Source organism: Saccopteryx leptura, chromosome 2 (assembly GCF_036850995.1).
Source record: "Saccopteryx leptura isolate mSacLep1 chromosome 2, mSacLep1_pri_phased_curated, whole genome shotgun sequence".
Lineage (NCBI taxonomy): Eukaryota > Metazoa > Chordata > Mammalia > Chiroptera > Emballonuridae > Saccopteryx > Saccopteryx leptura.
This window is the reverse complement of record NC_089504.1, coordinates 222,744,089-222,816,177: the sequence shown is the minus strand read 5'-3', so window position 1 is coordinate 222,816,177 and position 72,089 is coordinate 222,744,089. Positions and strand designations below refer to the sequence as shown.

Below are 72,089 nucleotides of genomic sequence, written 5' to 3'. Positions count from 1 at the left end.
AACAGCGAGGTGAAAGGGCATGCAATATTTATTATAACAATTACAAAATATGTAGAATGCCAGAGTCAGCAGGATTGTAGAAATCTTTTAGCTCGGCCTCTTCCTTTTATAAGTTGGGAAACAGAAGACCATAGTCTCATAGGGCTGTAGAGGTCAGATCTATAGTTCTGACTCCTAAACCAGCCTAATTCCCATCATGACAAGTCACCCATGTCATACCATGTTTTCCACAATATGACTTGGGAAGAAAACTGAAACTATTCAGTCTGATTCATCCTAGGCACATCATTTCATCTTTGTCATTGTGTGCTTTGTAGCCTTTATAGATGTTTTTTTTGTTTTTTTGTTTTTTAATTTTTTTTAAATTTTATTTATTCATTTTAGAGAGGAGAGAGAGAGGGCAAGCCCAGGGTTTCGAACCGGCGACCTCAGCATTTCCAGGTCGATGCTTTATCCACTGTGCCACCACAGGTCAGGCTTTATAGATGTTTTAAAGAGAATTGTGACTAATTGGGATCCATTACCAAAGAAACAATGGCTAGAGGGGGGAAATCCACATTGAAATAAAAGTTCCACGGATATTAGCCTCTGATTTAAAAAGCATCCTCTTCCTAGGTTCTATGAGCGAAAAAAGAGATAGAAGGCAACAGGAACCCCCACAAGGAGAGTGAAACTATGATTGGCAGGTAACTATAGAACACAGACGGGATGCCACCAACTATAAAATTAAAGCCAACAGCTGCCCCTCTGGAGCTCAGACTCTCATTCTGCCTCCATGTTCAGAAACTGAGGTCAGTATGCTAAAGAAAACCACTCAGCCATCTCCACGTTGTGTGGGCACAGGTATTTGATACTTGTAATCCCTTTGGAGCCTTACTTTATACACTTACATGAAGAAGGAAACTAAGTAAATGCTTTGACCAAGGGAGAAAGAGAGTTAACAAAGAGGGTACATGCCCCTACACTCCGAAACATTTACAATAGCCAAGCTATGGAAGCAGCCCAAGTACTCATCAATAGATGAGTGGATTAAAAAAAAACCTGGTATACATCTAGACCATTACTTGGCCATAAAAAACTGAACTCTTACCATTTACAACAGCATGTTAGAGAAAGGCAAATATGATTTCTTATATGTGGAATCTGAAATTCACCATGTTGCAACCTAAATGGATGAGAGAGTCCATCAAGATGTTCTTACAATTCTTAAATCATACAAATGGAGAAAAGGGCATATAAGTATTTAGGCAGAGGGAGAAAAGCAAAAGAAATAGTAACCTAAAATAGAACAAAAATTAAAGCAACTTCTGATGTCCCTTTTGTAATACTGAAAACAAAACAAAAAAAAAAAAGAGGGAGACATATACCAAATGATCAAGGGATGATGCAAAAAAATAAGACTTTGTGGTCTAAAAAGTCTGATGGTGAACACTGAAATTCATTAAAGATGTTCTAAGCAAGGATGACAAAAATGCTGGCCAAACTAAATATAAACACAAACTACCCCTTAAAAATACAGAACAATAAAAGCAATTATCACTTAATATAGAAATCTAATAACACAAGTTATTTTTTTTAATCTCACAAATAGGAAAGGGAAATAAAAATGTGTTTCTTACTGGCTATAAAAAGCTTTTTAAAAAAAATGATCTCGCCTGACCTGTGGTGGCACAGTGGATAAAGCGTCGACCTGGAAATGCTGAGGTCGCCGGTTCGAAACCCTGGGCTTGCCTGGTCAAGGCACATATGGGAGTTGATGCTTCCAGCTCCTCCCCCCTTCTCTCTCTCTCTGTCTCTCACTCCTCTCTCTCCCTCTCTGTCTCTCTCCTCTCTAAAAATTAATAAATAAAAAAATAAATTAAAAAAATTAAAAAAAAATGATCTCATTCTTAATTTTGATTATTACAAAATGCACACTTCAAAGTTCTTTTTTTAAGTCACTAGTAAAATTAAAACTAGAGTACATTGGGCACTGGCCAGTTGGCTCAGTGGTAGAGTGTAGACCCAGCGTGTGAAAGTCCTGGGTTCCATTCCCAGTTAGGGCACACAGGAGAAGCACCAATCTGCTCCCCACCCCTCCCCCTCCTCTTCCTTCTCTCTCTCCCTCTCTTTCTCTCTCTCTCCCTCTCTCTCTCTCCCTTTCTCTCTCTTCTTCTCACTCTCCTCCCACAGTGATGGCTCAATTTGTTCAAGAGAGTTGGCCTTGGGCACTGAGGATGGCTCTGTGGCCTCTGCTTCAGGTGCTAAAAATGGCTCCATTGTAGAGCAATGGAGCAATGGCCCCAGATGGGCAGAGCATTGCCTCCTAATGGGCTTGCCTGGTGGATCAAGATGATAAGGGAACACGCAGGAGTCTGTCTCTGCCTCCCCTACTCTCACTAAAAAAAAAAAAAAAACTAGAGTACGACTCAGTTTTTATTACACAAATTTTAAAAGTAAATTAAAAAATAGGAAATTGTGATTTATTTTTTGACAAAGATGAATTTCAGGTAGACTATTAAATAGGACAAAGACTGGAAATTTTTACCAATAATGGTAGAATCCAAAATAAATACAGAAATATAATAAATATTTGCTTGATATCATAGCATCAAATATATGAAGCAATATTAGAAATAAGTAATATTTAAACAAAAGAAGAATCCACTGCATAAAAATTAATAAGCAGTCTCTTAAATAACCTTTAAATAAAAAATTATACCAACAAGTAGATAATTTTTTGGACTTTTTAAAAAAATGAGCAATATTTTTTTTAATAATTTTATTTTTTTAATGGGGCAACATCAATAAATCAGGATACATATATTCAAAGATCAACAAGTCCAGGTTATCTTGTCTTTCAATTATGTTGCATACCCATCACCCAAAGTCAGATTGTCCTCTGTCACCTTCTATCTAGTTTTCTTTGTGCCCCTCCCCCTCCCCCTTTCCCTCTCCCTTTCCCCCCTCCCCCCGTAACCACCACACTCTTATCAATGTCCCTTAGTTTCACTTTTATGTCCCACCTACGTATGGAATAATGTAGTTCCTGGTTTTTTCTGATTTACTTATTTCATTTCGTATAATGTTATCAAGATCCCACCATTTTGCTGTAAATGATCCGATGTCATCATTTCTTATGGCTGAGTAGTATTCCATAGTGTATATGTGCCACATCTTCTTTATCCAGTCATCTATTGACGGGCTTTTTGGTTGTTTCCATGTCCTGGCCACTGTGAACAATGCTGCAATAAACATGGGGCTGCATGTGTCTTTACGTATCAATGTTTCTGAGTTTTGGGGGTATATACCCAGTAGAGGGATTGCTGGGTCATAAGGTAGTTCTATTTTCAGTTTTTTGAGGAACCACCATACTTTCTTCCATAATGGTTGTACTACTTTACATTCCCACCAACAGTGTATGAGGGTTCCTTTTTCTCTACAGCCTCTCCAACATTTGCTATTACCTGTCTTGTTAATAATAGCTAATCTAACAGGTGTGAGGTGGTATCTCATTGCAGTTTTGATTTGCATTTCTCTAATAACTAACGAAGATGAGCATCTTTTCATATATCTGTTGGCCATTTGTATTTCTTCCTGGGAGAAGTGTCTGTTCATGTCCTCTTCCAATTTTTTTATTGGATTGTTTGATTGTTTGTTGTTAAGTTTTATGAGTTCTTTGTATATTTTGGATATTAGGCCCTTATTTGAGCTGTTGTTTGAAAATATCATTTCCCATTTAGTTGGCTGTCTGTTTATTTTGTTATCAGTTTCTCTTGCTGAGAAAAACTTCTTAGTCTGATGTAGTCCCATTCATTAATTTTTGCCTTCACTTCTCTTGCCATTGGAGTCAAATTCATAAAATGCTCTTTAAAACCCAGGTCCATGAGTTGAGTACCTATGTCTTCTTCTATGTACTTTATTGTTTCAGGTCTTATGTTTAGATCTTTGATCCATTTTGAGTTAATTTTCATACAAGGGGACAAACTGTAGTCCAGTTTCATTCTTCTGCATGTGGCTTTCCAGTTTTCCCAGCACCATTTATTGAAGAGGCTTTCTTTTCTCCACTGTGTGTTCTTGGCCCCTTTATCAAAAATTATTTGACTATATATATGTGGTTTTATTTCTGGACTTTCTATTCTGTTCCATTGATCTGAGTGTCTACTTTTCTGCCAATACCATGCTGTTTTTTTGTTTGTTTGTTTGTTTGTTTGTTTTGTTTGTACTTTTCTGAAGCTGGAAACGGGGAGAGACAGTCAGACAGACTCCCACATGCGCCCGACCAGGATTCACCCGGCATGCCCACCAGAGGCGACGCTCTGCCCACCAGGGGGCGATGCTCTGCCCCTCCGGGGCATCGCTCTGCCGCGACCAGAGCCACTCTAGCACCTAGGGCAGAGGCCAAGGGGCCATCCCCAGCGCCCGGGCCATCTTTGCTCCAATGGAGCCTTGGCTGCGGGAAAGGAAGAGAGAGACAGAGAGGAAGGAGGGGTTGGGGCTGGAGAAGCAAATGGGCACTTCTCCTATGTGCCCTGGTCGGGAATCGAACCCGGGTCCCGCGCATGCCAGGCCGACGCTCTACTGCTGAGCCAACTGGCCAGGGCTACCATGCTGTTTTGATTGTTGTGGCCTTATAATATAGTTTGAAGTCAGGTATTGTAATGCCCCCAGCTTCATTCTTTTTCTTTAGGATTGCTTTGGCTATTCGGGGTTTTTTATAGTTCCATATAAATCTGATGATTTTTTTCTCTATTTCTTTAAAAAATGTCATTAGAATTTTGATGGGAATTGCATTAAATTTGTATATTGCTTTGGGTAATATGGCCATCTTGATTATATTTATTCTTCCTAACCAAGAACAAGGAATATTCTTCCATCTCATTATATCTTTTTCGATTTCCCTTAACAATGGTTTATAGTTTTCATTATATAAGTCCTTTACATTCTTTGTTATGTTTATTCCTAAGTATTTTATTTTTTTTGTTGCAATCGTGAAGGGGATTATTCTTTTGAGTTCCTTCTCAGTTGTTTCATTGTTGGCATATAGAAAGGCTATTGACTTCTGTATGTTAATTTTGTATCCTGCGACCTTACTGTATTGGCTTATTGTTTCTAGTAGTCTTTTTGTGGATTCTTTGGGGTTTTCGATGTATAGGATCATATCATCTGCAAAAAGTGATACCTTTACTTCTTCTTTTCCGATATGGATGCCTTTTATTTCTTTGTCTTGTCTGATTGCTCTGGCTAGAATCTCTAGTACCACATTAAATAAGAGTGGAGAGAGTGGACAACCCTGTCTTGTTTTTGATTTAAGGGGGAAAGCCTTCAGTTTACTGCCATTTAATATGATGTTAGCAGATGGTTTATCATATATGGCCTTTATCATGTTGAGATATTTTCCTCCTATACCCATTTTGTTGAGAGTCTTAAACATAAAATTGTGTTGTATTTTATCAAAAGCCTTTTCTGCGTCTATTGATAAGATCATGTGATTTTTGTTCTTTGTTTTGTTGATATGGTGTATTATGTTAACCGTTTTATGTATGTTGAACCATCCTTGAGATTCTGGGATGAATCCCACTTGATCATGATGTATTATTTTTTTAATATGTTGTTGTATTCGATTTGCTAGTATTTTGTTTAGTATTTTAGCATCTGTATTCATTAGAGATATTGGTCTGTAGTTTTCTTTTTTTGTGCCATCCTTGCCTGGTTTTGGTATGAGGGTTATGTTGGCCTCATAAAATGTGTTTGGAAGTATTGCTTCTTCTTCAATTTTTTGGAAGACTTTGAGTAGAATAGGAACCAAGTCTTCTTTGAATGTTTGATAAAATTCGCTGGTATAGCCGTCAGGGCCTGGACTTTTATTTTTGGGGAGGTTTTTAATGGTTTTTTCTATTTCTTCTCTACTGATAGGTCTGTTTAGGCTTTCTGGTTCTTCTTGACTCAGTCTAGGAAGGTTGTATTGTTCTAGGAATTTATCCATTTCTTCTAGATTGTTGAATTTAGTGGCATAAAGTCTTTCATAGTATTCTACAATAATTCTTTGTATATCTACGGTGTCCGTGGTGATTTCTCCTCTTTCATTTTGGATTTTGTTTATATGAGTTCTTTCTCTTTTTTCCTTGGTAAGTCTTCCCAAGGGTTTGTCAATTTTGTTGATCTTTTCAAAGAACCAGCTCCTTGTTCTATTAATTTTTTCTATAGTTTTACTGTTCTCTATTTCATTTATTTCTGCTCTGATTTTTATTATCTCCTTTCTTCGGCTGGTTTTGGGTTGTCTTTGTTCTTCTTTTTCTAGTTCCTTAAGGTGTGAAGTTAAGTGGTTCACTTGGGCTCTCTCTTGTTTGTTCATATATGCCTGAAGTGTTATGAACTTCCCTCTTATCACTGCTTTTGCTGCATCCCATAGATTCTGATATGTTGTATTGTCATTTTCATTAGTCTGTATATATCTTTTGATCTCTGCACTTATTTTTTTCTTTGACCCATTCATTTTTTAAAAGTATGCTGTTTAGTTTCCACCGTTTTGTGGATTTTTTTTCCTCTTTTTTTGTAGTTGAACTCTAGTTTCAAGGCTTTATGATCAGAAAATGTGCTTGGTACAACTTCGATTTTTCTGAATTTGCTGATGTTGTTTTGTGGCCCAACATATGGTCAATTCTTGAGAATGATTCATGTACACTGGAGAAAAATGTATACTCAGTCACTTTGGGATGAAATGTCCTGTACATGTCTATCATATCCAGGTGCTCTAGTGTTTTGTTTAAGGCCACTATATCTTTGTTGATTCTCTGTTTGGATGACCGATCTAGAGCCGTCAGCGGTGTATTGAGGTCTCCAAGGATGACTGTATTTTTGTCAGTTTTTGTTTTTAGGTCAATAAGTAGCTGTCTTATATATTTTGGTGCTCCTTGGTTTGGTGCATATATATTAAGAATTGTTAGGTCTTCTTGATTCAGTGTCCCCTTAGCCATTATGAAATGGCCATTTTTGTCTCTGAGTACTTTTGTTGTCTTGTAGTCAGCATTTTCAGATATGAGTATTGCTATGCCTGCTTTTTTTTGGATGTTATTTGCTTGGAGTATTGTTTTCCAGCCTTTCACTTTGAATTTGTTTTTATCCTTGTTTCTTAGATGAGTTTCCTGTAGGCAGCATACAGTTGGATTTTCTTTTTTAATCCATTCTGCTACTCTGTGTCTTTTTATTGGTGAGTTTAATCCGTTTACATTTAGTGTAATTATTGACACTTGTGAGTTCCCTATTGCCATTTTATAGATTTCTTTCTGTTAGTTTTGTGTCTTGTTTGATCATTCTCTTTCATTTTTCTATCTTTTGTTTTTATTTGGTTGTATTCCATACATCTTTCCTCTGTTGCTATCTTTTTTGTCTCATATGCTTCTGTGGTGGTTTTTTCAATGGTGGTTACCTTTAAGTAATGAAAAGGGTTCCTACCCTGTTCATTGTAGTGCACTATTTTGGGAGTACTTTTGCACTCCATCGTCCTTTGCTACTGTTAATCTCCATCCTCTCCCCTTTTTTTGCTTTTGTTGTCACAATTTACGTTTGGTTTTATTGTGTTCTTGGAGGAACTTTTACTTTTACTTTTGGTTTTGTTTTGTTCTGTTCTTTGAATCTGATTGGAAAACCCCCTTTAGTATTTCCTGGAGTGGGGGTTTTCTGATGATAAATTCCCTCATCTTTTCTGTATCTGTGAATGTATTTATTTCTCCTTCATATTTGAACGATAGCTTGGATGGTTATAGTATTCGTGGCTGAAAGTTCCTCTCTTTCAGGACTTTAAATATTGGGGTCCACACTCTTCTAGCTTGTAGAGTTTCTGCTGAAAAATCTGATGATAATCTAATGGGCCTTCCTTTATATGTTGTATTCTTCTTTTCCCTGGCTGCCTTGAGAATTTTTTCTTTGCAATTGGTTTGTGCCAATTTCATTATGATGTGCCTTGGAGTAGGTTTGTTGGGGTTAAGAAAACTCGGAGTTCTGTTTGATTCATGAATTTGAGGCTTTAGTTCTTTCCACAGGCTTGGGAAGTTCTCATCTATTATTTGTTTGAGTATGTTCTCCATTCCATTTTCTCTCTCTTCTCCCTCTGATATACCTATTATTCTTATGTTATTCTTTCTGATGGAGTCAGATAATTCTTGTAGGGCTATCTCATTTTTTTAAATTTTTGAGTCTCTTTCTTCTTCTCTCTGTTGTGCCTCAAGTTGCTTGTCTTCTATTTCACTAATCCTCTCTTCTATCTGGCCTGTTCTATTAGCTAAGCTTGTTACCTCGTTTTTCAGCTCGTGAATTGAGTTTTTCATCTCTTTTTTATTTGTTTTTATAGTTTCAATTTCCTTGGACATATATTCCTGTGTTCATTGAGTTGTTTTCTGAGCTCCCTAAATTGCCTTTCTGTGTTTTCTTGTATATCCCTGAGTATTTTTAGGATTTCTATCTTGAATTCTCTGTCATTTAGCTCCAAGGTTTCCAATATATTAAATTTTTTCTCCATAGATTTTTCCTCATCTATCTGTGTTACCTCTCTTTCTTTTGTATCCATGATATTCGATTTTCTCTTCCTTAATGGCATCTGAGGGTGGTTTTGTTGATAGTATTAATGAGATTTAATAAAGAATAAAAAGTTAAAAAAATAAAAAATCCAATAAAGTTGTGTTTTTTTTAAATTAATAATGAAATAAAGAAAAATAAAATAAAATAATATTTTTAAAAAAGGAAATTATTCCCCCTCCTCCTTTTTTCTTCTCCTCTCCTCTCCCCTCTTTCTTGAGAAAATCTTGTGGTGAACTGTGAATTATATTGTATTTAATAGAACAAACAATGCCTGTAATGGAGGGCCTGAATTGGGGAAAAGTAATAAAGGGGCAAGAAAAAAAAATAAAAATAATAAAAATAAAAAAGGGGGGGTATGGACCCACAAAAGCAAATAATGAAAAAATTTGGATCAAGAATAAAATGATTTGCATTTAGGTGTTGGTTGACTAAGAGTTATGATGAGAGGAATAAGAGGGAAACAGGAAAATGAGGAGACAAATTTAAAAATTACTATTGTATTTTGTGGAACAAGAGCTTGATAAAATGGAGAGTCAGGGATGGGAGCACTGCTAGTGAGTTAAAAAGGTGAGGTAAAATCCCCCCAAAATGCCATAAACATAAGTTTGAGTCCCAGATAAGATAATTTGTTCGTTATTGAGGTTTGAATGAGAGGAGACGTAAAGGAGAAAGGGAGAAACTAATATAGAGGGAGAAAAGAAAGAGAGAGAAAGAGAAAAAAGAGGGAACCACTAAAAGAAGAAAAAAGAAAAAAGATGCGAGAGAGAGAGAAAGAGTTAAGGGTTTTGGAGTGCAACCCTCATAGAGAGAAAGGAAGAGTAAAGAAAAGATAATGGGAGATGTAACACTTATGGGTAGTGTAGTTCAAGGAGAGGAGAGAGTAAGACTGGTAGAGAGTTAAACGACCAAATTGGAGGAGGAAAAAAAAAAATCAAGGATGAAGATAAGAGAAACAAATGAACAAATATAATAAAATGGGATAGGTTATAAAGTCTGCAGATTATTCTTGATTTTGAGAGGTTATCTTCTTGCTTTTTCTTTTTTCTCCCTCTTCCTGGTCGGTGACTCTGTACCCCGGGTTCTGCCCCTTTGGCATGCTCAGGTAGAGGTTTGCAGTTGATAAGTCTCTATGGCGATGTCATGTATTGTGCTTCAGTCTCGTTGGCAGTCGAGGCTCATTAGCATTTATAGGCTCCGACAGTGAGAGAGTCTGTGTTCCTGGAGCCTCTCTCCTAGTCTTTCCTTCCTCAATTAGTAGCCTGATAATTCAGCTATGGGGTTGCTGCTGCCTCTGCCTGGATAGTAAGAGGCTCAAAGAGCTGGCAACTCCCCACTCTATTCCCACTCAGCGTAGGGCTCTGGATAAGGCTCAGTCAGTCAGAGCTGCTAGCATAATCAGGCGGGGCTTCCGCCCACTCAAAGACCTCTGGCTCTGTCACTCTGTTCGGTAACACGGGCGGGCACCCACTCCCGGGGCACTTGGAGTAAACTCTCGCTCACTATCTGCACGCGCAGACCAGGATGTCAGGCCAGAAGTCTCATCCACTGAGTGAAACCCCCGCCCGCACTGAAAAGTTCCAGCGTTGGAATTGGCTCTTGCTCTGTCCCCGTGTGCGGCTTTTTCAAGGCGCTTGGGCGGCCTGAGATTCCGCTTTCAGCCCACACAAAGGCCCCTGACTCTGCCCCTCTGTGGGATAACACGGGCTCCCACTCCTGAGGTGCTGGGAGGAGTCTCTTGACCACTCTCCATGCGCGCCAACCAGGATATCAGACCAGCCGCCTCACCCTTTGAGTGAAACCCCTCCCGCACGGACAAGTTCCAGTGTTGGAATTAGTTCTCGCTCCCTTCCCGTGCGCAGCTCCCTCAGGGCGCTGGGGCGGCCCGAGATTCTGCTTTTTGGCCCATACAAAGGCCCCTGACTCTGCCCCTCTGTGGGATAACACGGACAGGCACTGCCGAGGCATTCGGAGGAATCTCTCGCTCACTATCTGCACGCACAGACCAGGATATCAGACCAGCGGCCTCACCCTCTGAGTGAAACCCCCTTCTACACGGAAAAGTTCCAGCGTTGGAATTAGTTCTCGCTCCCTCCCCGTGTGCAGCTCCCCCAGGGCGCTGGGGTGGCCCGGAGATTCCACTTTCAGCCCACACAAAGGCCTCTGACTCTGCCTCTCTGGGGGACAACACGGGCTCACACTCCCGGGGCTTTGGAAGGAATCTCTCACCCTATATCTGCATGCGCCGACCAGGAGATCGGGTAAAATGGCTGCCCCGCTTGTCTTTCTTTGTCTGGGTTTGGCGCGAGTGTTAGCTGTATTGCCCGGGTTGTCACAGGAACAGTTTTTCCTCGGTTTGGATCTCTGTGCCACAGCCTGGTTCGGCCATTTGTGCCGCAGCCTGGATCTATTCACCCCCTTTGCCCGCCTTAGTTTCTATATTCTCAGTTTCCAGTGAAAGCCGCCCTGTTTAGGTTAGTGAGGAAGGCGGAGCATATCTTAATTCCTATTTCCTTCAGGGTTTGGTTATATATTTAGCCAATTTTTTACTTGATCATACCTTCGGGTGTATTGTGAAACATCTGGAGGCTCCAAGGATACGTTTTTCTGTTTCTGGTTGAAGATCTTGTTGAGTTTTGGGGGAGATTTATCGGTATCGCTTCCTACCCCGCCATTACTCTGACGTCATCTCTCAAAAATGAGCAATATTTTAAAACTATCAAAACTTTTGAAGTAGTATCAAGTAGTTCTCACAGGAAAGTTCACATTTAAATTTTCTTAAAATTAAAAAGAACAAATTAAATGCACTAAGTTTTTTTGTTTGTTTGTTTTTTACAAAACCAAGAAAATCTATAGGAGGTGGAAATACTTCTTGTAGAATTAATAAATAAATTTTGGAGTCTATACTTTGGAAGTCATATTCTCAAAAACACAGTTGTAGTCACTCAAATGAATATAATAAAATCAGAAGCTAAAAATATACCCATGTAAATGAAAAAGTAAAAGTGACCACAAATACAGCAAACATTTAAAATTATAAAAGCACATTTAGTATAGATCTGTGCTAATACGATTGAGAATCTTTAAGAAATGGCAGGTTATTTTAAGAAAATGTTCATCTTAAAAACTAAACCAAGAATGTCTCACTTGGATAAACCAAAACTATGGAAAAATTGGAAAAGTTACCCAAAACTTACTTCTAAGAGGTTATAGACCATAACAGGTTTTTTAGGTAAACTCTAAATCAAGAATAGATTTTTTTTTGCCTGACCAGGTGGTGGTATAGTGGATAGAGTGTCGGACTGGGATGCGGAAGACCCAGGTTTGAGACCCCAAGGTCACCAGCTTGAGCGTGGGCTCATCTGGTTTAAACAAAGCTCACCAGCTTGGAACCAATGTCGCTGGCTCGAGCAAGGGGTTACTCGGTCTGCTGAAGGCCCGCGGTCAAGGCACATATGAGAAAGCAATCAATGAACAACTGAGGTTTCACAACAAAAAACTGATGATTGATGCTTCTCATCTCTCTCCGTTCCTGTCTGTCTGTCCCTATCTATTCCTCTCTCTGACTCTCCATCTCTGTAAAAAAAAAAAAAAAAAAGAATAGATTTTTTTATAACATATTAATCATGTCAGAGCATAGAAAATATAGAAAACCTGTCAACACCATTTATATAACTGATCTAACCCTAAAACCAAACCAAAAAAAATAAGGGGGCAGGGAAGAGAACCAAAAAAAGAAAAAAGATCAAACCTATAGACCAAGCTCATAAATATAGACAGAAAAATACTAAATCAAATACCACAAGGTGAATTTCATATTATTTCAGAAGAACAACCTATCTAATAAGATTAACACAAGAGCCTGACCTGTGGTGGCACAGTGGACAAAGTGTTGACCTGGAATGCTGAGGTCACCAATTCAAAACCCCTGGTCAAAGCATATATTAAAACAACTATGAGTTGAGGTTCTCTGTTCCTCCCCCCACCACTTCTCCGTCTCTCCTCTTTCTAAAAATGAATATATAAAATCTTTTAAAAAAAAAACAAACAGTGTTTCACTTTTTGAAGATGACATGATCCTGTATATCGAAAACCCCAAAGACTCCACAGAAAGGCTATTAGAAACAATAAACTAATACAGTAAGGTCGCAGGATACAAAATTAATATACAGAAGTATATATATTGCTTTCTTATATGCCAACAATGAAACTTCAGAAAATGAACTAAAAAATATAACCCCTTTTACATGCAACAAAAAAATAAATACCTAGGAATAAACATAACAAAGAATGCAAAGGGCCTATATAATGAAAACTACAAAGTATTATTAAAGGAAATTGAAAAAGATACAATGAAATGGAAAAATATCCCTTGTTCTTGGATAGGAAGAATAAATATAGTTAAAGTGGCTATATTACCCAAAACAATATACAAATTTAATGCAATTCCAATCAAAATTCCAATGTCATTTTTTAAAGAAATGGAACAAAAAATCATCAGGTTTATATGGAACCATAAAAAAACCCAAATAGCCAAGTAATCCTAAGGGGGAAAAAAATGAAGCTGGGGGCATTATAATACCTGACTTCAAATTATATTACAGAGTCACGATAATCAAAACAGCATAGCATTGGCAGAAAAATAGACACACAGACCAATGAAACAGAATAGAGATCCCAGAAATAAAACCACATATATCTGGTCAAATCACCTTTGATAAAGGGGCCAAAACACACAATGAAGAAAAGAAAGCCTTTTCAATAAACGGTGCTGGGAAAACTGGAAAGCCATATGCAAAAGAATGAAACTTGACTACAGTTTGTCTCCTTGCACAAAAATTAATTCAAAATGAATCAAAGACCTAAATATAAGATCTGAAACAATAAATTACATAGAAGAAAACAGGTACTAAACTCATGGACCTTGGCTGTAGAGAACATTTTATGATTTGACTCCAAAGGCAAGGGAAATGAATGCAAAGATAAATGAATGGGACTACATCAAACTAAGAAGCTTCTGCACAGCAAGAGAAACTGACAACAAAACAAACAGCCAACTAAATGGGAAATGATATTTTCAAACAACAGCTCACATAAGGGCCTAACATCCAAAATATACAAAGAACTCACAAAACTCAACAAACAAGCAAACAATTCAAGAAAATAAATGGGAAGAGGACATGAACAGACACTTCTCCCAAGAAGAAATACAAATGGCCAATAGATATATGAAAAGATGTTCATTTCACTAGCTATTAGAGAAATGCAAATCAAAACTACAATGAGAGTGGCCCTGGCCGGTTGGCTCAGCGGTAGAGCGTCGGCCTGGCATGCGGGGGACCCGGGTTCGATTCCCAGCCAGGGCACATAGGAGAAGCGCCCATTTGCTTCTCCACCCCCTCCTCCTTCCTCTCTGTCTCTCTCTTCCCCTCCCGCAGCCAAGGCTCCATTGGAGCAAAGATGGCCCGGGCACTGGGGATGGCTCCTTGGCCTCTGCCCCAGGCGCTGGAGTGGCTCTGGTCGCGGCAGAGCGATGCCCCGGAGGGGCAGAGCATCACCCCCTGGTGGGCAGAGCGTCGCCCCTGGTGGGTGTGCCAGGTAGATCCCAGTCGGGCGCATGCGGGAGTCTGTCTGACTGTCTCTCCCCATTTCCAGCTTAAGAAAAATACAAAAAAAAAAAAAAAAAAAACTACAATGAGAGGCCCTGGCCAGTTGGCTCAGTGGTAGAGCATCAGCCTGGCGTGCAGAAGTCCTGGGTTCGATTCCCGGCCAGGGCACACAGGAGAAGCGCCCATCTGCTTCTCCACCCCTCCCCCTCTCCTTCCTCTCTGTCTCTCTCTTCCCCTCCGGCAGCCGAGGCTCCATTGGAGCAAAGATGGCCCGGGCACTGGGGATGGCTCCTTGGCCTCTGCCCCAGGCGCTAGAGTGGCTCTGGTCGCGACAAAGCGACGCCCCGGAGGGGCAGAGCTTCGCCCCCTGGTGGGCATGCCGGGTGGATCCCAGTCGGGCGCATGCGGGAGTCTGTCTGACTGTCTGTCTATCCCCGTTTCCAGCTTCAGAAAAATACAAAAAAAAAAAAAAAAACTACAATGAGAGCCTGGCTAGGCAGGCGCAGTGGATAGAGCATCGGACTGGGATGCGGAGGACCCAGGTTCGAGACCCTGAGGTTGCCAGCTTGAGCGTGGGCTCATCTGGCTTGAGCCAAAAAGCTCACCAGCTTGGACCCAAGGTCGCTGGCTCGAGCAAAGGGTTACTGGATCTGCTGAAGGCCCGCGGTCAAGGCACATATGAGAAAGCAATCAATGAACAACTAAGGTGTCGCAATGAAAAACTGATAATTGATGTTTCTCATCTCTCTCCATTCCTGTCTGTCTATCCCTCTCTCTGACTCTCTCTCTGTCTCTGTAAAAAACAAAAAAAAACAAAAAACAAAAAACTACAATGAGATACCACCTCACACTAGTTAGATTAGCTATTATCAACAATACAGGTAACAAGAAATGTTGGAGAGGGATTAGCTATTATCAACAATACAGGTAACAAGAAATGTTGGAGAGGCTGTGGAGAAAAAGGAACTCTCATTCACCTTTGGTGGGAATGTAAAGTAGTATAACCATTATTGAAGAAAGTATGGTGGTTCCTCAAAAAATTAAGACTAGAACTACCATATTACCCAGCAATCCCTCTACTGGGTATATACTGCCAAAACTTGAAAACATTGGTATGTAAAGACACATGCAGCCCCATGTTCATTGCAACATTGTTCACAGTGGCCAAGACATGGAAACAACCAAAAAGCCCTTCAGTAGAGGATTGGATAAAGAAGATGTGGTACATATATACTATGGAATACTACTCAGCCATAGAAATGATGACATAGGATCATTTACGACAACATGGATGGACCTTGATAACATTATACTGAGTGAAAAAAGTAAATCAGAAAAAACTAAGAACTGTATGATTCCACACACAAAATTGAGACTCATGGACATAGATAAGAGTGCAGTGGTTACCAGGGGGAGGGGAGGGGAGGGGAGGAGAGAGAACAGGGTAGGGGGAGGGCAGGAGCATAAAGAAAACCAAATAAAAGGTGACGGAGGACTATTTGACTTCGGGTAATGGGTATACAACATAATTGAATGTCAAAATGATGCAGAGATGTTTTCTCTAAATCTATGTACTCTAGTTGACCAATGTCATCCCATTAAAATTAATTGTCTAAATAAAATTTTTTTTAAAATCTACACAAGAAATCCATGAGCCATTTAACATTAAGCATTGCATTAATAGAATATGACACGTCAGGGCCAATGAGAAAAGCAGTGTGACATCCTCAAACTAGTTCCAGAGTTCCTAAGGTCAACTCTTCACACACTGCCTAAATATTGAAGGGTAAAAATAAATTTCCAGATATCCAGATAATTCTTTAAGGATTAGTTTAATTATTTGGATCTCTGTGATTAAGTATTCATTAATTCAAATAGAATATTCTCTAAAAAAGAGAAATATTATGCTACAAGCCATTTCTTCATTATTCTGAGCAATAGACACTCCCCATTCCAAACAAGGAAGCCCTCAGGAGCCTCAGGCTGTCATTACTCATCACTATCACTGCCCCTCAGTTTGGTCACCTATTACATGTTCATCTCACTTTCATGACTTGGCTCAAGTCCCACTGCCCCTGGTCACGCTTGCATGCTATCCCTCTTCCTCCTGTTGTCCCTTCCAGGAAGTTACAGCTAATGCCCTCTTCTCTTTCTTCCCCCTGGCCCCAGGCAAAGTTCTATCAGAACTCTTCATCCTGATTATTTTCTTGTGTCTCTCCTGAGACCACAGTCTCCTGGGGCCCTCAGTTGTGACACATAATTTCCTTACTCCACTACACAATACAGAGTAAACACTCAATCTATTCTCATTCTTAAATTAACCAATCCAAAATTTTGCAAGTACACATCTGTATTGACTCCTGTGTAGCAAAACAATTGTACATTTAATAACTGAGTCACATCCCCCCCCACAACACACACACAAATCGGTCCAGAACACTTATTATGTACATGGGCATAGATATACACACCTAACATGTTTTAAGGCATTTCCTGACCCCACCACTTGGCGTTGGGGAGTTTTAAGATTTGCCACATGAATCTGGCATAAAAGCTAAAAAGCAGTAAGCTGTCATTTTTCTTCCTCACTGATTTTCATCTGCATAGAAGGTAAGAAAACAGGACCAAGCTGATTGGGGTTTCCCGTTGCAATGACCTCCTATTAAGGAGTGAGCTTCCAATGAAAGTTAATACAGGGAATTTACCTTACTCAGCTAATGATCTGAATCTCCCTTGGCCAAACCCAAGTAAGTTACCCTCTCCTTTAAGAGGCAACTTTCTATTATTTTTCATATTTCCTATTCCAAGGTGTACTAACCAAGACCACACAGACTTGGCCAAGTTTTCGTCATGGAGCGATATGCCAGTCTGTCTTCGTGTGACTAGAAACAGCACCAAGGACTAAACATCCTAACTATTGCTCACGTTAATTGGGAATAAAATGAACTGTTCTGCTTCAGATTTCACACATTGAAATTATGACACAGAGGAAACCCCTGGAATCTACCAAGGAACTAAAATAAATATTCAAGGAAACGGCAATGGTCAATGGTTCACTTTCTGTGTGCTTAGTGCATATACAACCTGGGGTTCTCAAGAGTTTGTACTCTGATCTCTACTTGGGTTTTGAAATGGATTTTTTTAAAATAATCAAGCCACTTAAAAGTTCAATTAAACAGAAGGGGACAGGTGTAGCGCAAGAGGGTTCCAGTGGATGTCAGAAGAAAGCATGCAACAGACAGGATTAGCATTCATATCAGGACCACATTTGCCTCACACAACAGGAAGGGGAGGTTGGCACTGACTCAGGAAACCTGAGCTATGAAGTCAGCAAATCCAAATTATTCTGTACAAAGCCCCATTTTCAAAGATGGACCAGGTCCATAAACATACCCACAAGCCTGTCTGCAAAATGCGTGGCCATCTTCCTAAATATTTTAGATGTATGAAGTAGACCATCTATCTACTGACTTAAAAGGCAATTTTTACTCATCTTTTTCTATCACAAGGCAATTATTGCTCACTCACCACTTAAATTTGTTCTGACAATCAAATGTCAGATAACACCAAAGAAAACAAATGAAAAACAGAAAGAATAGTTAGTCTCCTGTATGATGTATGTTTATGACAAAAAAAGATTAGTTAAAAATCCATCTTCCTCCACCTGCAGTCAGAAAATGTTTAAGGGAACTGTCAGTAAAATCATTACTAATGAAGTAGCAGAGTACGCAGAACAATGGTTAGAAAGGAAATTTAAAAGATAAATGCAACTTCAGCTGTTACAAATTTTTCATTAGTGAATGAAGATGCTGGGAAAGGTCACATTTTTCAAACAGCCTGTGAGCATTCCAAGTATCCAAAGCATCAAATTTTATCTAATCCTATATTCTGCTCCACCTCTTGACCTTCTCCCTGTGCTCAAACACCTCCTATTACATTTTAGCACTTCACTAAAATTTCTATAAAAATTGGAAACTATTGCACCCTCTATCCCAACAATCAAACCCAAACCTATTTTTTTGGCGAACATTGTCTATGGTATTTATAATAAACCATCCATCTTTAAACTACAAGCCATCATCTCTCACCCAATTCACTAAGTCACCCTAAAATCCCACTGAGGGGTCCATAAGAAGATCACTTTGCTTGTGGTAGGAATGGGGCTTGGTCTAAAGACATATGCCCAACTATAACTCTGGACACTGGGTTCTGGAGTGAACAGTGGTGACCAGTGAAAAATCACAAAGAGGGCATAAAAAAGTCAAGGAGCAGAAGTGAGGCTGGTAGTGTGGTGGTTTGCAAAGTGGGTTTGTGGGTTTCAAATTATTAGTGACTTCAGACAGACATTTTCACCCATGCCCCGTGTCTAGTAACTTGACCTTTTTCACTGTAGAAAGAGTCAGGCTCTTCTTCCAAAGAATGGGAAGAGATCTCTGAGGGAACAACAACAACAAAACAAAACAAACACACAAGAAGTCACTGTCCCCTAGACTCCTCCTACATTTTAATCTGTTTTTATTTTGTGTTTTTTTACTGCCCAAGTCAACTTGAGAAACCAAACAAATGTCCAGTGGCTCAGTCCACCCTAAACTGTCCTCTTTCCTGAAGTCTAGGAATGGCCAGCATCACCCTTTCCCATTTGCTTGGTGCTGATGGAAAGGGCAAGTATATCTCATGCTCTGACTGACAGATGACAAATGCAAACTATGTTAAAAAAGAAAAATGTCACCGAAGGAGTTAATGAAAAACTTCGTGGTGAGATATAGACTGATAAACCAGCTCAAAGCCTGTGATTTCCCTTCCTTTTTATTTTTTTGTTTTTGTTGTTGTTGTTGTCTATCTAATGATCTCCCTTTCTAAGCTGCAGCAAATACCAACCAGAATTACAACATATGTGAGATTGCTTAGTGGGATCCCAATGATGTACCAACCCAAAACTTGGACTTTACCCCCAAATCCATGTGAATAATACTCCTAAGGTATTGAGTATATTTTTAGTAAAAAGTAGGGCAGTTCTTATTTCAATGTTACAATTCAGATTATTTGGCTTTGAGCAAAAAGTCAACTCACTTATGCAAAAGGGAACTCCACCGAGTTCCCAACTGGGATGTAAACCTAGACCAAGACTTAGATGGAAAAGGAGCCCAGGCTTTGACTACACTCTCCTCCAGGAATCCAAGCTGTTCCAGTGCCAGAAGGTCCAAGGGCCTGTGCAGAAAGAAGGATGCAAGACTGACTCAGGGTGACAAAATCCTTATGTAGCCAGGGGCAGGGCACGGCTCTAATCCCAGTGGGAAATTAGAATGCAAATCAGGAGCTGAGAAAGAAGTCTCATCAATGCACCACTCACCCAAGCTTCCAGGATATATAAGAAGGTAAAATAAGGCTATAGTTGATACACAGGAAAGGCAGAACTCCTGGAGCTCACCAGACTCAATGTAGAAGGTAATAGAAATCATTCCAGATCACATTCACCAGTGGAAATGCAGTGGCTGTTAAATACACAGGTTAAAACAGACTCAAGGACCCAGAGCACACCTGGAGGCAGATGGGCTTCAGCAAACACAGCAGGGCAGGCTGAGATGGACACAACATGATGAACTGGCAACACAGAAGCAAGGTGGACAGCAGCCCAGGAAAGCAACATGTATGTGTGTGGTCCATTTCATAATTGATAAGGAGGCTCTGCAGCCCATGTGCCTGGAGCAGCACATTAATTACCAGAGCTGCCAATGGGCTGAGTCATTCATGAAATGATGTGTCTGCCATCCAATAGAAATCACCCAGCAGCACATACTCCCTTCCTTTCCTCAGACACTTATTGAACATGTGCAAGATGGTGGAGTCTGAAGATGAGCGGGTGGTCAATATGCACAGCCAGTTAAAGTACCATAGGAAGTTTAAGGCCCTGACCCTTACCTTCTTGATACTTAACAAGGAAATCTCGGCTTGGGGTCAAAGTTTACGTTGACAACAGCCTTCCCAAGGTTTTATTCACTTGTTTTGTTTTTCACCAGGTCTTATCTTTGTGGCTGTTGTTTTAATATGCATTTCTGCTCAATTTACTTTACATGTAGTTGTTTTTGTTTTGTTTTGTTTTTTACTGAGTGGATTTTATAATGTATTTAATACAAATTGTGTTAAAGACAAACAGAGATTTCAGGATCTGATATTGTTTATAACTCAGCACTTGGGAAACTATAGAATTAATAAGGATGTTTTAACACTTGCTACCATTTTTATATACCTGACATATACAAATGCAGCTATGAAGGACACTTGATGCTTTTGTATTATTCTTAGAAATAATATAACAATAATATTCCATCAAGGTGAGCAAGACATGGACCCTTTTTTTAAGAAAAAAAAATTCCCACATTAATCATTTATATATCTTTTGACCTCACTGTGCACAGCAAGTATTTGAGGATGGACTGGAATATGTACTCCTAGGTGATTTCCATTCAACACCAAATGTATTAGGTCCTGGTGGTTTAAATTACAATGTTTCTTAAAAATAAACCCACCAAAAACTAGGAACAGATTCCCTCTGCTTAGCATACTTCTGCAACTATAAATTAAAATAACATTTAAAATAAGTATTCCAAAATGATAAACAGCCACAAAATTTCAAGTTAATAAGTTCATGATAACATAGCAGGTGACACTGTACAGACTGTTAAAGTGACTGCTATGGAAGCAGTGGCCTGAATCTGGCCTGTGGCATCATCACGTGTGGTTGTCCCAACACATGTCTTTACAAATCACAACCCTTTGCTCATACAGCATTAGGTCAGTGGTTCGCAAACTCATTAATCAACAGAGCCAAATATCAACAGTACAATGACTGAAATTTCTTTTGAAAGCCAAATTTTTTAAACTTAAACTATATAGGTAGGTACATTGTTATTATAACCTGTGCGCCCACACAAGGCATTTTGTGGAAGAGCCACACTCAAGGGGCCAAAGAGCCGCATTTGGCTTGCGAGCCGCGGTTTACCAACCACTGCACTAGGTAAAGTCATGGCCCTTCACGTGAAGAGGAATCTCACTGTATATATCCTAGGTCCACTTCTGGTCTTGCAATGATATGTGACAATTAATATGAAAGTCTTCACTATTTTGCTATGCCAGGATTTGTTTAACACAAATATGTCAACAGAGTGCTTATCATCTTCTAATTATTTAATTGGTTTCACAAGGGAGCAGCTCCCTGCTGTCTCTAACTCCAGCCCTGCTTCTTCTACTCAGAGGCAGGGTGCTAAAATACCTCCCAACATTAGACTTGGAATCACAGTCCCAGACTCCATTAGGTCCCTACAACCCATATGGAGCTTAAGTTCTAAAATCAGCACTGAAGGCAAAAATTGAAGTCTAAAGTGCCCTTAAAATGGTGTTAAATTGCAAATCAAGCACGAGACCTGTGGCTTCACCTGTACATTCCTATGCAGGAATTCTTCTGCTCACTGAAATGTGAGGGCCACTGAAAGACAAAAGAACAGAACAAAAGGGAAGGCTCTCCACAGAAGTCTAGGCATCCAAACCCTCCCACTGCCATCCCCAGGGATGACAGGAGTTTGGGTTAGGGGGGAGGGGATTCTCAAGAGTTCTTGCTTGCCAGGAGAATTTACTCCATTCTTTCTTTTCTCACATGGAGCTTCTAAACCTGACACATGTTAGTAGTTTTGGTCATATTGTGAGCTCTGTACAAGAGCATTGTGCCTACATGCAATTCTGTGAATTCATTGTTGTACCTTGGGTTGTCTTTTCTTGTTTAGTCCCACCATTGATTCCTGCCAAAACAGATATCCCTAAGATCTTCTGTTTGTAAAATGTTAATTTTGTTGAAGCGTACAATTCTATATGTATTTACTGAAGAACAAAATGAATCTCATTAAAGATCAAAGATTATATCTTGTGCTCAAAGAATCAAACTGCCATCAGGCTGAGCATCAGAAAATAAATACAGTGTACACAAAGCTACCATGTACAAAGGGGAAAAATGTTTGGACAGGATGAAATATAACAGATCTATTGCCCTTAATCAAACCAAACCACTAATCAGAATATTTGATCTGCATAATTTTCCAGAAGACATTTTAACATCATACATTTGGATCATCTTAAAGTAATATGACCTTTATAAATATTCAATCACAAGAACCAAAATAAGTGATTTTGCCAAATGTTGATCAGGTTCTGCCCACTCGCTCTGGCCTCCTAGTCTCTCAAGAGGAATGTTATTCTTCTACTAATTGCCTTTGCTCCTTCTGCAGCCCATTGACTCTGACCATCACACTCATCCAAGCCTGGTCTTTCATGCTGCCATCATGTCAACATAAAAGCCTTGCCCACTTCAGTCATCCCACTTAGAAACCTAAAAGTCTGTTTTTACCTCCACTTCTAAACAAGCACCCAGACTGGCCTCTCTTGGCCTGCAGTGCCACCTTCCTGACCCAGGCCATCAACAGCCCCTACCTGAACTATAAGTATACCCTCATACAGCCCTGGCCAGGAAGCTCAGTTGGTTAGAGCATCACCCTGATATGCCAAGGGTGCAGGTTTGATCCCCAGTCAGATCACATATAAAAATCAACCAGTGAATGCATAAATAAGCGGAACAACAAGTCTCTCTGTCTCAAATCAATAAATAATTCTTTAAAAGTTGTATTTAAAGAATATCCTCCTAATTGTGTCCACTCTTGCTCCCTACGAACCTGTTCTCTACCCAGCAGAAGAATGATCTGAAAATGCAAATCAACCATACCTGCTACCTGACCCTCTTACTTACTTCCCTTTTCTCCCAGAATCATGATGCAATCAATCCCCTGCCTACCAGGCCAAGTTCCTTGCCACCCTCTCCAGCTTCAGAAAGGACCACTTTCCCCCACTCACCACATCAGGCCTCTCTCTTGGATCTGCCAAAGTCCCAGCTGTGGCTTTGAGCCCTCCCTCCACCTCCAGACTGCTTCCCTTGGTATACTCCCTGCAGTGTAGTCAGTAGAATTATGTCCCCCAAAGAGGCACACACCCTGATCTTTGGAACCTATATTTTATTAATACCTTACTTGGCAATGAGAACTATGCAGATGTGATTAAGAATCGTGATATGGGGAAATAGCCCTGGATTATCCAGGTGGTCCTGATGTCATCACAAGTATCCTTAAAAGTAGAGAAAGTTTCTCACCTGTAGCCATGGACACGCGTGAAGACAAAGGACTGATAAGAGAGAAGCAAACTTGCTGGCTTTGAAGTTGGAGGAAGGGGAGAGAGTCCAGGAATGCAAGTGGCCTAGAAGGCAAGGAATTCCTGGAGGGCAGCAATTTTCTTTTTTTTTTGTTTTTTTTTGTTTTTTTTTTGTTTTTGTTTTTGTTTTTTTTTTGTTTTTTAAATTTATTTATTTATTCATTTTAGAGAGGAGAGGGAGAGACAGAGAGGAGAGACAGAGAGAGAGAGAAGAGGGGGAGGGGCTGGAAGCATCAACTCCCATATGTGCCTTGACCAGGCAAGCCCAGGGTTTCGAACCAGCGACCTCAGCATTTCCAGGTCGACGCTTTATCCACTGCGCCACCACAGGTCAGGCCAGGGCAGCAATTTTCAACAGGTGCACTGCAAGAATTTTTAAAACATGCAATACCTGAAAGTTTAGTCAGGAGCACTAACTTCTTTTCCCTTAGATGGTCAAATTTAAATTTTAAAAAAATGACAATAGCCAACACAATAGCCGTCTGCTGTGAATGAATCAAAATTATACCTACATTTTTTTTGTCAGATCAGCAAAAAAATGTTTTGTTTTGTTTTTTTATAAATAAATTTTTATTTTAATGGGGTGACATCAATATATCAGGGTACATATATTCAAAGAAAACATGTCCAGGTTATCTTGTCATTCAACTCTGTTGCATACCCATCACCCAAAGAGAGATTGTCCTCCGTCACCTTCTATCTAGTTTTCTTTGTACTCCTCCCCCTCCCCCTCCCCTTTCCCTCCCTCCCTCCCTCCCCCTGCCCCCCCGTAACCACCACATTCTTGTCCATGTCTCTTAGTCTCGTTTTTATGTCCCACCAATGTATGGAATCCTGCAGATCTTGGTTTTTTCTGATTTACTTATTTCACTCCATATAATGTTATCAAGATCCCACCATTTTGCTGTAAGTGATCCAATGTCACCATCTCTTATGGCTGAACAGCATACCATGGTGTATATGCAACACATCTTCTTTATCCAGTCCTCTATTTTTTTTTTCTACAGTGATTAAAGCCTTAAAGCAAACTCTTGGCCAATACAGCAAGAATCCATAAAAAAAAATGTTTTTTGATGTGCTACAGAATTTTATCAATTAGTTTACATGTGCCATGAGATGAAAATGGTTGGAAAATCGTTGCTCTAGACCCACCAGAAGGAATGAGATTATGGCCACAATTTGTTTTTAACCTGGTGAGACCCACATTGAATTGCTGACCTACAGATTGTGAAAATAATAAATTTGTATTGTTATGAAACCACTGAGTTTGTGCTAATCTGTTACAACATCACATGAAACTAACACACAATATTTGTGGTATTTGTCATGCCTCTAATATTAGTAATTACTTATGTAACGTAGTGGTTAAAAAGCATAAGCTCTGGTGTCAATGTGAGTCAAGCTCCCACTCTCCCACTCAACAGCTAGAAGTTAACCTTCCAGACATGCTGACCCTCAATCCCCTGATCTGTGAAGAGATAATAAGGCTTACCTCCAAAGGGCATTCAATAAGATAAAAAATGCTTAGCAGAATGACTAGCACAGAGTAAGCTTCCAATAACTGCTGTAAGCCACAGTACCTAACAAATTCGTTTTGTGACTACTACTTTTCCCCCACAACGTTATAAACTCTGCAAAGACAGGCACCATGACTTTATTGCTCATTGCTATATTTCCAGGGTCAAGCATCCAGAGCTGGATGGCAGAGGTATTCAACAAAGAGAGAATGGAGGAATGGGTTTATATGTATACTACTTTAGGGACCAAGAGTTACACAGAGGCATAATTCACCCAATTAACTCAGCTATACATGATAGGTATTATGTGCTGAGTAAAAAAGGAAAAATAAAATGTGTTCCTTATTGTCCGTGAGCTTACAGAAAGCCCAGGGTTCTCAACAGGTTCATAGGGTGACAGCATAGACTTTTTGAGTGTATAAAAGAGGAGACCATCGCATCTATCATGGGTGCTCTGAGACCTGGAGATGTTGAGATGAGAGAGGGTCTTTGAGTCTAGGCAGAGTTTCCATTGGACAAGAGCAAATGAGGAGAATCATTCTGGGGTCAGTAAATGGCATTAGCAAAGGTACTGAGACAGGCAGCTTGAAGGTACATATAGAGGATACTTTGACTCCAGTAAAGAATTAATGTTGGGAACTGGGGACATAAGCCAGTTTCCAGATGGTTCTGAGCACCAGCTAAAGACTGTGGGCTGCCCCTTAAAGCAAAGGGAGAGTCAGTGAAGAGTTCTGATTCAGTGAGTCACACAATGAGACAGGGGTGTAAGACAATGGCAAGACTGAGCTGGACAAACAGCTGTCCTGCCTGATACACCACTGGGACTTCAATTCCTGGTGAGAGGAAAACTAGATGGTAAGACATCAGTAAGTTCCTTATCTTCACCTTCAAAACCACTCTGGAATTTGTTGTTTGCATTCTCGCCCTTGACAGTCTTAGTGCATCAGCCTGCTTTGTCACTAGCCTGGTAAGCAATCACTAGGCCTTCACTGGATCCCTGGGATGGACAGCTCTTTCGCTGGAGGCTCCCACGTGAACATAGTCTAAGCCTCTCCCAGTGTTAGCAGTGGAGTCTCGAGCTCTCTGTGGTGTGCCATCTTGTGGAGGTTATGTCAAGGTGTTGAATGAAATGAAGGGTAAGTTGGGTCCTCGGCAGTCCTTGCCAAGAACCCCAAAACTTTAGTCTGTGGGTGATAACTTTCCCCACCTAGACAAAGACTGACCGCCCTAAAAAAAGTGAATTTTGTCCCATTAGTGGCTGACACAGAAATGGGGACCAAACCCAGCCCTATGCTCGGAATCTCAGCTCACATACAGGCAGGTCCAGACGGCTTTTCTCCATCCTGGCTTTGTGATGCCAAATTCTATTACAAAACATTCAGTCGAGAAAAGTATCAAACTGGATTTACTTCCATTACCAATAGCACCCAAATATTTCCCAAGTGGTTCCTGAAATCAGTCGTGTGCACCTTTTAACAGTCTTAAATGTTTCCAAACTCTTTTGAAATTTGTAGTGATTGATACAGGCTTTTTAAGTTTAGTATTACTGCTCATGTCACATTTTCACCTGATTTCCTATCTTTTGTGGTATCCTTGATTAGTAAGGCACTTGATTTTATCTTTTATTAAGGGCCTTTGAATGTAGCAAAATGTTGAAATGATTCATTAATCATAATAAAAGACTTCAAAGGGATTCAAGTTAAACTTCAGGTTTTGGAACAGCATACTAGACAGTCAACTTCTTGTATTTCAACTTCAGGACAATGAGCCTAGTGGAGAATTTTGCTAAAAATGCCTAATGAGCATGTTAGTCACATCTAAATATCATCTGTTGTCCACATGTTCCCATCATATATTGCATTTCATCCAACATTCATTTATTATGTAGCAAGATACAGTTTATGCTGCTCATTTCTACTGATCCATTCCCTGAACTGTAGAAGAAAAATAAAGTGAATTCCTTAGGGCAGGAGCCTGACCAAAACCAGAGAAACCGACTCAGGGCACGTGACTCGAGTTTTATCTACATGGACTACAGTTTGAAACATAAAGTTGAAATCGTCAAGTGATTGGGGGATTTTTTTTGGTTTTTTGTTTTTGTTGTCAATTTGTCTTTTTGTTTTTGTTTTTTTTTTGGAGTGGAGAAATTAGGGTCACTTTGTTGCAGAGCACCACCCAAGGAGAGCTGAAAATTAGTACTTATAAACCTGGATCACCCATGGTTTACAACTGGGGGGCCTTAAAAGGCAAAAATCATGAGTAAGGGCCCTGGCTGGATGGCTCAGTGGTAGAGCGTTGGCCTGGCGTGCAGGAGTCCTGGGTTAGACTCCTGGCCAGGGCACACAGGAGAAGCGCCCATCTGCTTCTCCACCCCTCCCCCTCTCCTTCCTCTCTGTCTCTCTCTTCCCCTCCCACAGCCAAGGCTCCATTGGAGCAAAAAGTTGGCCCGGGCGCTGAGGATGGCTCTATAGCCTCTGCCTCAGGCGCTAGAATGGCTCTGGTTGCAGCAGAGCAATGCCCCAGATGGGCAGAGCATTGCCCCCTGGTGGGCATGCTGGGTGAATCCCAGTCGGGCACATGCGGGAGTCTGTCTGACTGCCTCCCCATTTCCAACTTCAGAAAAATACAAACAAACAAACAAAAAAAATCATGAGTAAGAGGTTCAGAGTCCTAGACTGCAAATTTAAGCAATTTTCTTAATCTAATTTATTTAGTTCTTGTTGGCATCCCAGGTAGGGTCTTTATGACTGTGGCCACATGGTCTTTTCTGCTTAACAGATTTCTGCAAAACATCTTGATGCATTCATAAGCCATCTACCCAGGACCTCACTTAGACCTTGCTTCACCACCTGCCTTTTCCTCTGTCACTTTCCCATCCTCTTCTGCAGCCTGACACTTCTCCAGTTTAGTTATTAATTCTCTCATGGATTGAAGACACCATTGGTCAGCTACTCGCACACATAGCAGCCATGGAGTAGTAGGAAATGCTGCAGTGCACAGCTCTCGCAGAAGTAATGCCTGTACTTGGTGACAACTGGATTTTGGAAGGTCTGGCTACAGATGAAACAGTTGAATGGTACTTCCTGGCTACCACTTCCCACTTCATAGTTTTTTCCCTTGAAGATACCATAGCAACCCTCATCAAGCTCATGCTCGATCTGCCACCCATGCTTGTAATCTGACTAGTCACAGAGGAATTTGCAACTGTCTCCAAAGCCCCAGAAGCCAGTCTTCTTGCAGTCCTTACAAATGCCAGGCTGGTAATCCCAGTGCATGGTGGCATGGAGATGCTTGAGTGCACAGAGTAGGCCCTTCCATGGCAAGCCACAGAATATGTGGCCTGCAGACAGATCCCAGGGCTTCAGGTACCTCTGACCCTTGCTGAGTTCCCAATAGATCTTGTCTACTTCCTTGCCCCTCACCTCCCCCTGGGTCTTCTGGACATGCTCCAAGGGGGCTCAGGTGGCACACTCCTTTACTGAGTCTGGCTCGTAGCGCAACCATCGCCCCATGTCCTCTGGCCACACAGGCTTCACCGAGGGGGGGGGGACTTGGAGACCACTTGGGGCATCTCAGGCTCATTGTGGTCTTCGTTGCTACACAAGTCACCACAAACCATCTTCTGGTGACCACCGCCCTAAGTCATCAAGACCATAGGATCAGGGGTCACCGGCTTCCTCTCCCAGGGAACCACAGAGTCACCTTTGTCTCGCTGCCACCAACTCTGGCCTCCAGGTCTCTGGCCTCTGGGTTGCCGGCCGGGTGCTCCCTGTGGCCCATGGCCCCTTTCCACCCAAGCTTTTTGAACAGGAAGGAGCAAGCATGGTCCGCGGCCTTTCCTGGAGAAAGTTGCTCTGCCATTTCCCAGTCCCGAGTGCCAACGTTTAGCCATCGCCTTCTGGGTGGCTCGGGGTTGTGCCACGTGGTGCTCACAGGAGGGAGGGACGCTCAATGGAGGGGAGAGGGGCACTCAATGGAGGGGGAGGGGTACTTAATGCACCGGGAGAGGTGCTCAAGAGAGGGAGAGGGGTTCTCAAAGGAGAAATGGGAGCAATATGGGCTGCAGAAAGCTGCTGGAGCGCTCCCAAATGACATCTTCTTTTTAAGATAGTTACGTTTTTATTACATAGACATGATAATAATCCCTGTGGGAGCTGGTCTTCAGTTTGCTTCTTGCTTTCACAGAATGTCAGTTATCTATAGTAACTGTCTAAGAATGATTTATGAAACACTCTCACACACCCACCAAAAATGCCTCAGTGCCTACATTTTCCAACCAGATAACCAAATGATTGGGGGGTTTTGTTTTGTTTTGTTTTGTCTACTTGTTTTTATTAATTGATTTTATTGGGATACAAGTTAAGGTGTGCAACTTAATAAAACATCATCTGCACACTGCACGGTGCACCCATCGCCTTGGGCAAAGTCTCCTTCACCCCTTCTCCTCCCTTCGCCCACCTCTACCTACCCCACACCCTCTCCCTCTGTCACCACACTGTTGTCTGTGTCTATATATTTCAAGTGATTGCCTTTAAACCAACAATTCAGAAACACTTTTCTGTCAAAATTATATGAATTTGACCTTATGTTTTCAAAGTCACTAAATATTTGACTAGATTAAATTTTTTAAAAAGACAAAAGACAGTTTGTGTTTAGTATTAATATTTTCAGAAACAATGATAGTGAAGATTAAAAGATGAATACACAATCAAAAATAAGGAACACTCCTTTTGAAATACACGTTTAAAGTACACAGTCTTCCATTTTGGCAGTGAATTTAGTGGGGGGCTGCTAACTGCAGGGTACAAACTGCAATGAAGTCTATCCTTGAGGAGTCCGCAGCCACAGAAGAAAATAGATGTCTAGGTACCTGTAATGCTAAGCTAACTGTAAGAAATAGTGAACTAGGGGTCCCCACGGCATGAATACTTAGGAAAGGCAGTCTGTTCTCACTGGTGTATTCTGGAGGGACATCATGTGGTAGTTCTACTTAAATTAGGTCTTAAGAAGCAGGATTTCAGCACCCAGAGAGGAAGTCCCCAGTCAAGGACTGTATGGCCGCAGGCCAAAAGCATGAGAAGGGCATGCAGCTCTGAAGCAGCTGGCAATCTGAGAGACACTGGAAGTTAGGGAGAACATGCAAGCACCTTCCATATAGCAAATTAGGGTCAGGTTGTGAAGGGCCCCAATGCAGTGCTAGGGAGTCAGGACACTTCTCTGCAGAAAACGGGCATATGTAAGACTTTGAACAAGGAGTACTTAGGAAATAAATCTGATGATAAGCCAAAGGACAGCATGCAAGCTGGAAGAGTGAGGAGGAAAGATTCATCAGGAGATGAGTGTGCTGACTCCCACAAACATCAAGTGGACTTCACCTGAAAAGCGATGATGGAGACAGGAAGGAGAATGGGTACAATCCAGCAGCCAGTCAACATTCGGTGACTGATAGCATCTCGATGCAAAGATAAATGATAAATCAAAACTTCCTGAGAAAGGTGGACAAACAGGGATAGAGTTAAGGAAGATAGAGGATACAAAAGAAAAATGCAGGTTTTAAAAACAATTAATTGATGTTTTCTTTAAAAAAAAAAAGCGAAGAAGACAATTGGACTTTGGGTGATGGGAATGCAGCATAATCAAATGTCAAAATAACTTGGAGATGTTTTCTCTGAACATATGTACCCTGATTTATCCAATGTCACCCCATTAAAATTAATAAAATATAAAATTAAAAAATTAAAAAGGTGAAGCCTGATTTAAGTCTTAAAGTCTTAAGGTTCACTAGTTAGAAAAAGGAAAAAGGGGACACAGTCTAGCAAAAGGAGACGAGAGCCACAGCACAGATGTGAGAGCTTGGAGGCTGTCAGCGTAGGCAGGAGAAGAGGACGTATGTGAGAACAGGCCACAGTAGCAGGAATGGCGAAGAGGGGAGCCTGTGGGGAATACTTAGGAGGGCAAAATCAATAACATCTGATGATGTCGGGATAAAGAAGACAGGGGTTCAAGAAAGTATCTCGGGTTTCAAGCTTAAGTGACCCCTGGGATTTTGGTCCCGTTGGACATGGAGAATAGATGCAGAGGAGGAGACAAATCAGGGAAAGAGGCCTGATGCCACTCTGACATGCTGGGTTGAAGGCATCTGAGAGAGACAGCAGGGATGATTTCCAGCCGGAGACAGGGGCGCAGAGCTGAGTCTGGGGAAATGAACAGCTGGCACATTGCTGGAGACATAAGTGGTGTTCCTGTGTAGGCAGTGCAGGCGCACCACATTGAGAGAGCTGAGGGAGGGAGCACAGTTGTCTCTCTCCGCAGACCAAAGAACCAAAGACTGGGCACCATTCAGATCAGAAGAAAATAAATTATCTGAATGCAGGGCCATCAAGAGGCATTGACAATACACAACAGTTGGAACTAACAACTCAGACAATTGGAGGAGCCACTCATTAGCACGCCGCTTACAATTCCACTGGCGATTCTAATCATTCGATCGAGCAAAAATCTTGCCTTTAATTCTTGCCAATAAATGGAAATGTCTTTTAATAACCACCAGCCTCTCTGGAGCTGTGCTTCTTGCTTTCTGTGCCCGTATTCCGAGTTAATCAATGCTTCCCAGTTGCAACATTCCAGCAGGGTACAGCCATCTGAGGGACAATGCTACTGAGAAAGCAGATTAGAAAACAACCACCTGATGGAGAATGAAAGGGGTCTTCATCCTGGGAGCCTATCAGGTGTTGTTTATTCACAAAAGCCTTACCTTTGGGGAACTACAAACGTTTATTTAACAGAACAGTGGAAAAGCACCAGGCTAACTTCTTCCAGGCTCCACCTGAGTTTTCTTTTCACAACTCCCATAAATGTGGATAACATCACCTGAAATGGGCGCTCAGGACCAGCTAACACCACATTTAACAGAAGCCTGAAAAACTCAGCAACTCAAATCAGCTCAAACAGGCATGGCGGCGACCACGGCCTGCAGGGAGCCTCCTATTATAAAATAATAGATGCCTAGAACTTTTTGGTTCTTGGTTATTAAATGAAGCAACTTATGTAACCAAAGCCAAATCACTTCACAGGCTTGCTGACCACCCTTCAGGATTGAAATGCCCAATGGTGCATTGGGTGACACTGTCCCGAGGCTGGAGAGGAGACGGGGAAGGGAAAGCAGGGTCTCCGGCTGCCTTTAACCCTTAATTACAGGAGAGAGTGGCTCATTCATGGCTTCCCTCCCCAAGTTTTCCATATCTCCCCCCCACCCAGCCCTCTCTGCCCGCCTCCTGCCAGCCCCCTGGGGAAGTTGTGTCCTTCTTTCATTTCTTGTGTCAGATTTCGGGCTGACACGTGGTAATTGATTCCGCTGCGGGTTAGACGGGTGTTAAGTGGGTGGGATGAAGTTTCAGTGAAAACAAATAGCACTTCATGGGTCTGACCTTTCCTCTTTGGAGCTTTTGTTGTGGTTGGCCCTGGGATGTGCGGCTCAAAAGCCTCAGGAGCCCGTTGTGTCTATGTCTACAGTCCCCTTCCCCCACCCAGATTCACCTTCATCAGCTCCTGACATGCCGATGACAGCCAGGGTGGCTCAGTGTTGCTTCTGGCTTGATAACAGCTCGGGGGCAGGTGGGGCTCAGATTCACACCTGAGCTTTGGTATGTGACAGGCAGAAGTGGCTGAGCATGGCCTGAGCCTCCTAGGACAGCATGGAAAAGACCAACGCCCAGAAGATAACAGAAATAAACCTTTCCGTGAGCGCACTTCTGGTCCAAGCACTGCTGCCTCTGATTTGTGCCACAGTCTCAGCATTTGCTCCATCTACCAAAACACAAGCAAGCATCAGCACCAGACCTTGCCCCATATGAAGTTCAGTGTGGCCTTCATAGAATGAATACTTTGGGGTTACTGTCATAGATCTTCTATGTGTTTCCCAGGCCCCACTCTGGACTGAAGGGTATGTTTCCCCTGGGCAGGGAGGGCTGTTTGTCCTCTGCAGGTGCTGCCCTCGGGTGAAGGGAGTCACCTGCACAAGATCCTTTCCTGCAACAGGTGGCATCCAACAACCCATGGGCAGGTCAGGAACATGACAACCTGACCCTCCTGCTCCAACTCAGCATGACTCTGAGGGCCATGCCAGCTTCCACAGGATGAGGGCAGCATTGTCTAACCTCTCCCTGACCCACTCCTCTTTCTTCCACCCTGGACCCTGGCAATGCCCCCTGACAAACATCCAGAGCCTTTCCCAGGAACCCACCCTGATGCCAGAAGTGATTCAAGAAAGTGAGGCTCATCACTAGGGTTTTTGGAGCTGGATCACCCCCTACCCAGCCAGCAATGAAGACCCCATCACATAGCCACTGGCTCGGCATAGCAGTGGAATGGCTTAAACTTTCAGCACAGGGAACTGGGGTGGTGCATGCAGTAGGAAGTACACAGCCAGGGCTGAGAATCTGCTGGTGTGAGAAATAAATGCAGGAAGGAGTCGTTATAAAGAGGTGAGACTGGATGGCTGTTGCTGGGGGAAACCAATGTTTGAGAGAGTGACAGTGAACACCTGAGGACATGAGCCATCAGTGAAACTCTACATGTGAAAGTCAGGCGGCTTTGTCACCAACACATGAAAAGACTCTGCCACTTGTGTCCAAATCATGGAGAAAGCTGAGGATCAGGCCCAGGACTCAGTCATTAAAAACAGCAGAGTTCCACAGACTCTTAAGCCCCAAACCAGCAGCTTGGCTATGGCAAAACTCAGAGCTCCAATTGGGAATGAATAACACCCGGAGATACAGGGTGGAGCCATTTCTGGTGATGGCCTCCGATCTTAAATCTCTGGAGCCCCTTAAACTCTCTGAGCCTCCAGAAAAGGCCACTTCTCCTTGTTGAGGGCTGGTGCCTCCACTTTGCTCAAAGACACTGTGCAAGGGCCTCCACCCTGCAGATGAACACACATGCTCACTCACACACACAAACACACACACACCACAAGGTCTGTTCCCTCCTCCCCTTTGGCCACTAGGCCAATAACTAGACTTAAGTCAAAAGACAATGAGCCAGGAAAACGCTAACCTTTCTCAGGGAGAAGAGGGACAGACCCTGAGAGAGCTGCCAGCCCCAGGATGTACCAGCAGAACCAGGAGACAATGGAGGGGTAGACTCTCAGGGTTCTGGATAGGAGGCAGAACACAAAGTTGGAGGGGAAAGAATTTATCACCACGGGAACATCCTTCTATGATATGGGATTCAGCACCTGTATTAGTTTGCACTGGCTGACCTAACAAAGCACCCTAGACTACATGGCTTAAAAACAGAAGTTTATTTTCTCACAGTCCTAGAGGCTAGAATTCCAAAATCAAGGTGTCAGGAGGGTTGGTATCTTCTGAGACCTCTCTCTGTAGCTTGTAGACAGTCACCTTCTCTCCCCTTGTCCTCACGTGGTCGTCCCAATCTCCTCGTCAGTAAAGACACAGTCTGTCTTGCCAGGAAGCTTCCTATGCTTCTGTGTCCCAATCTCCTCTTCTTATCAGGACACAGTCATATTGGATTAGGACTCACCCTAACAACCTCATTTTAATTTAATCATCTCTTTAAAGGCCCTGCCTGCACATATAATCACATTGGGAGATACTAGGGGTTAGGACTTCAACACAGGAGTTTATGGGAGGACACAACTGAGCCCATAACAACACTCTGACAAGAATCCCACAGGCAGTATCAGCACGCTGCTGGGGAGGCTCTTGGAAGCGCGGAGCATGTGATAGCCACACTAAGTGAAGCAGAAAGCCAGACTGCCATGGCAGATGGTGCAGGGAGAACCAAAGGCTTGGGGAAGCAGGCAGCTGGATTGAACATACCATGTAAGGCCAGGAGACCCAGCAGGTGCTGTTTCGTGGGAAGATCTGGAGTATCCCCCACTTACCAAAGCAAACAGGAGCTTGCTGGGAAGAGCTGTCGGCATCATCTAATATTTCAGTGGGTACCATTCTCTGTAGGGCGGGGCTGATGGTAGGAGATGCCAGGACAGAAGTTGGCCCACTGGTAGCAACAGGGATGACAGGACCCAAAATATTAGACATCAGGCAGCTATGCTCAGCTATCAGATGCCAGACAGGTAATTATCCCAATGAGTAGAAAGATCAGAGTGCATCTTCGGGGGCAGGGATCACCCAGGCAGATATGAGCGAGGATTGATAGAGAACAGCACCCCGAGAGGCCAAGAAGAGCAGCCAAACAAGGTATCACAGGGCATGTCCCATCAAAAGAATCAATAACAGATGACCCAGAAGCTGGGCAAGTGAAGCCATCCCACAGTTATCACCCTAGTTTCTAATAGATAGTGGGGATAGACATGCCTGACCATTGCATACACCCACACAGGTGAGAGCTATCATGGTGGGGAAGTCAAGCAGAAGCTTCTAAAACTGCCCCCTTACCCGTCAAGGTGGTGAATCAAAAACAACATCACATCCTGGGTTTAAATTTGAAAGCGTTCAGGTTTAAAAAACTACCCTTACAACATACAGGACACAGGGTGTGGCCCCCAGCCTACCATCATTTAAGCCATCAGTCTGGTCCCTGCAGAAACCAGCCAGGTCCTGGAGGTCCTGCAGAGGGACAGACTCCCTCAGACTTAAACAGGTGGCAGCCTGCACTGAAGCTTCCTGGCCAGATTGTGTCTTTATTGAAGCACAGGCTCAGGTACCCAGCATGTGGCCCTTTGATCTGGGGACTGTGTCCTTTTCAACCCTATCAAAAAGGAGAATCTGAAAGAGTTCACATTCACTCAGAACAACAGTATTCACTTACAGTGCTGCCACACGGCCAGCTAACTCTCCTCCTCTCTGTCATAACAGGCTGAGGAGGCCTGGACCAGCTGGACATCTGCATAGCATCACCCTGGTGATGACATCATGCAAATCAGACTTGATGAATACAACCTGCAAATATGCTTGGGGCCTTCAGAGTCAGACTCATGCAATAAAGACAATGGGAAATAACCCCTGTGAAGATTCAGAGGCCAGCCAGGCCACATCAATACACCTTCTAAATGCCCAGGGTCTGGGACATCTCAGTCAAAGTAAAGAACAATTTACTGTATCTTGCTTCTCCTAAAACAAAAAAATGAAGTAAAATACCCAGTGGGCTTCTTTGGGTTCTGGAGATATTAATTCCACTGCTGAGAATATTGTTCATAGTGATATAACAAGAGACACAAGGTTTGAATGAGAGCCAAAACAGGCAAAGGCTCTGCCAAAGGTCCCAGCTACAGGCCGAGTGGCCCTATAGTCTGAGCTTATGGCCCAGCAGGCCTCATGGTATGAGAAGTTACAGTAATAAAAAAAGACACTGGGTGAAGTTTTGGCAATCCACATTTAAGAAATCACAACTCACACACTTCATGTTCCGGAGCAAGGCCTGATCACCTGTAGCAAATAACTTCAGAAAAACAAAACAAAACCAAAAAAATGCTCCTGCATGCTCTTGGGCCCTGGAAGAGATGACATACCCAAGAGTGCACTTTAGCTACTTGGTTACACGAAGTTACCAATCAGCCATGACAAGCTGGGTTCCATCACACCCATCAAGCTGCCTGGCCGGGTGGGCCCATTCACTGGAAGATGAGAGTAGGACATTCAGACCAAGGGCATAAGCAAGCTACACAAGCAGGTAGCCCAGGCCCCCATGTCACTCACCACTGTGGTGCCAGTACCTCTCCTTTGGTCTGTTAAGATCAGCTGATGGCGAAGGGAAAAGCCCAAGCTTTTATGTAGTCTATGTCACTGTTCCCCAAATCCAGCTGATTGTCAAAATGACCTGAAAAGCTTTTAAAGGACATAGATCCCTAAGCTCTACCTCAAAATTACTGAAATAAGACACTCCAGATATGGAGCTCATAAATCTATACTTCAAAGAAGATCCTCAAGTGATTCTGATATTGCTAGTCCTTGAAATAGTATTTGGGAAGCATTTGTCTAAGTCAGCAATTTCAACCAGTTCGCTACGGCAGGCACACTGGGGCACCACAAGAATTTTTTAAAAATGCAATACCTGACTTTTTGGTCAGGGGCATGGACCTCTTCCCCCTTAGATTGTCAAATAAAATAAATGACAACAGCCAACATGACAATAGCCATCCGGTGTGAATGAATCAAAATTATAACTTTTTTTGTCAGATAGGCAAAATGTGTATTTTTTGGTGTGCCACAGAATTTTAGTCATTAGTCGATGTGTGCCATGAGGTTAAAAACGTTGAAAACCCCTGGCCTGAGTGATTAGCACTACCACAGTGAAAACAAAAATATTGATAACCAATGCAAACACACAGCCAAACCTGTTGTGGTAATCACTTCACAATATATATGCAATCAAAGCGTCACATTGTGCACTTTAAAATTACATCATGTTCAATGTCAGCTATATCTCATAAAGCTGGGGGGGAAAAAACTTAAAAAAAAAGTAAACACCTATAACACTATGTGCTTTAATAGATATTAACTTTTTAATTCTCACAACCACTCTATGAGATGGGTGTTACCATTAACTCCATGTTGTAGATAAGAATATGGAAGTTACGTGACCCACTCAAGGTTATTGTAGCAAGTGAACAACAAGGCAGTTAGTTGAACTTAGCCTGACTCCAGAGTCTCTATGCTTAATCATGATGACGTAGTGGAAAAGGCAGTCAAGGTGGATGAGGAGGTGAAATCTGTAATCCACAAAGCACATACCATTTTGGGGGCCAATTCCTGTATTTACCCTAAATGAAGACAAATTGTTTTTTCCAAATAGTTTAATATTGGAATCCAATTACAATAGCGTATGAGCTCCACCTAGTGGGCACAAGGGCTGCTTGGAGAGTAACTTCTTCATTAAACAAGATCAGTTCAGAACAAAACCAAATTGTTAAACGTTTAGTAGATGGAAGTTTCAAGTTCCACAATGAATGAATTCCAATTCCAGAAGGATGAATTCTTTGACTTCCAGATAAAGGTATAAAAATATAGTAAGGATATAAAAATGAAGGGGGAAAATAAAAACAGGTAATGTCTGGAATAGCCATAGGAACGATATCGGATTGGGGTTTGAAAAAGAATGAAAAGAAGACAAAGAGTAATAAAACATGAAAGAGAAAAAATGGTATGGCATATCATTTTTAAGTCCCCAGTCTTATAATGAATTTACTGCATGCATACACTAAAAATTTTTCATGACCTTTTCCAAGAACTGTCTTAATTCAGCACCATTTTCCACTGAGACACCATCTGCTCCCACCACTATCAAGACCTCATGGTGACCTTAAAAGAGAAAAAGTACTAAAATTTTAGAAACCCACCACTGGTCTCCCTGATGTCTGGGAGATTTGTTTTCTCTCAAGACCCAGATTCACAGAGGCAAGGCAGGGTGATATCAAATTCACACAACGGGGGCCTGGCTGGCTGGCTGGCTCAATGGATTGAGCATCGGCCAAACATATGGATGTTTCAGATCAGGACACACAAGAAAAGCAACCATCTGCTTCTCTCCCCTTCTCTCTCCCCCTTCTCTCCCTTTTCCTGTCCTACAGCCAGTGGCTTGATTGGTTCAAGAATCTGCCCCAGGTACTCAGGATAGCTTGATTGGTCTGAGCATGTCAGCCTCAGGTGCTAAAAATAGCATGGTTGATTCAAGCATTGGCCCCAGACAGGGGTTGCCAGGTGGGTCTCGGTTAGAGCACATGGGAGAGTCTGTCTCTCTATCTCCCCTCCTCTCACTTAAAAAAAATCACATGGCAGGAATTAGTTCATGTATGAGAAGCAGGGCCAGAAAGAAAGTAGCATGGGCCACAAGCAGGAGATGATGGAAGGGCCCCAGGAGGCACTGCCCAGGGCCACAGCCAGAGTGCCACAAAGTCAGAAGACAGAAGGGTGGTTCTGTGGGCAGAATCTGACCTCCACAGCCTCTGATGATATTTCCAGAGACTCACAAGCACCAGGCTCATCCTGCTCTATTTTTAAATAGCAGACAAAACAGCTTTCCAGCATGGTTAATTTCAGGGAGAAATGTCCCCTTAATATAGTAGATGAACCTTCAAAACATGATGCCAAGTGAAAAAAGCTGGACACCAAAAGCTCCTTTTTGTATGAACCCACTGATATGACAAATCCAGAATAGATCAAGACATAGGACAGAAAGCAAATTAGTAGTTGCTGGGAGCTGGGGAGAAGGACGGATAAGGACAAACTGTTTAATGGGTAAGGGGTTTTACACTGGAGAGATGAAAATGTTCTGGAACTAAATAGGCGTGTTGGTTACACAACAATGTGAATGCACTAAATGTCACTGAATGATGATACTGAAATTCACTTTAAAATGGTTAATTTTCTATTATTTAAATTGTACCTCAATACATATATTTTTACTGGATATATATATATAATTATATATATATATATATATTTTTTTTTTTTTTTTTTTCCCCTTCTGTGGCCAAGCCCCAAAATATCACAAATAAAAAAAACTTTTGTCTTGGGATTTTAGACCAGGGTATTTTAAGCTGTGAATATTCATCAAAAATTGTTTATAAGATTTACTTAGGACCTCAAACCACCTTGCAAAGTCAGAAGGTTACCACAGCCTTCTGTGTGAACAGGGTTTGATATTGAGAAAGCGTCTGCGGTGATAGGAGAGGTGGGGGTAGATGACACCTTGGATCCTGGGAAGAGAAAAGACAGCTCACCTATAGCAGCAAAATGGTTCTAACAAGAAGCTAGAAAACAAGCTAAGCCGACTCCAGTTCTGTGCCTTGTACTGGGTTTGATGTTCAGATGAGTGGCGTAGGTTTCCTGACAGAACCAAGGAGGGTTTTTTGGCCCTATCTCTGGGAAGCAAGCTTCCACCTTCCTGATCCCGAGGCACAAAAAAACTTATAGTCTAGAAAATCCAGGACCTCATCTGCAAAGCTCTCTCTCAAGAAGCATCCAAAGGCAATCAGCAATTGGCTGACAAGCCAAATTCCAAACACACACCCAGCTAATGGAAACCACACACACACACACACACACACACACACACACACGCACAAACTGGAGCCATTGCTACCTGCCAGTGACAATCTGAAGTGGGAGAGGCAGATGGAAAATAGCCACAGGGGCTTTAGCCCTAATCCTCTACATCTCAGGGGGAATTGAGTTTCTCAAAAATAAAGCCTTTCTGTTTACAAACATACTGTTTTTGCCAAAGGAATTCTTTATTTTAGGTGATTTGGGAAAACTGCAGAGTCCTCGGGTTTGGGGCCAAAGACGCCCAAATGTTGCAATCCTAAGCCTTTGGCAGGAACCAAAGCATGTTTGCAAGTGGAAAGTTTTCAGTGTGGGGCTTTTCGTGTTGTTTTATTTTGGTGTGTGTTTGTTTGCTTCCTCCATGCCAAAGGATTTCCTCCACATCTTCCCAGAACCAGGAAGTGGGGTTAGCACTCTATTTGGGATGTTGGTCCCAGATCACCTATACCCCAACTTGTACATCGCACACAGCTTGAGGCACACAAACAAAAGGAAGAAAGAAAAGAAAAAAGACACACAGCCATTAAGCTTAGAGAGACACCCTTTTTCACACTGTCAAACCACCACAAAGCCCCAGATGGTCAGACAGGATGCTGAGAGGAGCTCTCCCTCCATCACTGTGGGTTTCATGTGCATTAAGTGGTTTCTGCATTTCTGTCTCCAATCATTCCCTCTATATCACTCCAGCAGGTCCCATCTTCATCTTGTTCCATCTTCCTGTGGCTACTACCTGGACTGAGGTGATGGTTGATATATCACTCTGACTTACTATTAAAACTGGACCTTTGGAGAAAGCCAACCCAGCAGGATATATAGAAAAACGTGTGGAATCTCCCAAGAGCTCTTCAGAACAGGAACAAGAGTCTTAAAAACCAAGGCTTTTGATTGGCAAGACTCGGGTACTTTGAAACTCACAGGCTAAGTTTTTCCAAGAGAACAGAGGAGGGTCCAAGTGTCACACCCAGACCATGCAAAGGCAGGCTGAGAGCACAGCACCGAGAGGGACAGGGTGCTGAGAGCCAGAATCAGAGCTCAAGGCCTGTCTGTCACCAGCCCCAAGGAGGTGGCTGAGAAGGAACAGGGCAGGTGTCCTCTGTTCAGTCCCGAGGATGTTCCAGAGGGCTCCGAGCTCATAGAGCCACCTTCATGCCCTGAGCCTCACCCAGGTAGGACCACTCCTGCCAGCTGCTGCACTTCACCAACCATCATCCACAAGAGTGATGCCCCTCCCGCCCCCACGTCTGCCATGTGTCTAGGCACTTCTCACTCATCTGATCCCTGCCTTCGTCTTCTCCTGCTCAGCCCACTCCAACCCAGCCCTCCCTCCCAACCGGCCTTTCATGATAACCGCATCTTCTGAGTCACTCACCCGGGAGTCTTGGCACCAGCTTTGCTGTCTCCCTCTCCCACCATGGCTCATCTATTGCCAAATACCATGCGCCCTACCTCCCTGCTGTCTTTTCCCTCCACCCCTGGTTTTCATTACCATGGCCCCCGCCTGGTTCAGGAATTCAGCATGTCTCCAGTGAACCAATTTAATCTCTCCTACTTAATCCCCCACCTGCGGCCTTCCCTTCGTGGAATCCTTGTAAACTCCTATCCTGGTAATAATCTGACTCCTGTTTCCCGCTTTGGCCTTATTCCCGTCTGCACCTCCTCCTCCTTCCCCGTCTCAGCATGGAGGCCGCCATCCCCATCCTGCTCCAGACAGCGTTCAGACAGCGTCTCAAATGAAGGGTGACAGGCTCTCCTCTCAGAGTCATCATAGCATCTGTTCTTTCAGCCTAGACACTATATCCCCCTTCCTCTCACCTAACTCCTACTCATCCTTCTGAGGTCCTAGGTGTCACTGCCTCCAGGAAGGCCCGCCATGCTTGCAGCAATGAGTGGCACAAACACTGAATGCCACTGGTTGAAACAATGGGGAATATATTAATGTCCTATTGCAGCAGACTCCCAGGTAGAACGGAGTTTTGTGGTGTCATGCTCCACCAACACCTCTGTCATATTCCCTTTTGTGTCTCTGCCATCAGTAGATGCTGAGTTCTAGACACAAAATCCAGACATGCAGTGTCCAGAGGAAGAAGGGAGTTTTTCTTTCTGTACCTTTTCTCTGGTGTGAGGCAGCATTTCCAGAAGCATCTCCTCCTTCCCCGTCCCCCCACCAGAATTCCCCTTATGTTTTACTGGCCAAGATTAGTTCATGTGTCCACCACTCAGTCAATCACTGGGCGGGGCGGGGGGAGCATTACTGGTATTACCTGTTGCGCCACATCTGGCACCTGGATGCAAGGTCAGCCTCTCCTGAGTCAGGTGACTACCTCGGGAGAGTATAGGTACTTGATCACAACCCAGATTCCATCTGGAAGGAAGTAGAAAACAACAGGCAACCAGGGTTCACTCTCCTTTACATTTGGTTCCATGTTCAAATCCAAGATCAAGTCTGGTGGACTCACTTCCTGGTTCATGAACAAATGTCTTCTCCCTAGGTCCTCACATGGTGGAAGGGACAGGGAGCTCCCTGGGGTCTTTTGATAAGGACACTAATCTCATTCATGAGGTTAACCTGCTCTCATGAGCTAATCACCTCCCAAAGGCCCCACCTCCTAATACCATCACATTGGGGGTCAGGATTTCAACATATGAATTGGGGTGGGGATGAAGAACATAGCAATTGATTCATTGCATCTGCCCCTGGCCCCCCAAAAATTCATGTCCTTCTCACATGCAAAATACATCCATTCCATCGCATAGCCCCATTTGAAAACCAAGGTTTTTGACTGGCAAGACTTGGGTACTTTTGTCTGAAGTCCAAAGTCTCATGTAAATATCTAAATCAGGTATGGGTGAGACTGATCCTAAATCCAGTGTGATCTCACCCTGAGTCCTAAACTTGACTATATCTCCAGATAGGTTCCCAGTCACTAGTACCAAATGGTAAGACTGCAACATGTCTTTTTGGGGGACACATTCTGCTTGCTACAGGCTCTAACACTGTGTCATTGTATTAGTTATTCAAGCCTGGCTAGATGTCATATAGAAAACACAAACTAAGGCTACTGAAGGGTGAAATATGTTTTTTTTAATCACATGTAGAGCCACACTGTGGATCATTCAACCACCCTCAATTTGAAGGTTGAGCAATTTATAATTTTTTTCTCTTTTCATTTCTTAAACTACTAGCAGTGAGTCAGTCCCCGGATTTCAGATACCAATCCTGAACACTAGCTCTGTGCTATAGGACCATTTGTTTTGACATCTGGTACCAGTCCACAACAAAAGACCCTGTAAGCACTGTCGTAAAGGGAGTGTATTGGTCCTGTCTGCCATTTTACTTTCCAATGCCTTAAAATCCCTGCTGATGAAGGTGAGGGCCCTGGGAAGAATCTCAGGGAGAACCCTGTACTAACTGGGGCCTGTTATGAGAGAAGCCCCAGTCAATCTCACAGGGCTGCAAGGAGACCTGCTACAGATATCACATAGAGTGCTCCTACCACACACCAGGTAAGCACAGCTTTAAAAATATATGTGCAGTGAGGAATGATACTTAGGATACTTCTGTATCAAGTTACACTGAACAGTGTCATTGATGGATGAGGTGGTTCAGAACAAAAGCCATTTATTTATTTATTTATTTATTTATTTATTTATTTATTTATTTATTTATTTATTTATTTCTGTCCTTAATAAATGTATCTCTTCAGGCTTTATTCCTAGCAAACCCACCCTCAGAGACAAAGCTTCACCAAGGAACAAGGTGGAGCTGCGTGCTGGTCTCAGGCCATGTCTCTCTTAAAAGTTGACTTTGGCAGGTGTGCTGACCACTCACACAATATATCTACTCCCAGAAAAGATAAAGGGGGGAATCAAACACTGAATTTTCTTTAAGTTCTCACTTGGAAGCCAACGCCTTGGCTTTAAAAGGGGAGTGTAATCCTTGCTTCAATGATGATGAACTGGTTGGAACAAATTACAAAGAAAATATTAGAGCTATAAATAATTTCTTTTTAAGAAACCTGTGTGCTCAAGTATCTCTTGAGTAGCAAATGCAAAAGAATGTAAATCTCCCGATTATATTCTATCTGAGGCAATGTGTTTCCAGAACCCTTGGAATGTGGCTAAGTAATGAAATAAACTCAATAATCTTTTAAAGAGTTCACTGTTAAAAGATCCTAGTGGCAAACAGATGACTGTGGACTCATGGTTGTAACTTTGGGTAAAGTACAACGAGAGAAACTCTAAATCTTCCAAGATGTAGAAGGTCCACAGCCAGACGAGCTCTGGTTCAGATAATCGGGAACGTTGCGGTCCCAGGCCAACTTTCCCCCTTACTATAATAAGTAGATAAAAACAGTATGTTCAAAGGGAATTTCATACCCTTTCTAGTTCCTGCCTCTATCCTATCTCAAACATCTTAAACCTCCCCCAGCACACTTTTATCCTAGGCCCTAGAACAAAATGACAAAATTAAACTTTATGAACGTTTATGAAACACAACCTTACAAAGCCTATAATAAAAAAAATACATTCAACAACATATTTTTAAACTGACAGTGTGAATTTTTCCATGCAGAAAAAGTCATATAATTGGGTCACCAAACAAACAAAAAAAGACACAGTTTAATGGAAAACATTTCAGAAAAGGAAATTCATGCTTCTGAAGCCCTGACTAATCATAAAGTGATGCAAATGTGAAAGGAAATAATGAGATTGTATTTTTACCCAGCGGAACACTCAAATGTTTGGAAATGCCCCGAATTTTTCTAAAGATTTTCTCCTGTGAATAGCGCAACAGCCCAGATGTGTCAGGAATGAAGGACACACTTTGAAGCCCTGTATTCTGTGTATTTCTTTTCTCAATTTCAGCTGCTCCATTCTGGTTGCAATAGAAGATCTAATTGTAAAGACTTTAAAGCGAGGGTGTTTACCCTGAGCTGCCACATGGAGTTACGCTTATGAAAATGAGGAAGAAGTGCGAGTCTGGGAATACGCATAGAACATCCAGTGAGAGGCTGGAAAGAGGAGGAGGTGATGAAGGACTTAGCACATTTGCAGTTTGTTTCTCTTACAACTGTGAGAGAACCCAGACAGGCCGTGGGCTCCAGGAGAAAACTCAGGATGGCTGGCATCCAGGGAGTCTGGCAAAGCCCGGGGCAAGGAGGAGAGGCCTGTGGTGAGCTGGCCTCCTGGACGGGAAGGTGGTGACAGCAGCAGCCGACTTACATGACCTGCAAGCCCAGAGGACAAGCTCTGGCGACTGCTCGAAAAGTCCCCTGTGGCCTTTTCTTCAAAAGTAAAGATGGGGGCATCTGGTCAACCACAGGTGAGGTGGCACTTCAGGGTGAAGCTGTAAACTGTCAACTCAGCCAACCCTAATGAGGGCCGGAAACCAGAAGTATTTGCAGAGTTGGCGGAGCAGGAGTGAGAAGTAACGCTGGCCGGCCTCAAACCACCGCCAGCTAAGCAGGCCTACAGCACAGAGGCGGACGACGACAGTGTCCCCTGAAACATCCTGGTCAAAGGCAGAATAAGAAATGTAAATTCAAAACAGCCTGTTAGGAGCTTCTGCCCTGGATGACTGCTTGGCGCTTTTTCCAAAACAGCACACAGAACCTGTGAGATTAGTGAGAAATGTGTTCTGGCCCCCTTAGGCCCCAGCCCTGAGGACATGCAGGGGTGGGGGGCAAACTAGAGATGTACTTTTTGCTTGAAATCTTTATTACCACTTCCTAGAGTGTGATACCCAGCTCAGAGCCTGTCCCTAAGAAATGGGGAGAAAACACAATGCCCAGCATGGAAACTGGGCATCTCAGCACCCACAAGGGCAACCCCACTGGGGATGATGCCTGCAGAGGATTTTCTACAGAACTTCAATAAGGAAGGCTCAACTTTCTGAAGAGGCAAAGCTCAGTTCTTGCGAGGGTGGACTTAATTTTTTTTAGACTGTTGAATCTGCCCATCTTTAAAGAAAACTTAAGCCAGTAAATGTAGTGTTTCAACCAGGTCTGCAATATAATTTTCACAGTGGTCTTGTGACCTATGAGAAAAAGTCACCCACTAGTGAAAGTTATGTCAAGGGTAGCCAACCTTTAGTTTTATTTCTTTGGGAGGGAGGTGAGAGGATCTGTAACCACAGAGAGCCGTAAGCCATGGGACTCCCTTGTCCTTCCCACCTCAAGCATAGCCGACTGGTTACAGACGAGGAGAGAAGACTGGACTCACCCATGGACCCAAGGTCACTGTAACAGGTTGAATCATGCCTCCCACCCTCCTACACCCAGACCAAATGCATATGTTGAAATCCTAACCCCCAGGACCACAGAATGGAAATAGGGCCATTGCCGGTATAATTAGGTAAGTTAAATGAGGCCATGGGGCATAAGGTGAGGCCTAACCAAGTATGACCAATGTCCCTCATAAAAAGAATGCCACATGAAGAGAAAGAGATGCATGTAGTGGAAAGAAGATGAGAAGACACAGCAAAAGACAGCAATCTACAAGCAAAAGAACACCTGTGGCTACCAGGTACTAGGACAGAGTTCTGGAAGGGAGCCTTCCCCCACGGCCCTCAGAAGAAACCAACCCTGCCAACACCTTGACTGTGAACCTCTGGCCTCCAGAACTGTGCAGAATAAATTTGTCCCGGTTAAGTCACCCAGTTTGTGGTACCTTGTTACAGAGACCCCAGGAAACTATTTCAGTCACATGTGATATTCATGGGCCCTGGACACTCGACCTGTGTGGGCCCCGTCCTCATACCAAATGTTCCAAAGTGTTTCATGACTGTGTTGGTAAAATAAAATCCAGGCTGAATCATTTTCACTTTTTCTTCTGACTTTAAAATAAATAAAAGCACATTGATAGGCCCTAAAAGTTTCACAGGCCCTCGGCACCATACTCCTGGCCTCGCAGAGAAGCAGAGCCTGCAGAAATCGTCACCAGAGCTCCCAGATCCGGTCAGGGGCCTTCTTGCACTCACTCAATCTTGGCACCATATTGAAATTACCTGTCACTGTATCTAAAACGCCTCCTGGCTAGAAGAACATACCCAAGGAAAATAAGATTGCCTTCCTTACCTCCTTCTCTTTGTCGTCCCAGCATAGCCTGGCACATAGTAAGCGCTCAGTAAATAACCGTGGAACTGACTTGAACGGAACAGATAAGAGATCTAGGGTTTTTCAAGGTCATTGCTGAGCCATGAAGGAAAGAGTAAAAGGGGGGAGGCCTGCCAGGAGAAGAGCCTCAAGAGCAGAGCCCCGGCTCCTGGTAGCAGGGTGAAGGCCTGGCAGCTCGTTCCAGGAAAGTTTTGAAACTGAAGTAAAATAAGTGTTTTATAACCATCCATTCTGTTCCATGGTTTTTTTTCTTGTTTTTTTTTTTTTTTCTCTTCATCTTTAAATTTGTTTTTCATTCTCCGGGGCTTGGAGAGGTTTACTTACATTAGGGCTATTTGCCTTTGTTTGAATGGGGGTTTCTCAAATTCTCACTTTTCCACTGAGATTTCCTGACAGTAGGTTTGGCTTTTCTAGACCCAACCTCACTTAAGGCTCATGACAACTTTATGCTCTAAGTTGTTCCTATCTCTGGATCATGTCTGCTTTTCCTGCTGACCATGCTTCATCCTTGCCATAGCTCAGCATGAACAAAGTCCTTCTCTGTACCAGGAACCCATGTGAGCAAACCATTCTCAGCCCTTTTGTCATCACATGAAATTTTTTAAAAAGAGAGAGAGAGAGATAAAGAAAGAACAACCTGGCCTGGTAGCTTTCCCAATACACCACAGTTGTGGGTTCGATGCCCAGTCAGTGCACATATGACAATCAACCAATGAATGCATAAATAAGTAGTACAACAAATTTATGTCTCTCTCCCTCCTCTTCCTTTCTTTCTAAAATCAATAAGTAAAAAAATTTTTAAAGAAATTAACATTCTGTTGGACACCAAGGAGAGAGAAAGTAGTACAAAAGCTTACAGTATGGCTGGGAAGACAAGACTTACTTTTAAATTTCTAATTGTGTGTTATAAACTTCCTACAAGGGCTCTCCCCTAAAAGCATTCAATAGCTGCTAATAGCCTCACACAAAGAAAAGGTTACAAGGACATAAATTTGGGAGGTAAAGAGTTTAAAAAGCAAATCCAGCTTCTATAATGCAGAACTTGTCAGAGCCTTTACTGTCCTAATGTGCAATATGAATCCCCATGAGGCAGATGAAACATTTGCCATTTCATAGATTGACTAACCCTGGACTCATCCCATGGGGGTTGGGCGTACAGGGACAAAGAGGTAGTCCATGGGACATGTGTTACAGGATGTACTCTGGAAAACACTGGCCTAGTCAGGATATGTTACTATTAAGTTTCCAAGCAGAGACGCCATGACTATTTGCATAAGGACTCCCTGCAGGCTGAAGTGGTTGGAGAGTGTTTCTTAAAAGTAGTAAGATTTGTATTCGTGCTCAAAACACAGAGAGGGGAGTATGAGAGAGCAAAGGAGAGAATTCACAAGCTGTGTTTGAAGAGCACCAGGAGACTGGTGTACAAGGTATGCTGTAAGAGGCCAGAGGACCAAGGAAAAGAGGAAAAAACTGGTGAGAAGGAAGCTTAGAACCCCTGCAATCATCTCATCCTGGGAGCACGAGGACCAAGAACTCAACTTCAAGACAAAAGCAGAGGCCTTGGGTGCTCGGCAAGCATAACTGAATGAGGCTCCAATCAATAAAAATGACACCTACTGTCTCTTGGCAAGGGGAAAGGATGGGTGCCAACAAGCAGGGGAGGGAACATGGCATGTAGGGAGCCACAGCAGTTCAAGGGCAAGAGCCCTGGGCATGCTGTCAAACTCAAATTCCACACCCAGTGCAGCCGTGACTTTGGACAAGCAACCCCACCTCCCAGGGACTCAATGTCCTCATTTGTGAAATAAGGGGAGCTGAGAGACTATAGTTCTGACCATCCTGACACCCTGATGGTCTCTGGTGATGAGAAATTCATGTCTGTCCAGAGCCAGCAGGACAGCCAGCAGGGCAGCCAGCACAGCGAATGGGGCATTCTGAGCTCAGACACCACACTCTATTCTCCCACTGTGACCTTAACAGAGGTGGTTTCAGCTGACAAACAAGCCACTCTACAAAGGGACTGGAGTTGTCCCAGTCTAGCAGCTATGCAGCAGTCCAATGTAGCTGCTTGCACCGTCTGAGCAAGGCGAGGGAACCCAAGAGGCACAAGTTCTGGGAGAATCAAGGGACAATATTTTGAGAGGTACGAGGGTGAAAGAACTATAAGGAGTCTCTTCTCCCCTTTTGAATCCAGGCCAGCTCATCATCATGCCCTCCAGAATCTTAAAGGCGAAATCGATCAGGTGCATGTTTTCTAATTCCCCAGCTATTTCCTGCACTACTGAGAATCAATGAACAGCCCCCGAGTCTGTAAATTAAGAAATCTATAATAGCTTCATAGGGTTGCAGAGTGGACTGAAGGGCATGGGTTATATAAAACAAAGCCTTGGGCCTTGCCCAGGGAGACAATACATGACCACAGCTTTGGAGTCTAAGCGTGATGCTTGAACCTAATTATTTCCTAGGCTGCATCACTGGCATGTTCCCTCTGCACCCATCTCGCCCCCAATGCTCTCCCCTGCCTGCAGGTGGGACTGGGCTCCAGTCACTGATGACTTCCTCTGGGCCAACGCTGCAAGGAACAAGAGGAGGACCAGGAAAACAGACCCACTTGGGCGTCTCAAACTTCTTTTCACTTACAGCTGACACAACAATTTTAGCTGAAATGCTGGAATAATTTTACTTTCCATTTTTAGCATGATTCTTACGTACCAGAATGAAATACGGTTTTGAAAACTGGTCCAAAAAAATGAAATATGTTTATTTTTTTGGTTTAAATAAAGCCTAATATGTCATAAAATATGAAGTAATGCCTAGTAACCTGGGTTGCTTTTTTTTAAAAGCAGCTTCCCCTCTGCTCTTTGTGGGACCTGGTGGTAATGTTGATCCATGCCACAGTGCATCGGCTTCACTCTCAGCTTCTGGCTGACCCCTTAATACGTAAATTAATTGGGTAATGTGAGTCAATAAATCAGAATGCATACTTATTTTTTATTAACTCTGTTGCCAGCACACTAATTCATAACATGTGTTTCATAAATTGGAAGAATGGCTAAAATATTTAAGTGTAGACTTTTACATGATATATAGTTCTAAAAGTCAGGTGCTGTGAATAATTCATTTATCTTTCATTCATTCATTCATTCATCAAGAAGTGTTCATTAAGTGCCTACTAAGAACCAGTCATAATTCTAAGTACTAGAGGTAATGGAAGAATCGAGTCAAGGAGGGGCAATCAGTGTGCAAATTCTAACACACAGGTTTATGATGGAGGTGTGGACAGTAGGGGTTGGTGTGCAGTGAGGGTGGGGCCACACCCCTGCCACCCTGTCATCCAAGGTTTCAGAGGGGCAGAGTTGTGTCTGGAAGGATGACTGGTGACCCACTGGACAAACAGATGGGAAGGAAGGATATAGCGACAGAAAGGCATTCCATTCCAGGTGGCAGAAATTTCCTCCGCAAATGCCTCAAGGCACAGAGAGCAGAGCAATTCAGACTGACTAGGATGTAAGGTCCTGGAGAGAGAGGGGAAGTGATGTGTGGGAGCGGAGTAGAGGAACAGCAGAGCTTAGAAAACTCTGAAGGGTACACTAAGGAGTTTGGGCTCCATCCGGAAGGCAATGCAGAATTTCTGAAGAGCTTTACGCAAGAAGGACAGCGTGGTCAGATGTTTAAAAGATCACTATGGAAATAAGCTGGCTGATGGCTTAGGGGAGGGCGGGAAGACACTGACGGGAAGGAGACTAGCTTAGAAGGCTGCATCAAGTCCCAGATGAGGGATGATGGTCTGGGGTGAGTCAGTGGCACTAGGGAGAGAAAGCAGAGCATAGAATTTAGGAACCATATTTCCCGGTGTATAAGACACACCCTTTTTCAAAAAATTTGGGATCTAAAAACTGGGTGCATCTTATATAGTGGTTGTAGATTTTTTTACTTGCATTTCCTGCTTTATTGACAGTGATGAGTTGTATGAATTTTATGATGAATAAAATGAGTTCAATAACTTTATGTAATACATTTTTTTTTTCAAATTTTGGGCCCCATAATTAAAGTGTGTCTTATACATGGGAGCATCTTATACATGGGGAAATATGGTCTATCTTTTTTGTTTTCTGTTTTTCTGGTTTCAGTGAGCTATAGTTGATGCAGGTACTTACAACAGCTCCAATGGCAGGGTTTGTTCATAGATGCAGGTGAAGGGGGAGGCAAGTCTGGTTGGTAATTGGATGAATGGCAGCACCATCAACTCTAGTATGGGAGAGAAGGGGAACCAGGGGCTCGGGAAGACCACGAGCTCCTTCAGCCACGGGGATTGGAGGGGGTCTGGGGGACATCCAAAATGCAGGTACTCAATCAGCTATTGTATGGATGGGTCTGAAGCTAGGACCCATCTGGGCTAGTGAAAAACTTCTGGAAATCATCACTGCCATCACTATGGAAACCAAGAGAGAACGTGTGATTGCCCAGGAGGGGTGGGTGGAGGAAGGGAAGTCCAGGAAAGAGACAGATACAGAGATGAGCCAGAGGGGGACAGAGAGGGGTCTACACAGACATCACCAGGTAGAAAACCTCAAGCGTGTGAAGTCAGCAGTGGCAAGTGACACAAAGAGGGAGGACAGACCACTGCATGTGTCCCTGCTTGCAAGCTTCAATCTCCACGAAAGTGGCAGAAGGCTGGCACTGAGTATTCACCTTGAACAGGGAGGTGCCAGATGACATAAAAAGAGAAAACCCAATGGCTCTCAAACTTTTATGTGCATCAGGAATTAATAGATGCCTAGACCCCACCCTCAGAGATTTTGATACAGTGGGTCTATGGAAGATCCCAGGATCAGCATTTTTAGCAAGCGCCCAAGAGACTCTTGCTCTTGGCATGAGGACAGAAAATCCACTCTTAGAAACACCACAGAAGTGCCCCCCATTAAGTCAAAATTGGGGGCTTTTCTAATAAAAGTATTTCCCCAGGGGCCCATACTATCAGTTTCTCTTCTACTTGGAGAGACCCAGGATGCTTCCGAAACGGTTTAATCATCCAAGTGACTTTACCCTTATAGCCCTCAGCATCTTTCAAATGAAGGCAGCAGTTCTCACAACGGGGAGAAGAACTAGGTGTTGAAAAAAAAAATTATCTATAGTGTCATAGTTCTACCCTACCTCCTTAATCAGGCTCCCAGAAGTGGAGCCCCAGGAATCTAGAAATTTCCAAACCCTCCGCAGTTGACTCTGTGGTTCAGCCAGGTTGAGAAACAACTGAACAGATTGCCTCCAATCCAACATCAGTCCTTAAGAGCTCATGAATTCAGTGAGCATCTGTGAGAGGAATTGTGTCCCACTGCCAAAATAGGGCCCTCATAAACCTCCTGGTGAGGAGGAAGTTTAGGATTCTTTGATGTCAGCAGAGCCTGAGATAGAAACTTTAATTCGACTGTGAGTTTCCAGAGTAAATATTATTACAATGATATAGAATGTTAGCTGGCCCTGTTAATTAAGCTGTTGAAGCGCTTAGATGGATCAAGGGTGCCCTGATGTAAACAACTGGTTCCACAGTTACTACTCTCGAGTTCAATGGCCTCCTCAAATCAGTCAGTGAAGGTTTGCCATTGTTGTCCTAACAAGAGGGGTCCAGAAAGGAAGAGTCCAGAAAGGAGGAGTCCCTTCATCCATTCCAAAACAGGAAAATTCGGTAAGTGCATATTTAAGTCAGTGCCAAATAACAAATTCTCTGGCTAATATGGATTATTAAGGAAATGAGATGCCTAGTAAGAAACATAAAGGGCTGATAATCACTGTCATTTCAAAAGCCCCATTTCTCCAGAGGCAGAGGTGACAAATACTTACAATAGAGCTGGCTACTCCCCTTAAACTTTTCATCCTTCCTCTTGGGGCACCTTCATCCAGGGTTGGCAATGCCCCATGGCCAGACTAGGTTTTGCGGAAAGAGAAGCAGAATGAGTAAGGAGCACATGGCAAGTTAGCACTGAGAACCTGTGTGCAAGGTGCACCTTGGCCCTCCAGGATTTTCTCTTAGATGGCCCTGGGGAGGTATCATCAGCTTCCTACACAATAGATGGCTCCTGTTTGAAAAACCTCAGCAGCATCCCCAATGCCTACATAGTAAAACTCCCATTGTGTATAGAGGCAAGCGAGGGCCCAGTGCCCTGGGCCTTGGCTCCCCTCACTTCCCCTACCAACCTTTCCCTGCTCTCCCTGCCCCACGTCCACATAGGAGCATTAAAGTTCTCACTGTCCACAACTTAGGGTCCTTCTCTCCATGTGCTGAAGCCTCCAGTGCAGCCCCTTCCTGCTGTCTTTCCTCACCAGGCAAATCTCTCCCATTTCCTAAGAATCAGTTCAGATAGTACTTCCTTGGCAAAGCCTTCCAGATTACTGCAAACACTCGGATCCACCCTTGGTGCTCAGGAGCCCTTTGTTTAGACTCCTGTAACAGTGGGACCCTGCTAAACTATCGCGGATCTCATTGCCCACCCAACTCATCTGTGGGCCCATGAGCAGCTCAAGGCCAAGCTCATAGCTGATTCTTAAAATTATCTGTTGGATGAATAGATGGAAAGAAGGATAGAGGGAGGGCAGGAGAGAGGAAAGATGGAAAGATGAATAAAGTGACAGACAGGGAAAGGAAAAGGAGGAGAAAGGGGAACTGGAGTGGCAGGCAGAGGCCTCTATTTCTTCATCTGTTGATACAACAAATGTGCATTGAGAATAACAAAGTGCAAAACATTGTGCTACATATGCTGAGACAAATAAGACACACAAATAAGATGCACCTCTGACCCCCAAAGAAAAAGCTCACCAGCCAGTAAGGAACACAGACAAGCACAGACAACTGCTACGAAGTGCAATGGAGGACTACACAGGTGCTATGATGTTGGACAGGAGAATCCGATGGAAATCTGAATCCTAAAGCATGATAAGGGCTTGAAGTCATTTACATATCCAGTACAGGTAGGGTGTATGCAAAGGAATGAAAGTAAAGAAAAGCTTGGGCAGAGAATTGAAAAAAAAAAAAAGCCAAGGTGTATGTTAGCAACCAGGCAGGAGAGAGAAGGCTGAAGAGAGAAGCCAGATGTGGTCACAACCGTGCCTACGGTAGGTGTGGACCTGCAAGGAGAGAGACAGCCTCCCAGAACCCCTGCTATGCCCGTCTTCCTTTGACTCAGAATAGGCTGAGGGTCCTCCAGCCAAGTTCTGCCACCCTTCAGTTAGAGGTTCCAGACAGACACCCAATACTTCCCCATTAACATTCCTCGAATCTCACTAAACAATTCTGATGACTCTCTGGCTGAGAGATTCCTCAGGGCAGTCCGTGTCTGTCTCATTCATCACTGAGGTTGGGATTTATTGCACCTAAGAAGTTCCTCTTCTGTCCTGAGCCATCAGAATGGCAAGAAATGCACAGTCTTATGGACCAAACCTTTCCATCATGGAAACTATGAAACAGTACAAAGAATCCTTTCTGGCAAAAGGTATAAGAAAAATCCACGAGATTGACAGGATCCCAGTGGAAAAGATAATTTTCACGCAGCCTCCAACACTCAGGCATTATGGAGCCCCCTGCAAGGCATGGTAGCCTGCCAAGCCTCAGTTTCTTATTTATCAAATAGGGCTGCTGGACCTAACCCTAAGTATGCCTCTCATTCATCAAGTCAATGATTTTTATACTACAGTAGCTCCAAAGCCATAGTGACCCATGGTGAGGAGTTCTTTGTCGAGACTAAGGTGGAGAAAAGAACTCTGTGCTGTTCCCTTTCAGGACTGTGGTCTCATTTAATTTGCCTGGAGGGACGCTGTTGCAAAGTCCGCCCTTGACTTTATTAGAGGTGGGAACACAGAGAGGAAAGGTCACTTTTGTTGCCCAAATAAATTTTCTTTGAGAGAGTCCCCAAGAGATGGCTGTGGAGAGCCCAGCATTTTCTACTTTCAAGTTTAAAATGCCAAGAAACAGCCACTATTCCTGCAGCCCAACCTGGGAGAAGGGCTAAAGGTGCCTCAGGCAGCAACAGGCCCCGTGGGTCTGCTCTATGCCCCGGGAGACTCGGAGGTTTGGAAATAAACTAAGCCATGATTTAAATAATTTCATCTATGTGTTTCCAGAGATTAATTATATTTATTGTATCTGACAATAGTCAGAGATAGCAAACATCTTTTGTGAGCCTTATGACGAAAGTTAAAAAGCATTAGTCTTAATGGCTGATTTTGTTTTATTATATCTGACTCAAAGCCAAAGGCAGACAGCACTTAGAGCTGTCCATGGGCATTAAGGTTTGGAGAGCAACATGGGCTGTGGACTCCCACCAGCACCTGCTCATGCTCCCCACCCCCTCTCACTATATGACAGTGGGGGGCAGGGGTGGCAGGGAGAGAGCTCAACACCTCTGGAATTTACTGTGCAGCCACTGGAACCCAAAGCACAGTGCTGGGCATTGCTGGCTCTTCAGAGGTGAGTAAGACAAAGATGCCCGCCCTTCAGCAATACACAAGGGTCCATAACCATCTGATAAACATTATTTCACAAAGGTGACATGACAACCTTAAGACAGGGAAGATAACAGTAGAATGAGGATATACACAGAAGGGGAAGGTGAGTTCTAGTTGGGAGGAGACAGGAAAGGAGGTGATGTCTGAGATGAGCTTGCAGCAAAGAAATTACCTGTTGGGGTGACACAAATGGAAACTGGATTCTGGGAGCCACAGACAGCACAGGCAAAGGTGGGAAACTGAGGAAGCATGGGCAAGGCTATAGATGGTGTGTGGTCATGCTGCCTGAAGATGAACATGTACTTGGCAGTAAGGAGCGTGTGTGCCCTTGAGCAGAGGAGCACCATGAGAACAACTACACTCCTGGGAGATTAGTGCAGGGTCAGTGTTAGATATGCAGCCAGCAGGGCCTTTCAGAAATTGCCTTCCATGGCCTGGTTGAGAGCTGCTACCCTAAGATAGACATACCTGGTGAAGTGTGGACTGTCTCCGTCCCAAATGATGGCTGTTTGTTTCATATCTTTAAAGCGTGCTTCAACTTTTCAGGGAGAACTTGCAACTTCATAGGAAAGATGAAAGTACTTTGGATAAAGGAACCAGGAGCTTCAAGAGTGAGGGCATTTACATGCACCTGTACCCCGGACATCAGGACAGGAGCACACCCATCAGGCAGACCCCCATCTGACTACACAATGGCCTGTCTCCGTAAGGCTTTTAAAAAATAACACAAGAATGAAATATCTTTAAAATCCATAACATCTTCACAGAGTTCATTTTAGTGGAAAATTTCTCTCCTTTTTCAGAACATTAGTCCCTAAGAAGTCAGTACAGGGGTGGGGAGGAGACTCTTTTTTTATAAACTTACCTTAAAAAAAATTGATCACCTTAAAGCCAACTAGTTACAATATTACATTGTCTCTATCTTGTTTGCTTTGAAACCACCAATTACACTCAAATAATTTTCCTTCAGTCACCATATATTTGTCCCATTTTACTCCCCTCCAACCGAACCCCCTCCCCCTGGTAACCACTTCACTTTTATCTATGTCCATGAGTCTCAGTTTTATATCCCAGCTATGTGTGAAATCATACAGTTCTTAGCTTTTCCTGATTTACTTATTTCACTTTATAAAATATTCTCAAGTTTCATCCATGTTGTCGTAAATGTCACTATGTCATCATTTCTTATGGTTCAGTAGTATTCCATTGTATATATCATATGTATCACATCTTCTTTATCCAGTCCTCCATCAAGGAATACTTCAGTTGTTTCCATGTCTTAACCACTGTGATAATGCTGCAATGAACACGGAGGTACATGTGTCTTTATGTATCAGGGTTTTCGAGTTTTTTGGGGTACTCACTGGAGGGGCTGCACTGCAAGGTGATATGGTAGTTCTGTTCTTAATTTTTTGAGGAACCACCATATTTTCTTCCATGATGGTTGTATTAGTTTGCATTCCCACCCAACAGTGAATGAGGGTTTCTTTTTCTCCATAGTCTCTCCAAAACTTGTTATTACCTATCTTGTTGCTAATAGCCAATCTAACAGGTGTGAAGTAGTATCTCATTGTAGTTTTGATTTGCATTTCTCGAATAGCTAGTAAAGATGAGCATCTCTTCATATATCTGTTGGCCATCTGTATGTCTTCTTGAGAGAAGTACCTGTTCAGGTCCTCTACCCATTTTTTAACTGGATTGCTTGCTTGTTTGTTGCTAAGCTTTGTGAGTTCTTTATATAGTTTGGATATTAGCCCCTTATTGGATCTGTTGTTTGTAAATATCACTTCCCATTTGGTTGGCTGCATGTTTGCTTTGTTGTCTATTTCTTCTGTTGTACAGCTTTTTAGTTTGATATAGTTCCATTCTTTTATTTTTACCTTTAATTCTCTTGCCTTTGGGGTCAAATTCATAAAATGTTCTCTACAGCCAAGGTCCAGAAGTTTAGTACCTATGTTTTCTTCTATGTAATTTATTGTTTCAGATCTTATATTTAGGTCTTTGATCCACTTTGAATTAATTTTTGTGCAGGGGGACAAACTGTAGTCAAGTTTTCATTCTTTTGCATGTAGCTTTCCAATTTTCCCAGCACCATTTATTGGAAGGGATATCTTTTCTCCATTGTGTCTTTTGGGCTCCTTTGTCAAAGATTATTTGTCCGTAGATATATGGTTTTATTTCTGGGCTCTCAATTCTGTTCCATTGGTCTGTATTTCTGTTTTCCTGCCAATACCATGCTGTTTTGATTATTGTATCTCTATAGTATAAATTGAAGTCAGTAAATGTGATACCTCCAGCTTCATACTTTTTCCTCAGGATTGTTTGGCTATTCAGGGGTTTTTATGGTTCCATACAAACCTGGTAATTTTTTGTTCCATTTCTTTAAAAAATGACAGTGGGATTCTGATAAGGATTGCATTAAATTTGTATATTGCTTTGGGTAATATGTCCATTTTAACTATGTTGATTCTTCCAATCCATGAACATGGAATATTTTTCCATTTCATTGTGTCTTTTTCAATTTCTTTCAATAATGTTTTGTAGTTTTCAGTAGATAGGTCCTTCACATCCTTTGTTAAGTTTATTCCTAGGTATTTTTATTTTTTTGTTGTTGCAATTGTAAAAGGAATTTGTCTTTTTTAGTTCATTTTCCAATGTTTCATCATTGGCATATAGAAAAGCAGTGAACTTTTGTATACTGATTATGTATCCCATGACTTTACAACATTGGTTTATTGTTTCTAACAGTTTTTTGGTGGAGTCTTTGGGGTTTTCTATATACAGGATCATGTCATCTGCAAAAAGTGATACCTCTACTTCTTCTTTCCTGATATGGATGCCTTTTATTTCTTTCTCTTGTCTGATGGCTCTGGCTAAGACTTCCAGAACTATGTTGAATAAGAGTGGAAAAAGTAGGCAGCCTTGTCTTGTTCCTGATTTTAGAGGAAAAGCTTTCAGTCCTTCATCATTTAGTATGGTATTAGCTGATGGTTTGTCATCTATGGCCTTTATTACATTGAAGTACTTTCCTTCTATTCCAATTTTATTGAGTGTTTTAAACACAAAGGGATGTTATATCTTTTTGAATGCCTTTTCTGCATCTATTGATAGGATCATATGATTTTTGTTCGTTTTGTTGACATGGTGTATTACATTGATTGATTTCCATATGTTGAACCATCCTTGTGCTCCTGGAATGAATCCCACTTGATTGTGATATACTATTTTTTTAATGTGTTGTTGTATCCGATTTGCTAGTATTTTGTTGAGGATTTTTACATCTGTATTCACTATAGATATTGGTCTGCAGTTTTTTTCTGTGTTGTCTTTGCCTGGTTTTGGTCTCAGTGTTATGCTGTCCTCATAAAATATGTTAGAAAATACTGATTCTTCTATTTTTTTGGAAGACTTTGAGAAGGATAAGTGTGCCAGATATTCTTTGAATGTTTGGTAGAATTTAATATTGTAGCTATCTGGTGCTGGGCTTTTATTTGGGGGGAGGTTTTTGATAGTTGTTTCTATTTCCTCCCTGCTTATAGCACTATTTAGGTTTTCCACTTCTTCATGACTCAGGCTAGAAAGATTGTTTAGTTCTAGGAATTTATCCATATCTTCTAGATTATTAAATTTGGTAGCACATAATCTTTCATAGTATTCTAGTAAGACCCTTTTTATATCTATGATGTCTATGGTAATTTCTCCTCTTTCATTTTGGATTTTGCTTATGAGTCATTTCTCATTTTCTTAGTGAGTCTAGCCAGAGGTTTGTCAATTTTATTCATCTTTTCCAAGAACCAGCTCTTTGTTGTATTAATTTTTCTAGTTCTTTATTCTCTATTTCATTTAGTTCTGCTCTAATTTTTACTATTTCCTTTCTCTTGCTGACTTTGGGTTGCCTTTTTTCTTCTTTTTCTAGTTCTTTTAGATGTAATGTTAGGTTGTTTACCTGTAATCTCTCATTTCTTGATATAACCCTGTAGTGATATAAACTTCCCCCTTTTCACTACTTCACTACATCTCAGAAGTTTTGATATGTCATGTTGTCATTCTTATTTGTATATATCTTTTGATCTCTGCTTTTATCTTTTCTTTGACCCATTTTTTTTTAGAAGTATGTTGTTTAATTTCTACTTTTTGGTGTGTTTCTTTACTTCCTTTTTGGAGTTGAATTCTAACTTCAAAGCCTTATGATCAGAGAATATGCTTGGTATAATTTCAATGTTCTTGAATTTATTGGTTAGTTTTGTGGCCCAACATATGGTCTTCCTTTGAGAATGTTCCATGCTCACTAGAGGGAAAGTGTATAATCCGATGTTCTGGGATGAAATGGTCTGTAAATGTCTATTATGTCCATTTAGTCTAGTGTGTCATTCAAGGCCAATATTTCCTTATTGATTTTTTGTTTGGATAATCTTTCTAAAACTGTCAATAGTGTGTTCAGATCTCCAAGTATGACTGTGTTTATGTCAGTTTCTATTTTTAGATGTCATATATTTTGGTGCTCCCTGATTCAGTGCATATATATTAAGAAGTGTTTGTCTTCTTTACATAGTATCCCCTTTATTATTATGAAATGTCCATCTTTGTCTCATTACCTTTGTTTTCTTGAAGTCAGCATTGTCAGATATTAGTTTGGCTACACCTACTTTTCTTTGGGTATTATTTGCATGGAAAACCATTTTCCAACCATTCACTTTGAGTCTACTTTTGTCCCTGCAGCTTAGATGTGTCTCTTTTTTTTTCTTTTTTTTTATTAAATTTAATGCAGTGACATTGATAAATCAGGGTACATATGTTGAGAGAAAATATCTCTAGATTATTTTGACATTTGATTGTGCTGTATACCCCTCCCCCAAAGTTAAATTGTCTTCTGTCACCTTCTATCTGGTTTTCTTTGTGCTCCTCCCCTCCCCTAACCCCTCTCTCCTTCTTCACCCCCTCCCCCCTCCCCCCACCCCTCACCCCTGTTGCCATCACATTCTTGTTCATGTCTCTGAGTCTCATTTTTATGTCCCTTCTATGTATGGATTCATCTTAGTTTTTTTTCTGATTTACTTATTTCACTCAGTATAATGTTGTCAAGGTCCACCCATGGTGTTGGGAAAATTGGACAGCTACCTGCAAAAAAATGAAACTAGATCACCAGCTTACACCACTCACAAAAATAAACTCAAAATGGATAAAAGACTTAAATGTAGGCCATGAAACCATAAGCATCTTAGAAGAAAACATAGGCAGTAAGCTCTCCGACATCTCTTGGAGCAATATATTTGCTGATTTATCTCCACGGGGAAGTGAAATAAAAGACAGGATAAACAAATGGGACTATATCAAACTAAAAAGCTTTTGCACAGCTAAAGACAACAAGAACAGAATAAAAAGACAAACTACACAATGGGAGAACATATTTGACAATATGTCTGATAAGGGGTTAATAACCAAAATTTATAAAGAACTTGTAAAACTCAACACCAGGAAGACAAACAACCCAATCCAAAAATGGGCAAAAGAGATGAATAGACACTTCTCCAAAGAGGACATACAGATGGCCAATAGGCATATGAAAAAATGCTCAACATCACTAATCATTAGAGAAATGCAAATTAAAACCACAATGAGATATCACCTCACACCAGTCAGAATGGCGCTTAGATGTGTCTCTTGAAGGCAGCATACAGCTGCATTTTGCTTTTCAACCCAATCTGCTACTCTGTGCCTCTTTATTGGTGAGTTCAGTTCATTTACATTTAGGGTAATTATTGATGCTTGAGGATTTCCTATAGCCATTTTATGTTTTGTTTTCTAGTAGTTCTGTGTCTCCTTTGATTCTTTTCTCTTTTGTGTTTCTGTCATTTGTTTTTGTTTGGTGGTATTCCATACTTCTTTACCTGTTTCTTCCTTTTTTAAGCTATGTGTTTCAGTACTGGTTTTTTCATGGGTGGTTACAATTAGATTATTAAGAGAACAATGTTCATATATACAAAAGTCCTTTATCCCATGAGTGCTTCTGCTCTCCATCCTCCTTTGCTACTTCAGGCCTTTATCCTCTCCCCTTTTATGTTATTGTTGTCACAGCTTACCCTTGTTTTTATTGTGATCTTGTTGGAGATTTTAGTTGGAGTTTTGTTTTGTTTTTTGTATCCAGTACCAAAAAAAACCCTTAAGCATTTACTGCAATGGGGATTTTCTGGTGCTAAGTTCCTTCAGCTTCTGTATGTCTGCAAAAGTTTTTATTTCTCTTTTATATTTGAAGGATAACTTTGATGTATATATTATTCTTGGCTGGTAATTGCTCTCTTTCAGTACTTCAAATATTCAGATCCATTCTCTTTTAGCTTGTAGCATTTCTGCTGAGAAGTCTGATGATAACCTAATGAACCTTCCTTTATATGTTATGTTTGTCTTTTCCCTAGCTGCCTTGAGGATTCTTTTTCATTAACTTTTGATAATTTTATTACAGTGTGCCTTGGAGAAGGTCTGTTTGGGTTGAGATAACTAGGCATTCTGTTTGCTTCTTGGGTTTGAGGATCTAACTCTTTCCATAGGCTTGGGAAGTTCTCATTATTTGTTGAACTTCCTCTCCCTTCCTTTACCCCTTACTTCTTCTGATATACCCATCATTCTTATATTGTTCTTTCTGATGGAGTCAGAAAACTCTTATACAGCTATATCATTTTTTTTAATTTGCGAATCTCTCTCTTCTCTCTGTAGTATCTCTAGTTGCTTGTCTTTGATGTCACTGATTCTCCCCTCTACCTGGCCTGTTCTATTGCTAAACTTGCTACTCATTTTTCAACTCAAGTATTGAGTTCTTCAACTCTGTTTACAAAGTCTCAATCTCCTTGGTGAAGTACTCATTTTGTTCATTAATTTTTTTTTAGTTCATTAAATTGCCTAGCCATGTTTTCTTGCAGTTTGTTGAGTATTTTTAGAACTTCAACTTTGAATTTCCTATTATTTAAGTCCAAGGTTTCCATATGATTGAGATTTTTCATTTTTCTTTTCATTTTCAGTCTCTGTCTTATGTAGCTATGGTATTTGACTTATTCTTCCTTGATGGCATTTGAGAGTGAAATTATTAGAAATAGAACTAAAAAATTTTTTTTAATTTTTAAAAATTTTAAATAAAAATTAAAAATACTATAAAAATTGGCCTGACCTGTGGTGGCGCAATGGATAAAGCGTCGACCTGGAAATGCTGAGGTCTCCGGTTTGAAACCCTGGGCTTGCCTGGTCAAGGCACATATGGGAGTTGATGCTTCCTACTCCTCTCCCCCTTCTCTCTCTATCTCTCCTCTCTCTCTCTCCCCCTCTCTCTCCTTTCTAGAATGAATAAATAAAATAAAAATAAAATTTAAAAAAATACTATAAAAATTGAAAAAATAAAAATAATAAAGAGAAAAACACAAAGAGAAAAAAATAATAAAAACAAAACACCCACAAAAAATAAGAAATAGAAAAATTAAAGAAAATAAAATTCAAAAGAAAAAAAAGAATTTCCAGTTTGAGAGATTGTCCTGTTTTCTTCCTTTAGGTGGTGTTGCACTACAAGTTTTACCTCTGAAATTCCCAGGTGGCCCTCCATAGAGAAGCTGCTGTTACATGTGAGGCATGCTGTGATGTTCACAGCTTTAGCAATGGAAATCTCAGGCCTCTCAGTGCTCCTCCCCTTATCTCCATAGCCCAGGGGACCAGACAGGGAGCACCTATATTTTCAGTGACTCTGGAGAACTAGTTGTGGGGTCTGCTTCTGCCACTCTCTATACTGCATGAGGTGAGGAAGGTGGGATCATGGAGGCTGGGGGTCTTCACTTCGTTTTTCTCTGTCTCTGTGCAAGTGGGGGAAGCTGGCAGACCATGGAAACACTGGTCATGACCCCTTGTTCTACTGCCACTTTGGTTAATATCTCCCCCACTGCCCTCAATCTCACTGCTTCTCCCAGCAGAAGACGACCCAGGCACTTCAGGTTTATCTTTATCCCCTCTCCAGAGCCTGGGCAGGAAAAAGCCAGAGCAACATGATTTCTCTCCTTTCCAGAGCCAACCACAAGTGTGTTTTATCTCCAACCCTGCTTCTCAACTCTTCCCACCTTTAGTGGATTCCACATGCGGATCATTCAGGTAAGCCTGAGAACCCAGCTGGGGTTCTTTTGCTGCTTTATACCTGTTCAAGGGGAGAGATCAAGGGCATCTCTCATGCTGCCATTACTCTCACCTATCTCCAAGATGCAACAAATGTAATGCCATAAAAGCCATTAAAGTGATTATCCTTTGGTGAGAGTGAGGGAGTTTATAAAGTAACTACCAAAGTTCTATTATAATAAAAATCTTTTTAAAAGTTTACAAGTCAGAAAACAAAATGGTTGTTATTTTAGAAGGCTTTCCAGAAAATATTCCATCAAGAGAGTAATGGCGCGGTAGGAAGCGATACTGATAAATCTCCCCCAAAACTCAACAAGATCTTCAACCAGAAACAGAAAAACCTATCCTTGGAGCCTCCAGATGTTTTGCAATACACCCGAAGGTATGGTCGAGCGAAAAATTGGCTAAATATATAATCAAAACCCAAAGGAAATAGGGAGTAAGAAATGCTCCGCCTTCCTCACTAACCTAAACAGGGCGGCTTTCACTGGGAACTTAGAATATAGAAACTGAGGCGGGCAAAGGGGGTGAATAGATCCAGGCCACGGCACAAACGGCTGAACCAGGCTGTGGCACAGAGATCCAGGCCGAGGAAAAACTGTTCCTGTAGCAACCCGGGCAATACAAGCTAACACTCGCGCCAAACCCAGACAAAGAAAGACAAGCGGGGCAGCCATTTTCCCCGATCTCCGGGTTGGCGCACGCAGATAGTGGGTGAGAGATTCCCCCCAGCACCTCAGGAGTGGGTGCCTGTGTTACCCCACAGAGGGGCAGAGTCAGAGGCCTCTCTGTGGGCCGAAAGCGGAATCTCTGGGCCGTCCCAGCGCCCTAGGAAAGCCGTGCACGGGGACAGAGTGAGAGCCAATTCCAATGCCGGAACGTTTCCGTGCGGGTGGGGGTTTCATTCAGGTGAGACTGCTGACCTGATATCCTGGTCTGCGCGTGCAGATAGTGAGCAAGAGATTCCTCCGAGTGCCTCAGCAGTGCCCGCCCGTGTTATCCCACAGAGAGGCAGAGTCAGGGGCCTTTGTGTGGGCCAAAAAGCGGAATCTCGGCCCGCCCCAGCGCCTTGAAAAAGCCACACCCGGGGATGGAGCGACAGCCAATTCCAACGCTGAAACTTTTCCGTGCGGGTGGGGGTTTCACTCAGAGTGTGAGACTGCTAGCCTGATATCCTGATCTGCGCACACAGATAGTGGGCGAGAGATTCCTCCAAGTGCCTCGGCAGTGCGCGCCCGTGTTATCCCACAGGGTGGCAGAGCCAGAGGTCTTTGAGTGGGCGGAAGCCCCGCCTGATTATGCTAGCAGCTCTGACTGACTGAGCCTTACCCAGAGCCCTGTGCTGAGTGGAAATAGAGTGGGGAGTTGACAGCTCTTTGAGCCTCTTACTATCCAGGCAGAGGCAGCAGCAACCCCATAGCTGGATTATCAGGCTACTAATTGAGGAAGGAAAGACTAGGAGAGAGGCTCCAGGAACACAGACTCTCTCACTGGCGGAGCCTATAAATGCTAATGGGCATCGACTGCCAACAAGACTGAAGCACAATACACGACATCACCATAGAGACTTATCAACTGCAAACCTCTACCTGAGCATGCCAAAGGGGCAGAACGTGAGATACAGAGTCACCAACCAGGAAGAGGGAGAGAAAAGAAAAAGCAATAAGATAACCTCTCAAAATCAAGAATAATACGCAGACTTTATAGCCTATCCCATTTTACTATATTTGTTTGTTTGTTTCTCTATCTTCATTCTTGATATTTTTTTATTCCTTCTACAATTTGGTCATTTAACTCTCTGCCGGTCTTACTCTTTCCTCTCCTTGAACTACACTACCCATAAGTGTTACATCTCCCATTATCTTTTCTTTCCTCTTCCTTTCTCTCTATGAGGGTTGCACTCCAAAACCCTTAACTCTCTCTCTCTCTCTCTCTCTCTCTCTCTCTCTGTCTGTCTCTCTCCTCTTTTTTCTTTTTTCTTCTTTTAGTGGTTCCCTCTTTTTTCTCTTTCTTTCTCTTTCTTTTCTCCCTCTATATTAGTTTCTTCCTTTCTCCTTTACGTCTCCTCTCATTCAAACCTCAATAACGAACAATATCTTATCTGGGACTCAAACTTATGTTTGTGGCATTTTGGGGGTTTTTTACTTCACCTTTTTAACACACTAGCAGTGCTCACATCCCTGGCTCTCCATTTTATCTAGTTCTTGTTCCACTAAATACAATAGTAATTTTTTAATTTGTGCCCCCATTTTCCTGTTTTCCTCTTATTCCTCTCATCATAACTCTTAGTCAACCAACACCTAAAAGCAAATCATTTTATTCTTGACCCAATTTTTTTTCTTATTTGCTTTTTGTGGATCCATACGCCCTTTTTTTTTTCTTTTTCTTTTTTTTTTTTCTTTTTTTTTTCCCACTTTATTACTTCTCCCCAATTCAGGCCCTCCATTACAGGCATTGTTTGTTCTATTTAGTACAATATAATTCACAGTTCCCCAGAAGATTTTCTCAAGAAAGAGGGGAGAGGAGAGGAGAGGAGAGGAGAGAAAAAAAGGAGGGGGAGAATAATTTCCTTTTTTTTTTTGAATTTTTATTTTATTTTTCTTTATTTCATTATTAATTTTTTTAAAAAAACAAACTCTTTTTGATTTTTTATTTTTTTAAATGTTATTCTTTATTAAATCTCATTAATACTACCAACAAAATCACCCTCAGATGCCATGAAGGAAGAGAAAATCGAATATCATGGATACAAAAGAAAGAGAGGTAACACAGCTAGATGAGGAAAAATCTATGGAGAAAAAATTTAATATATTGGAAAACTTGGAGCTAAATGACAGAGAATTTAAGATAGAAATCCTAAAAATCCTCCAAGATATACAAGAAAACACAGAAAGGCAATTTAGGGAGCTCAGAAAACAACTCAATGAACAAAAATATATTTCCAAGGAAACTGAAACTATAAAAACAAATCAAACAGAAATGAAAAACACAATTCACGAGCTGAAAAACGAGATAACAAGCTTAGCTAATAGAACAGGCCAGATAGAAGAGAGGGTTAGTGAAATAGAAGACAAGCAACTTGAGGCACAACAGAGAGAAGAAGAAAGAGACTCAAAAATTTAAAAAAATGAGATAGCCCTACAAGAATTATCTGACTCCATCAAAAAGAATAACATAAGAATAATAGGTATATCAGAGGGAGAAGAGAGAGAAAATGGAATGGAGAACATACTCAAACAAATAATAGATGAGAACTTCCCAAGCCTCTGGAAAGAACTAAAGCCTCAAATTCAAGAAGCAAACAGAACTCCGAGTTTTCTTAACCCCAACAAACCTACTCCAAGGCATATCATAATGAAATTGGCACAAACCAACACCAAAGAAAAAATCCTCAAGGCAGCCAGGGAAAAGAAGAATACAACATATAAAGGAAGGCCCATTAGATTATCATCAGATTTCTCAGCAGAAACTCTACAAGCTAGAAGAGAGTGGACCCCAATATTTAAAGTCCTGAAAGAGAAGAACTTCCAGCCACGAATACTATACTCATCAAAGCTATCCTTTAAATATGAAGGAGAAATAAAAACATTCACAGATACAGAAAAGATGAGAAAATTTATCATCAAAAAACCCCCACTCCAGCCCTGGCCGGTTGGCTCAGCGGTAGAGCGTCGGCCTAGCGTGTGGAGGACCCGGATTCGATTCCCGGCCAGGGCACATAGGAGAAGCGCCCATTTGCTTCTCCACCCCACCGCCGCGCTTTCCTCTCTGTCTCTCTCTTCCCCTCCCACAGCCAAGGCTCCATTGGAGCAAAGATGGCCCGGGCGCTGGGGATGGCTCTGTGGCCTCTGCCGCAGGCGCTAGAGTGGCTCTGGTTGCAACATGGCGACACCCAGGATGGGCAGAGCATCGCCCCCTGGTGGGCAGAGCGTCGCTCCATGGTGGGCGTGCCGGGTGGATCCCGGTCGGGCGCATGCGGGAATCTGTCTGACTGTCTCTCCCTGTTTCCAGCTTCAGAAAAACGTAAAAAAAAAACTAAAAAAAAAAACCCACTCCAGGAATTACTAAAGGGGGTTCTCCAAAAAAATACAAAGAACAAAATCAAACAAAGCCACAAATAAAAGCTCCAAGAAGAACACAATAAAACCAAATTTAAACTGTGACAACAACAAAAAGAAAGGGGGGGATAGGATGGAGATTAACAGTAGCAAAGGACGATGGAGTGCAAAAGTACTCCCAAAATAGTGCGCTACAATGAACAGGGTAGGAACCCTTTTCATTACTTAAAGGTAACCACCATTGAAAAAACCACCACAGAAGCACATGAGATAAAAAAGATAGCAACAGAGGAAAGATGTATGGAATACAACCAAATAAAAACAAAAGATAGAAAAACGAAAGAGAATGATCAAACAAGACACAAAACTAACAGAAAGAAATCTATAAAATGGCAATAGGGAACTCACAAGTGTCAATAATTACACTAAATGTAAACGGATTAAACTCACCAATAAAAAAGCACAGAGTAGCTGAATGGATTAAAAAAGAAAATCCAACTGTATGCTGCATACAGGAAACTCATCTAAGTAACAAGGATAAAAACAAATTCAAAGTGAAAGGCTGGAAAACAATACTCCAAGCAAATAACATCCAAAAAAAGCAGGTGTAGCAATACTCATATCTGATAATGCTGACTACAAGACAGCAAAAGTACTCAGAAACAAAAATGGCCATTTCATAATGGCTAAGGGGACACTGAATCAAGAAGACATAACAATTCTTAATATATATGCACCAAACCAAGGAGCACCAAAATATATAAGACAGCTACTTATTGACCTAAAAACAAAAACTGACAAAAATACAGTCATCCTTGGAGACCTCAATACACCGCTGACGGCTCTAGATCGGTCATCCAAACAGAGAATCAACAAAGATATAGTGGCCTTAAACAAAACACTAGAGCACCTGGATATGATAGACATCTACAGGACATTTCATCCCAAAGTGACTGAGTATACATTTTTCTCCAGTGTACATGGATCATTCTCAAGAATTGACCATATGTTGGGCCACAAAAACAACATCAGCAAATTCAGAAAAATCAAAGTTGTACCAAGCACATTTTCTGATCATAAAGCCTTGAAACTAGAATTCAATTGCAAAAAAGAGGGAAAAAATCCCACAAAAATGTAGAAACTAAACAACATACTTTTAAAAAATGAATGGGTCAAAGAAGAAATAAGTGCAGAGATCAAAAGATATATACAGACTAATGAAAATGATAATACGACATATCAGAATCTATGGGATGCAGCAAAAGCAGTGATAAGAGGGAAGTTCATATCACTTCAGGCATATATGAACAAACAAGAGAGAGCCCAAGTGAACCACTTAACTTCACACCTTAAGGAACTAGAAAAAGAAGAACAAAGAAAACCCAAAACCAGCCGAAGAAAGGAGATAATAAAAATCAGAGCAGAAATAAATGAATTAGAGAACAGAAAAACTATAGAAAAAATTAATAGAACAAGGAGCTGGTTCTTTGAAAAGATCAACAAAATTGACAAATCCTTGGCAAGACTTACCAAGGAAAAAAGAGAAAGAACTCATATAAACAAAATCCAAAATGAAAGAGGAGAAATCACCACAGATACCGTAGATATACAAAGAATTATTGTAGAATACTATGAAAAACTTTATGCCACTAAACTCAACAACCTAGAAGAAATAGATAAATTCCTAGAACAATACAACCTTCCTAGACTGAGTCAAGAAGAACCAGAAAGCCTAAACAGACCTATCAGTAGAGAAGAAATAGAAAAAAACATTAAAAACCTCCCCAAAAATAAAAGTCCAGGCCCTGACGGCTATACCAGTGAATTTTATCAAACATTCAAAGAAGACTTGGTTCCTATTCTACTTAAAGTCTTCCAAAAAATTGAAGAAGAAGCAATACTTCCAAACACATTTTATGAGGCCAACATAACCCTCATACCAAAACCAGGCAAGGATGGCACAAAAAAAGAAAACTACAGACCAATATCTCTAATGAATACAGATGCTAAAATACTAAACAAAATACTAGCAAATCGAATACAACAACATATTAAAAAAATAATACATCATGATCAAGTGGGATTCATCCCAGAATCTCAAGGATGATTCAACATATGTAAAACGGTTAACGTAATACACTATATCAACAAAACAAAGAACAAAAACCACATGATCTTATCAATAAACGCAGAAAAGGCTTTTGATAAAATACAACACAATTTTATGTTTAAGACTCTCAACAAAATGGGTATAGAAGGAAAATATCTCAACATGATAAAGGCCATATTTGATAAACCATCAGCTAACATCATATTAAATGGCACTAAACTGAAGTCTTTCCCCCTTAATCAGGAACAAGACAGGGTTGTCCACTCTCTCCACTCTTATTTAATGTGGTACTAGAGGTTCTAGCCAGAGCAATCAGACAAGACAAAGAAATAAAAGGCATCCATATCGGAAAAGAAGAAGTAAAGGTATCACTTTTTGCAGATGATATGATCCTATACATCAAAAACCCCAAAGAATCCACAAAAAGACTACTAGAATCAATAAGCCAATACAGTAAGGTCGCAGGATACAAAATTAACATACAGAAGTCAATAGCCTTTCTATATGCCAACAATGAAACAATTGAGAACAAACTCAAAAGAATAATCCCCTTCACGATTGCAACAAAAAAAATAAAATACTTAGGAATAAATATAACAAAGAATGTAAAGGACTTATATAATGAAAACTATAAACCATTGTTAAGGGAAATCGAAAAAGATATAATGAGATGGAAGAATATACCTTGTTCTTGATTAGGAAGAATAAATATAATCAAGATGGTCATATTACCCAAAGCAATATACAAATTTAATGCAATTCCCATCAAAATTCCAATGACATTTTTTAAAGAAATGGAGCAAAAAATCATCAGAATTATATGGAACTATAAAAAACCCCGAATAGCCAAAGTAATCCTAAAGAAAAAGAATGAAGCTGGGGGCATTACAATACGTGACTTCAAACTATATTATAGAGCCATGACAATCAAAACAGCATGGTATTGGCAGAAAAATAGACACTCAGACCAATGGAACAGAATAGAAAGTCCAGAAATAAAACCACATATATATATAGTCAAATAATTTTTGATAAAGGGGCCAACAACACACAATAGAGAAAAGAAAGTCTCTTCAATAAATGGTGCTGGGAAAACTGGAAAGCCACATGCAAAAGAATGAAACTGGACTACAGTTTGTCCCCCTGTACGAAAATTAACTCAAAATGGATCAAAGATCTAAACATAAGACCCGAAACAATTAAGTGCATAGAAGAAGACATAGGTACTAAACTCATGGACCTGGGTTTTAAGGAGCATTTTATGAATTTGACTCCAATGGCAAGAGAAGTGAAGGCAAAAATTAATGAATGGGACTACATCAGACTAAGAAGTTTTTGCTCAGCAAGAGAAACTGATAACAAAATAAACAGGAAGCCAACTAAATGGGAAATGATATTTTCAAACAACAGCTCAGATAAGGGCCTAATATCCAAAATATACAAAGAACTCATAAAACTCAACAACAAACAAACAAACAATCCAATAAAAAAATGGGAAGAGGACATGAACAGACACTTCTCCCAGGAAGAAATACAAATGGCCAACAGATATATGAAAAGATGCTCATCTTCGTTAGTTATTAGAGAAATGCAAATCAAAACTGCAATGAGATACCACCTCACACCTGTTAAATTAGCTATTATTAACAAGACAAGTAATAACAAATGTTGGAGAGGCTGTGGAGAAAAAGGAACCCTCATACACTGTTGGTGGGAATGTAAAGTAGTACAACCATTATGGAAGAAAGTATGGTGGTTCCTCAAAAAACTAAAAATAGAATTACCTTATGACCCAGCAATCCCTCTACTGGGTATATACCCCCAAAACTCAGAAACATTGATACGTAAAGACACATGCAGCCCCATGTTCATTGCAGCATTGTTCACAGTGGCCAGGACATGGAAACAACCAAAAAGCCCGTCAATATGTGACTGGATAAAGAAGATGTGGCACATAAACACTATGGAATACTACTCAGCCATAAGAAATGATGACATCGGATCATTTACAGCAAAATGGTGGGATCTTGATAACATTATATGAAGTGAAATAAGTAAATCAGAAAAAACCAGGAACTGCATTATTTCATACGTAGGTGGGACATAAAAGTAAAACTAAGAGACATTGATAAGAGTGTGGTGGTTACGGGGGGAGGGGAGAGAGGGAGAGGGAAAGGGGGAGGGGGAGGGGCACAAAGAAAACTAGATAGAAGGTGACAG

At 41.8% G+C, this 72,089-nt stretch overlaps 1 pseudogene; it reads right to left on the bottom strand.

Moving 5' to 3' along the window:
* Positions 1-27,728: 27,728 nt before the first annotated feature.
* LOC136391835 (E3 ubiquitin-protein ligase RNF113A-like) lies at positions 27,729-47,061 on the bottom strand (annotated as a pseudogene).
* Between the last annotated feature and the right edge of the window lie 25,028 nt (positions 47,062-72,089).